This window comes from Lepidochelys kempii, chromosome 8, assembly GCF_965140265.1.
Source record: "Lepidochelys kempii isolate rLepKem1 chromosome 8, rLepKem1.hap2, whole genome shotgun sequence".
NCBI classification, from domain to species: domain Eukaryota; kingdom Metazoa; phylum Chordata; order Testudines; family Cheloniidae; genus Lepidochelys; species Lepidochelys kempii.
In genome coordinates this window covers 5,046,081-5,116,945 of record NC_133263.1, presented here as the reverse complement: position 1 = coordinate 5,116,945, position 70,865 = coordinate 5,046,081, and the positions used below count along the sequence as shown (strand labels likewise).

At 49.2% G+C, this 70,865-nt stretch overlaps 1 protein-coding gene and 1 long non-coding RNA gene across 6 annotated transcripts in view; both read right to left on the bottom strand.

The window, feature by feature from the left end:
* LOC140915534 (uncharacterized) overlaps positions 1-6,425 on the bottom strand; it is a 47,062-nt gene extending 40,637 nt beyond the window's left edge. The window contains exon 1 of one of the 2 annotated variants that reach the window (XR_012160191.1): positions 6,326-6,425. This is a non-coding gene — a long non-coding RNA (uncharacterized lncRNA). Of the gene's footprint in view, positions 683-6,325 lie in introns of those variants that run through there. The other variant, XR_012160192.1, reaches the window with a different exon arrangement.
* A 9,632-nt stretch (positions 6,426-16,057) lies between these two features.
* Positions 16,058-68,824, bottom strand: LOC140915533 (LON peptidase N-terminal domain and RING finger protein 1-like). 4 transcript variants are annotated; one of them, XM_073355287.1, is made up of 12 exons: positions 67,800-68,823; positions 61,113-61,231; positions 57,863-57,985; positions 56,750-56,893; positions 55,751-55,901; positions 54,419-54,521; positions 50,367-50,481; positions 49,466-49,587; positions 48,798-48,956; positions 47,861-48,023; positions 46,932-47,078; positions 40,905-44,351 (listed from the first exon to the last, which is right to left on the bottom strand). In XM_073355287.1, the coding sequence occupies exons 1-12, from the start codon at positions 68,104-68,106 to the stop codon at positions 44,154-44,156; spliced, it is 1,851 nt and encodes a 616-aa protein (XP_073211388.1). In that variant the 5' UTR covers positions 68,107-68,823; the 3' UTR covers positions 40,905-44,153. The 4 variants fall into 4 exon arrangements, with proteins under 4 accessions (XP_073211390.1, XP_073211388.1, XP_073211389.1 ...); XM_073355289.1 differs by lacking the exons at positions 40,905-44,351; positions 46,932-47,078 and adding an exon at positions 16,058-16,217; XM_073355288.1 differs by lacking the exon at positions 46,932-47,078 and having other exon boundaries at positions 67,800-68,824.
* Positions 68,825-70,865: the final 2,041 nt, after the last annotated feature.

Below are 70,865 nucleotides of genomic sequence, written 5' to 3'. Positions count from 1 at the left end.
GCTTGTAATGCTTTCCTCTTTCTTCCTATTTTTGTGGGACAGATCAGTTAGTGATTCAAGAGGAGAAAAATACCATTAAACCAAAGGAAGCGAGCCGTCCGCCTCTTTCAGTTAGAACAAGCAGCTGTTGGAAATGTGCATATGTGGAGCAATAATGCCAAATGAAACAGTGACTTCTCAATTATGATCATTTAGGCTTCATTTAGCAGACTGAAAAGAAAGCACAGGGTTTAATTGCATGAGAGAGAGAGAGAGAACCTCTAAAGCTGCCAGGCCCAATCAAATGGCCTTGAGAAATAGCACTGTATCTGCTCTGGGGGAGTTCATTCTGTGTCCAAAATACAGACAGGACCTCTCCACTCTGGCCGATCTGACTAGTGTACAGGGTGAGTCTTTGAGAACAGCAAAGCCCAGAATCATATCCCCTCTCCTTGTGATTTTTAGGTCTCCTTAAGGATCAGGGCTAATAACATTCTAGCTCTTTTTTAGATAACTTTCACCATCACCAGCATGGAAAGGACAGTCTGGGATTGGGATTCTTTCCCACGGCCATTGGTAATTCATGGTGTCTCCCTCTGGACCTACCGGGAGAGAGGGGGTGAGGGACATCAGGAAAGAAAAGGAGAGAGGAAGATGCTAGGAAGAAGAGCGAAGGAGAGTGTGAAATATCCCAGGGGTGGGGATGAGGAGAACAGGGAGACCCACAAATGGCTTGTGAGTTGGGAAGAGCACAAAAAGAGGGAGAGAGGAGGGGTGGACAACAGAGATGGGGTGGCAAATAACAAAGAGACAAAGCAAATGAAAGGAGATGGGCTGCTGCTCTTCAACAGAAGACCCAGAGATATGGTCCAAGGGAGGGAGAATAACAGAAGAGACAACAATAGAGAGACACGAGACAAGGGGAGGAAGATGAATAGAATGGGCCGGAACTAGAAGGAGAAAGGAAAGAGGCTAAAGACATGGAAGGAGGAGAGCAAAGGAGCGGAAGACACACAGCACATTCGTTTCAGTGAATTTTGAGTAATTGTGTTCCACTTGATTACTATGAGTTATATTGCGGTTGGGCCTGGAGGCCACCACCAGGTGAGACTCCTTTTGTTCTCGGCTCTATATAAGCAAGTGGTAAATGGCAGCCCCTTCCCCAAAGAGCTCTCCCAGTCTGTTTGGGTCTGTGATAAACTGCCCTGCATCTCTGTAGGTTTAAAGGTCAGCCATGGAGAGATCCTCTCATTCTATTATTACTGCTGGGTGCTCTGGAGTCGGTAGTTAAGTACTTTGGGGGTAGGGAAGGAGATGAGACAGAGGAGGGAAAATCATTCCTCTGGCCCTCCTAAAAGCCCTAAGTCGGAGCTGTTCCTACCCAGATATTCACACACAACTCCCTCCCCTGCACCACAAAGTGAGCACGGGCCTTCTCCGAGTGGTCACAGCCCCATCAACCCCACCCCTTGTGGCTAGAGGCCATTGCATCTTATTTACACAGTTCTTCTGTGCCCTTCCCCGACTAGTCCTTTGCACCCCCATAAAGAAGTGCACCCCACACTGGGAAATGCTGGCATAGAGCTTAAGAAGATATTTAGGACCCAAGTTGCAGAGCTAACTTTTCTAAGGTGCCTTCTGAATTTTCCCGGTGGCATAGGCCAGCATTCATCCATAGATCCATAGCTGCAGGTACAAGATAGCTCGCTGCACAATAGCACCCCTAAATCCAGGGTTTTGTACATGCCAACTGGCCAACTCACAGATGCTGGCAGTTTGCAGTTCAGACGTCTCCTGTGAAAATTTGACCCTAAAAGTTGAAAATCACAAACTAGATTAGCCGTGCCGTACAATGCAGCCGACGTAAAAAAGAAGCAGAACTCCCTCAGTATAAAGCCCCATTCCCATCCCTTCCTTCTAAAAGACACTTTTGTTGGCCATTCAGTTTTTCTGCCTTTTTTTTAATAAAAAACTTTGCCAGCTATGTTTCTCAATGTGAGCATCTAAAAATAAAATGAAAAGCCACCATCACGCCTGGCCTTGTTGCAAACTCCCATGGAAATTATTGTGGTTTCTTGCTGCTGCTACATAATTGTTTAAGAGGTGGAGTGAACTGGTGTGGTTTGGTTCGTTTTTTTCTTTCCCTTGGTCTGATTATTTTAAGCCTTCTGCGAGTCCCATACGATTGAACCTAACGTTATCTCATGCACACAGTTGTCGTCTCATTAAAAGGAAATCAGAGAAACTGACTTTAATAAATGTTAACACCCTCTGTGAAAAATCCAGCAATTAAATCTTCCTGACCCTAGACCTTTGAAAATGACACATGGCAAATCCCTTTCGGTCTTAATAAGTCCAGCCCATCAAAGGATGGTAGCACTGGGGGAGGAGGGGAGAAGGTTGGGGAGGGAGAGAAAAAGGGAAATGAATACTTAAAAAGAGTAAGAGACAAAGAATGGCCATGCCATTTTCCATCATCCACACCAAAAAGCAGAACATAATGAGCATCATTAGAATTGGCATGATAAGATGCACTCACTCCAAGCAACATGGGTGGGGTAAAGGGATGTGGGGGAGGGTGGCATGAGAGTGGTGACTTGACCTACCATTGAGGGCACCACAACCCTCATTAGATAGATTTCCAAGGGTGCTTAAAGAATTCTATTTACCCTATAGCTATAATTTTGTTTTCATATGAGTCTCAAGCACGGAGGTATTGTGGGCATTGGAAACAACTGGACCGCAGGCGAGGGTTTAACTCCACAGACTGTATTGTCAACTCATAGATAGTAATAATCATAGGACTGGGAGGGGCCTCGAGAGGTCATCTGGTCCAGTCCCCTGCACTCAAGGCAGGACTAAGTATTATCTAGACCATCCCGGACAGGTGTTTGTCTAACCTCCTTAAAATCTCTTTAAATCTCCAATGATGGAGATTCCACAACCTCCTTGGGCAATTTATTCCAGTGCTTAATCACCCTGATAGGAAGTTTTTCCTAATGTCCAACCTAAACCTCCCTTGCTGCAATTTAAGCCCATTGCTGCTTGTCCTATCCTCACAGGTTAACGAGAACAATTTTTCTACCTCCTTCTCATAACACCTTTTATGTACTTAAAAACTGTTATCATGTCCCCCCTCGGTCTTCTCTTCTCCAGACTAAACAAACCCAGTTCTTCCAATCTTTCCTCACAGGTCATGTTTTCTAGACCTTTAATCATTTTTGTTGCTCTGCTCTGGACTTTCTCCAATTTGTCCACATCTTTCCTGAAATGTGGCACCCAGAATTGGACACAATACTCCAGTTGAGGCTGTATCAGCACGGAGTACAGAGGAAGAATTACTTCTTGTGTCTTGCTTACAACATTCCTGCCAGTACATCCCAGAATGATGTTTACTTTTTTTGCAACAGTGTTACACTGTTGACTCATATTTAGCTTATGATCCACCATGACCCCCAGATCTCTTTCTGAGTACTCCTTCCTAGGCAGTCATTTCCCATTTTGTATGTGTGCAACTGATTGTTCCTTCCTAAGTGGAGTACTTTGCATTTTTCCTTATTGAATTTCATCCTGTTTACTTCAGACCATTTCTCCAGTTTGTCCAGATCATTGTGAATTTTAATCCTGTCCTCCAAAGCACTTGGAACCTCTCCCAGCTTGGTGTTGTCCGCAAACTTTATAAGTGTGCTCTCTAGGCTATTGTCTAAATCATTGATGAAGATATTGAACAGAACCAGACCCAGAACTGATCCCTGCAGGACCCCACTTGATATGTCTTTCCAGCTTGACTGTGAACCACTGATAACTACTCTCTGGGAACGGTTTTCCAACTAGTTTTGCACCCACCTTATACTAGCTCCATCTAGGTTGTATTTCCCTAGTTTGTTTATGAGAAGGTCATGACAGACAGTATCAAAAGCCTTACTAACATCAAGATATACCACATCTACCGCTTCCCCCCATCCACAAGGCTTGTTACCCTGCCATGTGGTACTTTGACACAGTTGCTCCCAGTGGGAGCTGGAACCTGGGAGGTGGAAATAACCAACTGGTGCTACCTGAAGTCAGAACTCCTCAGAAATGGAGAAATTGGGCCTGATTTAAACTTGGGATGAAAGATGTGGGGAAGCCAGCAATTCCTATTGTGTTTGGACCAGTACTCTCCTTCTTAAACATGAATTCCTGGGTGGAAGGAAATTGTGTGTGGTGGGGTCAGTAATATTTTGTGATATGTTTAGAAAGCTGTTGGGGAAGGAAGACAGGATGAAAGTGAATTAAGTAAGGGAGGGGGGAAGCCAGAGGAGGAGGCTGCTGAAAAGCAGAAGAGGATTAAGCAGAGGCAATATGATCCATTTGTAATCAAATAGGGAGTATCTCAAGAGATCTGGGTTCAAAGCATGGTTCTGCTACCAACTCAGTCTGTGACCTTGGACAAGCCGCTTGATCTCTCTGAGCATCACTTTGTCCATCTCTTGTCAAGTGGAAATAATAATCTTTTCTCAGAGGTAAGGGACTTGATTCATGTTGAGCGTGTGTAGCGTACTGTGAGATCCGAGGACAAAAGGCACAAAGTATCATTCATGGTTCTGATTTATTCCGGCATTTCTGGCTGTCCACTGCCTGACTGCTGATACTTTTATTACTTAGACCCAACATTTCCCTTTTCATTCTATTCCCATTATCCAGCTCTTTCAGCTCTTTAATCTCGAGTGGCTGAATTGGGGCGCAACTGGGAAATAGCTGTTTTTGTGCACAGCCAGGTGAGACACTGGCAGTGAGAAATCGCTGATGCACAGGAACTCATTAGCACAAATGTCTAGAAAGCCTGATAAGAGTCCTCCAATAAGCCTGCCCAAGAGATAACAGCACTGGAAGAGGAAGAGAAATGGCCAGCCAGGGACTACAGGTTTGATTGGATTGTAACGAACCTTTAGTTCAGACACACATTTGCCTGTAATAAAGTTTGTTGGGCCAAAAAAACTTTGCTAAGAGTACACGTGATGGATGAGTGCCCAAGAGACACAAGGGCCCAGAAAGTGGAGCTGCTAATATGCAGGTGGGGTAGGTGGGGAACGTAGGAACTCTCTCTGGCTGGACCGGGGAACCCAGAAATGACCAAGCCCAGTTTATAAAGGTTAGAAATGCCTTGGGCAGGAATTGCCATCTCGTCTCTACAGGGGAGACTCTCTGGTCAGAGTCAAGGAGCCTTGCTCGGTCGCAGCATGGTGATGCTCGCTCTGCCTGTGCTGTATCTGCACTGTGGAGCAATGCCGGAGAGGACTTTAGTCGCAAGGGCTCGCAGTGCCTTTCACACCTCCTTGGCACAGTGGGTGCTGTCGGGGGATCTCCATTCAGGCTTCCCTCCTGTTGACCCTATGGCACTCATTCCTGTGGGCTGACTTTTTTTGTTGCCCATGAAATCCTGGTTCTGTGGCCCCTCCCTCTTCTGAGGGGTGGGGCTTCCACTCCATGGGTGGCTTCTGCCACTCCATGGGTGACTTCCTAGGACTTAAATAGGCTAGTGCCTTTCACACCTCTGGGTGCTGTCCAGGGTTCTCTGCTTAGTGTCCCCTCCCAGGCCCCTAGCCTCACTCCCCTTCCTGTTTTGTCCCCTGTACTCAGTTGATCCTTGTGGTCTATCCCTTTGATTTTAGGGGAAGATCTTTATTGCATTTGTGGCTGGTGCTTTGAAGGCTCCACCTGCCAATGTGGGAATCAAACAAGCCAGTACCTTTCACTAGCACTGACCGACGCAAAATCCATTGCACGTGTGTGTGCACCTTGGGCTTTTTCCCCCCAGGGCTCCCGGCTCCCACCTCAGGCTTTACTAAAACCACACAGAACATGGCTCTCCCTCAGCCGTGAGCTTGCCCAGATTCCGTGCTGCCGGGGCTCAGTGAGGAATCTCACGGCCTACAGGGGCTACGTTATCCCAGGGCTACCTGGGGCAGGATTAGGACGGTGTCTAACTTCAGCTTTGGAATTTCCTCAGCCGCTCCTGTTAGCTGAGGTCGCCCTGCCTACAGCGACTATTAATGCAAAGAGGCCCTCTGCAGTTGGCGCACGAATCTGAGCCAGCCAGCGGAGTCACTCCACGGCCCAGCTCTGGTGCAAGCGTGGTGGGTCTGTCCTCTGATATGAAAGAACGACAGCGTCCAGGGCATTATGTATCCTCCTCCCCACCACCCGCCAATGCTAGATTCTTCTTATCAGAGCTAAAATAGCCACAGGCTTTTTCTCACAGTGACAGGGTCTGCTTGGGCCCTGAGAACTCTGCTTCCTCTGTGGCAAAAGAGCATTTAATTTCCAAGGTAATTTGGCTTTGGGCAAAAAGCGATCTCCTCACCTCAGCCTGCTGCAGTGTGATCTGCCACATCCCGCGCTGCCTTGCCACTGAGAAATGGCTCTGCTAATCAGCTGCCCTGGGTAAGATGTGAGTGACTTAGAGCCCCGGGGCGCAGGGGCCAAGGAAAGTTGGTTTGGTTGACGTGTTTGTTTTAGTTACTTATTCAGCCTCTCTCTCCGGTGCAGAGCCCCGTCTGCTGCTGAGCGATAAGCAGCAAGGAGGCCGTGGTCTCGTCGCCACCTCTCCAACCCCAGTCAGTTCTCTCAGCCTCCGTTTCCTGCCAGACCCTGTTGCCACTAACACGCCGGCTGCACGGAGGAGCCCCTGCGTAAGTCTCTGCCAAGCTGCCGTCCTGCCCCGTGTCTGGAAGGCCGCGCTGAGCGCCATGGAAATGCTGTCAGCACAACGCAGACAGAAGGGCAGGATGGCAGGGAGGAGAGAAGGACGGGGCAACTCGTGACTTACTCAAACAGAATCCACCAGAATGGCTGTGCTGGGACAGAGCTGCAGCACCGGGATTATACACCCGCCAGCAGCTGCCCTACCTGTGGCATGCCATGCAAATTGTTTGACCTCGACGCTAATTGCTTTGCTAGCAATTTGCATATGTGCTACTAATATGAATATGCCCACATGCTTCAGCTCAAGACACCCTGCCCCAAGCCGTGGCAGGGATTAGGACCTTCAGCCTGGGCTCTGGAGGGGGCGTGTGCCACTTGGCAGGATGGACCCAACCTCGCCTCCATTCCCCCTCCCAGTGCCCCCTGGCTCCTGTACACAGAGCGACTTCCCTTGTTGTAGGTGCTACCGAAGCTCAGAGCTCTTGGCCAGCAGAGCATTGCAACCCATGTGGTGCTGCCCAGCAGCGGGAGGTTAAGGAGATGTCTCCTGGTTCCCTGGAATGTCCTGCTTGGGTGTGGGCAGGGAGTGGGGGCTAAAAATCCAGTTGGAGGAGAAATGGAGCCTCTCCCCACCCATTCTGCCAATACACCTCAGTACCGCTTTGCAAAACCACAGCTGTCTGTCTACCCAGATATTTGCATCACGCCCATCACCATGGTCTTGGGCCATGAAAAGAACTAAGGAAGCAAAATCCAATCAGCAGAACTGGGATCCTCCACTACTGCCTTTAATGATGGCATTGGAAGAGAGAAAGTAATGAAAACAGCAAATAAAAGTGGCGTTGCTGGGCCATCGTGAGATAGCCATTGTGAAAGGCAAACGCGAAGAGATGGGGCTGCTCTTCTGCTCTGAAGCTGGTGAGATCTGGGCTCATTCTAAGCTGTTCCAGCCCTGGCTACCCACCCCCCGCCCACACACACACAGCTCTGTTGATGCACCTCAATCCTGACCCCTCAGCCCCCCTGCTATTCCAGCCCTGGGTCCCCACACACAGCGCTGCTGATGCACCTGAATCCTGACCTGAAGCATTCCTCGCTCTGCCTCTGGTTTGGCATGGAGGCACCTGTGTAACTGAGCTGTCTATGGCAGTCTGATGCAGGGCGCAGACAGGGGAGCAGAATATACACATGCAATTGTCCCAAGTCCCTAGCCAGAGCAGTGACAGCTGCTTTGTGTTCTCTACCCACCGACTGCAAGCACCTGGGTTCCAGGCTGCTCTGCGGAAGGGAATGAGCAGTGTCTGACAATCCCACAGCACTACACAGCCTTCCTGCTCCCCCTCCTGGCACGCTAGAGCTAAACAGCCACATGGAGGTAAGATCCCAGGCCTGGGGAGAGGGAAGAAAAAATCATTCCAATTGCTCTGTCGTGTCTCCAATCTTGAGCCCCAGCAAACCCATCTGATGGTCTATTAAGTTATCCATCACACCAGTCAAAGGAACAGCAGCACAGAGAAACTACTCAGCAGGATTATATGGATCATTTACTTCTCCTGCTTTGGAAGATCTTTTTAGAAGCTTGTAAATATCATTTTTCTTTCTACTGATGTGTTCTTTATTATCTGTATCACAGCAGCACCCAGAAGCCCCCGCTGAGTTGAGGGCCCCAGTTTGGTGGGGGCTGTACAGACAACCTGTCAGCCAGTGGATATGCCAAAGAGCCTACAGTCCCAGTAGGCAAGACAGATACAGATGGGAGGGGAAACAGAGGCACAGAGAAAGGAACTGACTAAGGCCAGGTCTACACTACAGATTTCTATCAGTCTAACTACGTCACTCAGGGGTGTGAAAAATCCACACACCCACCCCGAGCGATGCTGTTATACCAACCTAACCCCCCAGTGTAGACAGCGCTATGTCAACAGGAGAGCTTCTCCCACTGCATAGCTACCGCCCTCGGGGAGGTGGATTAACTGCGCCGATGGGAGAAGCTCTCCCGTCGGCGTGTCTTCAGTACAGTGATACAGCTGCACCACTCTAACGCTGTACGTGGAGACGAGCCCTTAGCCAAAGTCACACAGCTAGGCCATGGCAGAGGCAGGAGTAAAACTGGTCTCCCGAGTCTTAGCCCAGCGTCCTACCAACCCCGCCCCTTTCGAACCACACCTTTCCTTAGAATTAAAAATGAACTGCAGGCAAAGTCAGTCTCTGCTTCATTTACTTTCTGTCCTCCCCCATCATGAGTCATACCACTACTAATCATCATCATTAATTAATCATTTGTATTGTGGTGGAGCCTAGGAGTCCTGGGCATGGCTCAGGACCCCAGGGTGCTAGGGGATGTTCACGCACAAACCCCACCCCTGGAATCTGGTTTCATTAGCTGCCGTGCACTTCCTCCGCTGGCTGCTTTGGCAGCAACAGAGAGTTCATCTTTTTAAGAGGTGACTATTTGTTTCTTTAAGTTCATGGGGACCCCGCTGTGTATTTGCAAAATGCAGAATTAAAAAAGCCAGCAAGAGTATTTTGCCACTTTAGAAAAGCAAAGTGTTACATTCTGTACTTGTTCTAGGTAAAAACCCATCACCCCGAGAAGTGTGAATTGCATTGCTAATTGGGCAATTATTTTGTTCGGTAACAAAGAAAAACTTGGAGTGCTTTCAGCAAATTCTGGGGCGGAGCAAATGATGACTTTTTAAAAATTACATACCACAGAAAGCAGTTCTTTGTGAGATTTGTTATTAGGCTTCAGGCATATTTTACTGCCAGTCCTTTAAAAAAAGACGAAAGCAATTTGTCTCATTAGCAAACACGTTACATGGTGGCCTTGCCAGCCAGGCCTGCTGATGCAGGCACCTGCATGCACCGAGAGGATCACTGACATCCACACCTGGAGTCATTTTGCAGCGAAGTCCCCATGAGCAATTTGTATTCACAAACGTCAGCTGTATGGGCAATCTGGGTGTCCCATGGTCTGGGCTTCCTATTTTCGGAAGGCGCCATTTTTCCTTCGTGTACATTTTATTTCCTAGGATATCGCAGGTTGAGAGGTGGCACAGTCTAGTGGCTATGGTACAGGATCGAGTCTTGGGTTCTGTTCCCTGTCCTGCCACTGCCCTGCTGTGTGACCCCATCTCTGTGCCTGTTTTCCTTCCCACCTTTCTCTCTCTAAACAATCACGGTGGGACCCAAAGTCTGTCTGAGCCTCTGTTTGGCAAATGTGGTTGTTATAGGAGTTGATTCTCTCTGTCTCCTACCGTCCTTCCCTCCTACCAAAAAAAAGTATCTCCTGGGTCAGAATGAAGTTTTCTCTCCATCTTGGCCCCAGGCTGAGCGTGTACCTGGCGCCATGAAAGAGAAGCAGAAAATAGATGAGAGAGAACGATGTCCCTTCTTAGCAAGTGATCACAGATGTTTGGGAAACAAACCTCTCCCAGACCAGAGGAACACTAAATCTCTTTGCTGCAGATCCATCCCCAGTACCAGCAGAAGCAACGAGCAGCAAATTACGGGGCATCTGCCTGTAGAGTTTTCTGAGATATTAGGATCCCGATCTGGAAAACATGGTGACATTTTAGCCATGAGACTTATTGGGCTGTTCAGTGGTAGCTGGCTGGTCAGGTAAGCCAGGTCTGTTGGTACTCTGTAGGCCAAATGAAAGTTGGCGTGGCTGTTTCCTAAGCTAATAAAAGCAAACTCAGTTTCTATTTATCTTTCCTGCAAATGCCCGTGTAGCTTGCACACATGCTCTGCCATTCAAAGCTGATTGCTTCAGAAAGAATGGGCAGAATTGTGGGTGTAAAGCCTTTACATTAGACTTCCAGTGTTTCCTGCTTTCACGGCAGCAGTGTCCGCATGCTCCCAGGGCAAACAGGCTCAGCACGAAAACTAGAAAGAATCAGCTGTCATGTCACTGAACATCCCACACATGTATTGTGGATGCCCTTAAAATCATGCAAATCTGTCCTTAGAATGAGGAAATGCTGAGAGGATCACATCAGCCAAACAGTTAAATAGTTTTTAATGGTGCCCAGTGTACACACAGAAACAGACCCGAGGGGTGGGTTGTGACTAACATCGTGCAAAACGTTCAAACCATATTGCTTGATTTTAGTATGGATTTCAACACAGCCTCACAAGACATTCTCAGAAGAAAATCAGGGCAATGCAGTCTAGATAAAAGTTACTATAAGGTGGGTGTGCAACTGGTTGAAAGACCATACTCAAAGAGTAGGTATCAATGGTTCACTGGGAGGGTGTAACTAGTGGGGTCAGTTCTTGGTCTGGTACTATTCAACATTTTCATTAATGACTTGGATAATGGAGTGAAAATAAAATTTGAAGGTGACACCAGGCTGGGAGGGGTTGCGAGCACTTTGGAAGACAGGGTTAAAATTCAAAACAACCTTGACAAATTGGAGAATTGGTCTGAATTCAACAAGATGACATTCAATAAAGACAAGTGCAAAGTACTTCTCATAGGAAGGAAAATCAAATGCATAACCACAAAATAAACCATAAACCACATAACTGGCTAGGTGGTGGTACTGCTGAAAAAGCTCTGGAGATTACAGTGGATCACAAATTGAATATGAGTCGATGATGTGAGGCAGTTGTGAAAAAGGTTAATATTCTGGGATGTTATAGTGTTATATGAAGACAGGGGAGGTAACTGTCCCGCTCCACTCAGCATTGTGTCCAGTTCTGGGCACCACGCTTTGGGAAAGATGTGGACAAATTGGAGAGTCCAGAGAAGAGCAACAAAACTGATAAAAAGTTTAGAAAACCTGACCTGTGAGGAAAGGTTAAAAGAATTGGGCGTGGTTAGTCTTGAGAAAAGATTATTAGGCGGGGGGGGGCTGATAAACGTCTTCAAATATGTGAAGGGCTGTTATGAAGAGGATGCTGATCAACTGTTCTCTGTGTCCACTGAAGGTAGGACAAGAAGTAATGGGCAAAGTCTGCAGCAAGGGAGATTCAGGTGAGATATTAGGAAAAACTTTCTAACAGTAAGGCTAGTTAAACACTGGAACAGGCTTCCAAAAGAGGTTGTAGAATCTCCATCCTTGTAGGTTTTTAAGATCAGGTTGGACAAACCCCTGTCAGAGATGCTCTAGGTTTAGTTGGTCCTGCCTCAGAGCAAGGGGCTGGGTTTGATGATTTCTCGGGGTCCCTCCGAGCCCTACATTTCTATGATTCTCTGCAATTATTGATCTCAAACTGCAACTAAATATGTGCATTCGGGACAACTTTCATTGCATCTGACTTTGCAAATGATCTCTCTAGCTTATGCTGTTGTGCAGAAAGTGCCTGATCCTGCTCCCAGGCGAAATCAAGAGCAAAATCCACACTGGCTGAAAGCAGACCCTATTTCCTTTGCTAAAAGTTCTCTCATCTTTAAAGTGTCTAAGGGTCCAATCCAAAGCCCACAGACTCCAATGCAAAGACTCCTACTGACTTCAATGGGCTTTGGACTAGGCCCAAACTTGTGTCCTCCTAGATGCCTCATGGGAAAATGTTGCACGTTTTCCAATGCCATTAGCTCAGACCCTTGTCAGATGGAGGCCATGCCTGGGTTACTTCCCCCTTAGACTTCAAGCCTTCAGTCCTTCTGGGAGCTGATCCTGCCACCCTGAAGCCAGTAGCTCTTCCTCATATGAGTAGTCTCAGTGACTGCAGTGGGGCTGCTCAAGTCAGCAATGGTTGCAGGAACGGGCCATAAGTTATAGGCATAAGAAAGCTGATATTTTTTTTCTGAGAAGGTTAGTAAGGAGACCCAGTTGCTGTCTCTCCTGCTGCCAGATCTTACAGCACCTTCTGAGTGGTTTCACAGATAGGTTAAAAGCTTCAATTGTGTCAGCTTTATCCCCATCTGATCAGTTTCACAGCAACTCTTTGGTTTGTGCAAAACCACCCATTATTCAACAGACCAGGTGTCCCCATGCTGAAAGCCACCGCAAGGATTTGCCCATTGGCAGGCTTGTTGAAACAAGCCGAGGGCTAAACAAGGGCAGAGGACTCTGCATTGGGGAAATCCTTTGTGCAAAGAACTCCCATGGAGACCAGTTCCATGTGGAAAGCATCTACAGGATGAGACCCAGGGACTGAACTACCTCTTCAGCCAGGGCTGAGGTGCAGAAGCTTGCTGCCCCCATGTGTGGGTGGGGGAAGCTGGCATTGCTCCTGGATTTGGAGAACTAGTTCTGAGGAGTCACAGAGGGCACCACGCCCCAGGACAGCCAGGCTGGTACTTCTCAAGAGCATTATTGTTTGCAGCTGGTGGGGGCTTTGGCATAGGGCTAAGTTCTAATAGCCAGTGTGAACACTCACTGGTGAAGTGAGCTGCAGTCTGAGTGTCTGCAGCCAGCTGTACAGTTCCTCGGCCCTAACACTTCTTTGTAATGGGACAGAGTTCCTAGCAGACCATTTGTCTCCTGACCTGTACTGTACTTCCATAGGGGCTCTTGTGCCAGAAACTACAGATTCAGCTGGTGCCCTCTTGCTTTTAAGCCTGCTAACCTCTCCTAACAGTTTCCTGGCATCTACCTTCCCTTCAGCCCTCCTTAAGGGGATAACAAGTGCCTCTGGTTTTGGTGTTCAAAATTCACTGTGGCCTTTCCTCTCATTATTTCATCTGCCTTCTTAACCAAACGTGAACCCACCCCAAATCTGAATGAATCATTCTGCTCTAAGAAAAGGAGGACTTGTGGCACCTTAGAGACTAACCAATTTATTTGAGCACGAGTTCTCCTTTTCTTTTTGCAAATACAGACTAACACGGCTGTTACTCTGAAACCTGTCGGTTCTGCTCTAGTTTCCAAGGTTTACGGACTCCGGTGTCTCAGAGCAATCAGACCTTCCAATTAGCCTTAGTCTCTAAGGGTCTGCTCCAATGCAGACTGAGGTGAGGGGAGTCTCTCCATTGGCTTCAGTGGGGTTTGGATCAGGCTCCTAAACAGTGTCATTCAGACGCTAAACCTAGAAACACTAAAGGCACATTTCCAGAGGCGGAGTCAGTGGGTGTGTCCACACAACCTGAGGCCTGTTTGCAGAAATAGTATTGTGTAATTACACATCAGTCTGCATTCCAGTGCAGGTTTCTGTGCACACAAAATGACCAAGTGGCAGCAGGCACTGCAGTTAAATCCGAACTTTCGGTATCAGCCCCTTTTTTCACCTGCTTCTGACTTTCTCAGCCCTCTCCTTCTGGACAGAAGTGCATTTACCAGATGCGTGAAACGGGAAGAAAGCAAGCTTTGAATGAGGGCCGGATTCTCCCAGCAAGACACAAGGGATCAGCCTGCTTAAACACATGATACTTTCCCAAACGCCGTGCACCAATTTGCATAGCTATTTTTCAAGTTTGGAAATTGACTGTCTGGTTGTCCCCTTTGGAGAATCTAGTGTTGTGAACATGGCTTACTGATGAAAGCAGCAATGAAGGAGAGATAAACAGCGCTCTACCTGGAGAGCTAGGTGAATGCCAATATACCTGTTGACACATCCTTTGAGAGGAAGGATGGTCTTGTGAGTAAAGCACTGGACTGGAACTCTGGAGATTAAGATCCCATTCTTAGGTCTGCTACGGACCCACTCTGTGACCCTGAGAAATCATTTAAACCCTGTGGATCTTAGACGCCTATCTATAAAATGCAACAACAATGTTTCCTTTTTCCCACCCTTTGTCTTGTCTGTGTAAATGGTGCCGGATTTGGGGCAGGGACAGTCTCTCGCAATGTGTTTGTACAGCACCTACCTCAATGGAGCTGAAGTTTCACTGTCTAGGCACTAGTGAAAACTGTTCCCATGGATATAAAATGAATTGGCTTCTTGTCTGCTCCTGTTTGCCTTCTGCAGGCCTCCATGAGACAGCTGTGTTTGGGTAAATCCTTGCATAAAGCACATTTTAACAGCTCACAGGTGATTTTTCATGGCAGGTGAATTTTAAACTGACCAGTAAATAAGCCAATCGAAGATATGCCTGAACCGTTTGGAGTTAGATCTAGGCGTGCACAAGCAATTACTTTCTGACAGGGATTATGCTGATGACAGAAATTTCCACCATGAAATGCCTCATCCTCTAAGCTAAATAAAGACATGTAGGATGAATTTTGGTTTTTGATTAATTATTTGTATTAAAGTAGCATCTAGGGGCCCCAGTCATGGATTGCAGCAGGATCATATTGTGCTAGGTATTGTACAACCACATAACAAAGAGATGATCCCTGCTCAAACGGAGTACAGTCTACCTTGTGGTATGACTTCCCCCCGCCCTTTTGTCTCATGAGTGTCAGGAGTAGGGCTATATTGTATGGGTGGTTAGACTGACAACCTACACCCATGAACACAGATTGAGACCATGCGATACATCAAGGAGAACCACAAAGGTTCTATATATCACCTGAGGATCTGGCCCTCAGAGTCAAAGATCTCAAATTATAGCAAAAACTGCAGCACTGACATGGACAGGTTAAGGGCCAAATTCAGTCCAGTGTAAGTGATCGCATCTGTAATTCTGCCTGAAGGGTGAAATCCTGGCCTCACTGAAGTCAAGAGGAGTTTTGTCCAAGACTCCAATGGGCCCCGAATTTCATCCTAAATGAATTCATTTAGATTAGAGCGTTCTGCATTCTTTCTGCTCCATTCCCTCTCTATATGTATGGGGCTCTCTGGTTTGGGGACGGGGTGCCTGCCTTCGAATTAAGCCACGCAGCTGCCGTGGCTGTTGCGTCAGCCCACTAATCTGTAGATATAAACTCTCTCTCCGTTAACTGGAAAGAGTTAAATGACCCCAAGAGCCCCATGCCTTTGCATGTAGGTGTGTATGAGAGAGAGGGCAGGGCAGGAGAATTAAAGGAAAAAACCAGTTCCAAGTGTTTCTATAATCTCTGAGAGTTGATTTGTATCCTGCTTACATTTAACTTTGCATGAGGAGTCGGGGAGTGTTTTGCAGAGAAGGGAAGGACCTTCTGATGGAATTAACACGTGCTGATTTTTCATCCTTGCTAACAATAAATTACTTGAAGAGAAAATCAGTGGGGACCAGCTACTGTCAGTTAACCAGTTTCAGAGTAACAGCCGTGTTAATCTGTATTTGCAAAAAGGAAAAGGAGTACTTGTGGCACCTTAGAGACTAACCAATTTATTTGAGCATAAGCTTTCGTGAGCAACAGCTCACTTCAAGTGAGCTGTTGCTCACGAAAGCTTATGCTCAAATAAATTGGTTAGTCTCTAAGGTGCCACAAGTACTCCTTTTCCTTTTTGCCAGTTAACCACGTACTTGAGGAAAATAATTGGAATGCACAGTTCAGTCATTTGTAGCAATACCCAGAATGTCCGTGCTTCCTGAGTTCTTATGCAGCAGGATCTGCCTCTCAACGACTTGGCATCCTTCAAAGGTTTTCTTCTGTTCTCTCTCTCTCTCTCTGGTGCTAATTGCTGTGTCTTTCCAGGAATGCTTGTTAAAATTTCAGGATGAAGGAGTCCCAGGAAGGCTGGCTGGACCCACGATTGTGTCTGTGACTTTTCAACTGTCATCATTTCCAGTGGCACTTTAAATAAAGGAGTTAGATTTAAGAAGAGTTGTTAGAATGGAGACAAAGCCCAGCTGATTATTGGAATCACTTAGTTGAAAGCTACCAGTTAATATACTTGGCTCTTATGCGGCACATCTCATCCATAGCTTTACAAAAGGAAGTTAAGTATCATTATCCTCACCTTACAGATGGGAAGTCTAGGCACAGAGACAAGGGATATGCCCAAGATCACGCAACAGGTCAGTTGCAGAATCAGGAATGGAACCCAGATCTCCTATGTATTTATTAATTATTGTTCTTATTATTTATTGTTTCTGTTGCTGGAATGCCTAGAAGCCCCAGTCAGGGACCAGAACCCCATGTGCTAGGCACTGTACAAACACAGAACAGAAAGACAGTCTCTGCCCCACAGACCTTACTGTCTAAGCATGAGACAAAAGACAACAGATGAACACCAACAGACAGACGGAGGAGCACAAGTACTGATCAGAATGACAGGCATTGGTCTCAGTATATGAGCTACCTAACTGGTGTCACTTGGCAAAGGAGAGTTTGCAGGAGCACAATGAGTTAGCTTTGCGTGATGGTTACAGGAAGTTCCTTGTAAGCAAGAGGGACAGAATGGGCGAAAGCAGGAAGATATTTGTTTGAAAATTCAACAAGTGGGCAATGAAGCCTACCTGAGATTCCACCTCCACTGGACACCACGACCATTCAGAATTTCACGGTGATAGAGGAGGCAAAGCTCAGATCATTCTGCCTCAAAAGCACAGGCTCCTATTACTCAAGCTACAAGAGAATCTCCATTAGGTGTTTGCAGTCTAGGGCCTAAGACACATAGCTGATAAATTCTTATAATCTGATACCAAGTCTATTGTTGCACCAGGTGGTGCCTGCTGTGGCGTGACTTTTGCTTGGAAAAATGTATACCGAAATAGAATGATAGAAATGCAGGGCAGGAAGGGACCTCAGGAAGTCACCTAGTCCATCCCCTCACCAAGGCAGGATTAAGTATACCTAGGTCATCCTTGATAGGTGACAGGTAACCTGTTCTTAAAAACCACCAATGAAGGGGAGAGGCAAAACAGAAAAAGCATGGGAGGAGAAGCAGAGAGACAAAGAAGCGATTGGCAGAGGCAGGGATAAAATTCAGATTTGCTGACTCTCAGTCCAGGGGCCCCTCCTGTGAAATGAGTTTCACTTTGTCTTCATGGACTACTTAGTAACTGCAGACACCAGTAAGTATTCTGTGGGGTCCTGACTTAAATTCGTCACCTGTGTCTGCGAAAATAAAAAGCAGCGATCACAAGAGAGAGCCTGAGATTTTGTGCGCGTGCACACCCACAAAGCTAACTTTTCCTTGGTTCTTTCCTACCCCTTTAGATAGTCAAGGACTCTGCTGTCTGCGGACGCTGACAGCCACTTTGTGCTGAGGCCAGTGCAGAAGTACAGAGAAGACACACATAGCATGCTCTCTCAGGGAGACTTTACTTTTGTTCTTCCTTTTTGGTTCTTTTAATCCTGGCTGGAAGGACATGATTGCCCCTTTGGGTATAGAGTAACAGGCTGCTACCTCTTTGTGTATTTGTGATGCATCCATCACCATGGCATCTAGGTACCATCTCGGTTCTTCATAATCCCAGAAATTGCTAAAGAAAAGAAAACCCTGCTTCAGATAAATTACGTAACTGATAGTGATGTAAATTAGGGAGCCCACTCCGACAGCGAAACAGAACGAAGAAACCTAGGATTTTCCTGCTAAAGGCTGCTGCCTCTGGAATGCACTCAGTTCAGAGATTAAATGACCACCAAAGCATTGGGGTCAGTGATGGGATGGAGGGAGAAGGACAGACTGAATGGAGGGACAGTCATTCTCATTCTCCTGCAGCTAGTGCCTTAAAGGAATGATCGCTGGGTTTAAATGCACCTGTAAGTATGTTCCTCATCTGTAATGAGCAGAGGCCCCTTCACAAAAGTTTGCTTTCACAAACCAATAGGGTATGGAGGAAGGGCAGGCGGCATATGTCCCTCCCATTCCAAAATGTCCACTCACCTCTTCCACACATTCCAGGCACCAAGTGCTGGACAGATGTGCTTGATTTCCTATGCTCCTTATGCCCCTGTGGTCACTATTGTGTTCCTATTAATCACCCACTTCACAAACCAGGCATCTGTCTTCTCTCCATCAGTGATTGTGCAAGCAGCCACATGAGGGATGGCTAAACAGTGGAGGGAGGAAAACGCCTCATGTCCCATCTATTTTCCTTGTCTGGCTGGATTGGCGCTATGCCTGTCATGTGGAAGTGTGCTTTAATAAACAGCTGGATTCCCAATGCCTGCTGCTAGCTCCAGAATCATGTTGCTTCTTGAGCCAAAAGAATCAGATTAGAAGTAGAATCATCCCTGGATCCCAGCCTCCCTGAACTGCAGAAAGGGGATGGGGCAGGAGACCAGAATCCAAACCCAGATCTGGAGTTGAATTTGTAATGGACCAAATCAGATCCTCAGAGTCAAACACTTTGAGGAGTTTGAAGCTGAGCTGTATTGAACTGGTGCCCGATTCTGAAATACCAGTAAGAGAAAAAGTCTACCCCAAGTGCCCGGGATGATCCTTAACAACATCAGTGCAGCCCCAAAGAGCCTTAAGAAAGCCCTACGTGGATCAAGGCGACAAAATCATGATAGTTCCAGCTGAGAATCTGGCTCCCCCTGAGTGAATCAGTTGAGTTTCACTGCAGGATCAATTGAAGATCCAGGCCAGCCCTGGAAAAGCCAAAGCAGTGATGCTAGCCTGCCTTTCCTCTGCAGTAGGCTCTATTCCACCCCTGTGCACAAAGCACAAAGACCTTGGAGGAAATGAAATGACAAGAAAGAGCTCGGCACTCCGTTGAATGAGGCACAGAGCAATGACAAAGCAGAGAGCGAAGAGATGCCCACAGAGGACTCTGACCTTTATGGGAAATGCTAAATCATTGTGGGTTTATTTGTTATTTAATATTCTTCATTGATTCATTTCTATCTCCCTGAAGGGCAGGAGGATTTGACTAAGAGCCAGCACGGTGCATGCCATTAAGGCTAAGGGTATGTCTGCAAATGAGCTGGGAGGTGCGATTCAGTTTCCTAGTGTGGTTTACTGGTCCCTAAAGCAACAGACGCACAGCACTGGCTACAGCAAGGAACATTACAAAATACCTCCCCCCAGTCTCTGCTGGTGCTCCTCGGTCCCCACCTGCACCACTTCCAGCCCTGGACCCTTCTCCCAGCTCTGCCAATGCACCTCAGTCTTGGCTTCCTGCTTTCCAGCCCTGGCTGGCAGTCTCTTGAGCAAAGGTGGCCAAACATACTCCAGTGTAGAGGTGAGTGAGCACTGCCAAAAAGTATGTGTGGATATTCCTTTAACTTCCATGGAACTCCATTGTGCTGCCATGTCTGGGCCTTTCTTTGTTTGCTCCCGCACAAACATTCGTGAGCATCAGGTTTTGTTCTCAGGATGCTGGGGGAATAGCTGTTCTTCATGGGAACATCCTTTTCTATGCACAAACGGTATGTGTTTGCAATGTTTTGTTCATCCAGTCATGGAGCAGAAATAATACCAGATGACTCGGGGACCAATCACACGCAAGGAATAACAAACGGTGAACAGCCAGAGACTGGTTTTGTCCTCGTGGTCACCTGTAAAGCCCCAGTGCTTTCACTGCAGTTGCACAGGCCTCAGGGATTGGAACTTAGTACATAATTCCGTTGTTGATGCAAAAGGAAGACCAGACTCCAGACCAGCCATTCTCATGTGCGCTGGCTCAGAAGGGCTAACAGGAGCAAAAAACAGGAACCACGTAGGTTTGTCAGCAGTTCTGAGTGTGAATATTTTCCAAAGGAGTCTAAGAGAAGTGGTGTTGACGCATTTCATATAACAGGGTGCATAAGTTATCCCCTATAACCATTTGCAGCCATGACTATTGCCATGTGACCGGGAATAAAGGCCAGGTTTTTCCCCCTGCGTTCCTGTACACCCGCCTGGTCTGTTGCATGTGCAAAGAACCCTTCAACCCAACCATGCACGGAGTCTTCCTCGTCCGCTCTTCAGACTCTGAGTAATATCTGTCCCTGCAAGGATACGCACTTCTGTGTGCCACACTGTACTACCAGGAGCAGAACTGGTGAGCAAAGAGGCATCCATTTTAGAGCCTGTTTCAGGGTGCAGCTCCTCAGAGACACTTTTAGCAGCAACAGAAATAATAATCAATAATAATCAATAGAAGGCTCATATCCCCAAAAGAGCAGCCATTATCCTGCATGGTTAATAATTGCTTGTTCTCCCGATGCTCTTTCCACAAAACTCTCACTCTCTTCTTTCTGCTGAGTCATAACAGCCGATCCCCCCTACTCCCAGTGTAGTTCTCAGTCTCATCACTGGTTTTAAGGCCTTCATTTCCTGGTCCCTGACGAACGCCTTTGGGAATCTCGCTTATGAATTTAATTTTTTCAAAAACTATTTTAATTACTCCCTAATGTTCCGAACGCGGGACCAGCACTCAGCGTCTCTTTGGCACTTCGCTTTGTCGCTCAAAGGTGCTGTAGGCAGCATTTGCTAAGTGACTGCTAGGGAATACCATCGCTACCCCTGGTGCGAGAAGACAGCACAACAGGAGATGAGGCTTCTCTGAGAAAAAGCCCTCAGAAGTAATCAAAGGCTTCATCCCATCCCATTTCAGGACTCTGTATAAGTGGGCAGTATCTTGCAATAATGCAGCTGAAAATGAGTGACTATTATTATTCTTTATTACAGTAGCATCTAAAGGCCTCGTGTGAGATCAGGGCCCATTTGTGCTAGGCTTTGGGCATCCATGTAGCAAGAGACCGTTCCAGCCCCAAAGAGATCACCACCTAAATAGACACATGGTGCACTGGGATTTGCTCAAAATTGTGGCAGAATTAAGACTGGAACTCAGACCCCTAGATTGCCAGCCCAAAGCCATAGCCACAAGGTCACACTGCCTAGCCCTAAGGCAGCATACTGTCTTGTGCCATGCAAGCCTCCTCTCTCTCCCTGTGATGCTCAGGGCCCACCTGCAGCATTTCCTCCTACTATTCCTGTGTAAAGACCAGCTGACTGTGTGGAAGCTTTGGCAGTATCTGTAAATAGACGCAAGGGAAAGACCAGCAGATTCTCTTTCTCCTTTGAGCTTCGGCTATTTATTTGAACCTCTCTCCCTAGTATATTAACCCCTTTGGCCATTTCCTCTCTCCACGCTAACATGGAACTCCCCTAAAGGCAGAGCTGGCTTGGGAATCCATAAAGCCTGCAGCCGTCCTCCCCATCCATGTCTATCAAGTTGCCGGTTGCAGGATAGTGATGCCAGGGCTAATCTCAGCTTTGATGGTCAAACCCGACAGTGTCTAGTCTTTCTTCTCTGGCAGACCACGTTGGTGTCAAGCAATTGCTGGGTCTGAATATCCGTTACTGATTTTTCAACAGGTCATAGGTTAGTCAGTCACCATCTTCACCTCGCCCACCCGGTTTGGTTCTGGGCCCCATGTTGTACTAACACAGAATAAAGAGATGGTCCCTGCCCCACATTGCTTACAATCTGGGTATGTAAGTGGCATGGTTCTCTTGATGGGTCTGTAAGCTAAAGCCTGAGTGTGACTTCTATTTGGGCTGGTAACCCAGCCACTTTGGAGTGGGAATGGCAGTTAAATCACTCAAGTGTGGCTAGCCCCCCAGTGCCTTCCCACAATTCCCCCCCGCCCCCGTGCCCAGAAGCGCAGACAAGTCCTCCCACAATTCACTGGGCAAGCATGAAAGAGCGGCTCATCTTACTGCAGTGTGAAGAACCAGGGGATATGCCCTAGAAGTCCTAGCAACACACATGGGAGAGCACTGCACCAGTCAGGACACAGTAACTTGGGTAAGGCTTGGCGGTGGAGGTGCTCACACCCGGGCTATGCTCACCCAAGGGCCCAGACATGGAGCCAATCACCCGAGTTAAGTCTGTTCTGAAGACCTACCCATAAACAAGGCAAACTCCTGTTCACTTGGCACCCGGGAGAGGTGAGAAAACTCAGCCCAGCTGAGCAGGGGAAGTCAGCACTTTTGGACATGCCGAGCTCCTGTCTGTAAGCAAATTTTAGGCTTTCTGTGAATCTGTTATTAGCAGGGAGAATGGAAAGCAATTCCCCCCTGTCCCTCGCCTCCAAAACAAATCACTCCTGGACATTCCCGGGTGCATTGCTTTCTGGTTTTCAGTGATTCCTTCCCCCATCATAAGCTTTTCTAAATAACCAGCGTTCTCAAGCGGCTGTTACACTTATCTCTTGTGCCTCTCGCCCCCTACCTCTTCTATACCTGCTATAATACTGTGTTCATTAACAGGAACCTTCAGTCTGCAAGGTTATGAAGCAGCTTCCCACTCTTATATAAGCTCTTATCAAGCATAAGGAGTAAAAAGCAGGAGGAGCTGGGAAACTGGAGAGTGTTTATTCTTTTTGTTTTAAGTGAAGTCGTTTTCCATTTTCAGGAGTTCATTTGATTAAGGAGGAATAATGATAACAGGAGATAATGTATAGATATTGAACTAGTAAGATGCTCCTTCAAAGCGATCTCAGAATATTTTTTTAAAAACTCATGGAAATATCCCTGCTAACTCCCTTATCTTTTTGGGTGCACCTGGGACTGTGAAAGATTTAAACTTGCAAATCCAAAGCTCGAACAGGGTAAATATTCTGGCTTCAATCAAACTGCCCTATAAAAAAAAATGACTCACTATATTTGGCCTTTGGATTTGTTGCACGTCTGTGGGAGGGAGGGCTTCATGGGAGCTTATGGATTTGTTTGGGAGCTGAAAAGCTTGCGCTTGCTTAGTAATCTTCATAGCAATGCGTTTAGGGGAGAGAAGCCCGTCTGCTGCTTTAAGTAGGGTTTGCTGCTGTTTCCTTCAATGCCCTCTTTAGTGGAGGCAGCACCGGCTCTGACTGTGGATCTGTATTTAAAGGGTCCCTGCTGGCACTGGAATGGTATGAAAGGGCTCCCGCCCGAGTCATTCGTGATACTCCGTGCCTGTGAAAATTGTCTTCAGGCACCGCTTTTTCCAGTGCAGTTCTTGCCTGCTTCCTCCTCTGTCTCCTCTCCCCATTGTCCTCCACTGACTGCCTTCTGCCCCCTCCTATGTTTGAGATAGCGGGCTTGGGGCATGCTCATTGCAGCCCTTTGCACTGAGGGTCCATGCTTCCAGGTGCCCAGCTCCCAACATTTAAGGCTGGGGTTTCCTTAAGAGCTCAGCTCCAATTTAGGCAGCTCACCGAGGGCCAGGTTTTCAAATGCTCAGCACTCAGCCCTTAGCTCAATGCCCAAGGAGCACTGGCCAGGCTAGCTCTTCTGAAAATCTGGCTACTTGCTTCAGTGCTTAGTTGGGTGGCCCTTGATGTGGGGCAACGGTGAATCAAGCCCTGTTTCTCCCACGTTGGTTATTTGAACACTACCATCCCTCACCCATGCTCCACAAGGATGCTTGCAATGGAAATTTTGGCTGCAGTCCCTTTGGCTCGAACCTCAGGCTACTTTTGGAAGAGTTAAAAAAAAACTATCTAGGGAGGGGTTGCCTTTTACTTTTATGCATAGATTTCTCCTCCTCCCCCCCTCCACCCTCCAACCCATCCCCCAAAAAAGCTATAACCAGCTTCTGCATTTAAAAAGCGGAAAGCCGGGTGATTCCAGAATTGGCCAGGAAATCACCCTTGTCATTTGCCCAATGCAGTCCCGGGAATCTGTTCCAAAGAAGCCCTGTAACGAGAAGAGTTCACCCAAGAGCTGAGGCCACGGGCCTGAGATGAGGTGCTTGGAGTGACTAACGTCAGCTGTGGAGCAGAGCCAGAGCCGGTGTAGACTGTCAAGGCTCCAGTAAAGCGCTATGATGGTTTACACCAGCTGAGGATCTGGCCCTGTGCCTCCCCGAGGTGAGGGGGAGGATCTGGGGTTGGCTCTCCTCTTGCTTGCACCAGTGTGATTCCATTGCCTTCAATGGAGTTGCTCCAAAATTACACCGGTGGGAGGTGGCAGAGAATTAGACCTGATAAGGTCGGAGTCATCTGGGGCAGGCTGCTTATCCCTCCCCTATTCTGCTGCTGGGGGCAAAGATACAGGCTTGGACAGCCCTAACTTGTAACTCCTACTGCCTTAGTCCCTAAGCAGCTTGTGGCAATGGGGAATAGCAGGGGTGCAAGACTGCCTGGGCTAGGCCTTCTAACCCCACTGTGCCCTTCCCTCCTCTGGCCCACCCCTGCTTTGCCCCAGTCCAGCCCTACAGCGCCCTCTGCAGCAGGGCAAGTGTGAAGGTGGCACACAGCTGAATGGGGGGTGTATTGTGTGTTGAGGGGGGATATACCAGAGAGCTGAAACACAAAGGGGACATTGCATGGGGGAGGGGGTGTCTGCAGCCCACCAGGGATGTCCCTCCCCCTCCCCCCCCCCCAGTTGACCAAGGTTTTCTGCTCATTCCACTCCAGGATTAAATCCAGCTCAGTGCCTGCAGGAGAAAGTCAGGAGTGTCAGACAATAGCCTCCCCAGCTGGAGATGGGGCTGGTGATCGAAGTCCCCCAAAGGCTCCTGGCCACACTCACTTTTTGCAAAGCATTCGGGCAGCTTTTGCCACACTGCCAATTTCTGCACACATTAGCAAAGTGAAACTCCATGCAGACAATAAATCATTCGGCTTCTGAAAGCTGCTCTCCCCAAGGAGCCTCTAGGGTGTCCTAAATGTCCTATCTGCAGACGGGCAGACTTCAGGGCCCTGAGACAACATTCCCGTCCTCATAGACCACAGTGGCAGAGGCCCAAACCATGTTGGCTGACCGTGAGATGACCCCTGAGCAAACATATCAGCCACTTGCTGTTAAAAATACACCACCCGAGGGCTCGGCCCGAACAATAAATGTAATGGGATGCACTTAACGCAGATAGACGCAAAGGGACTGTGCCAACTGTCCTTACTGAGGTTAGTGAGACTTTTGCCATTGGCTTCAGTGGGGACAGGACTGGGCCCACGGTACTGGAAGCAACCTTGTCTCCACTAAGAAAATGGCCTGTTGCTAATGAGAGCTGTAGACGAACCAGTGCTGAGCAGAGTTTAACTGCAGGCAAGGACAAGGGCAAACCACAATCAGCTCCATGTCAGAAACTGGGGTCAGACCTGTCCGCTGCACCTATTGTCAGCAATGGGTCATTTTCCTAGGCTGAGGGGTCAGGAAGCATCACGATAGCCACTGGATCCAAGTACCTTGACTTCTGCCATCGCAGTGGGACACGGGTCCTTTTGTAACCCTGATCCATGTGATATGACTGGAGCCAGGAGATGAAAACCAAGGCTGGGATTTTCAAAGTAGCTTGGGAGCTGGGTGTCCAACTCCCTTGGGCCATGTTTGAAAATGCCATGCAAGCTCTCCTGCATGTCAAATGGGATTCATGGGGTCTTTGTCTACACAGAGGACCATGCGCAGAGGACCATAAAGCATTCCCGGTACAGCCACAGTGTCAGTCATTCCCAGTGGAATGGCTCTCATGGTTTGATCATCAGTCTCACGACATTTGGTTTGTTTCTTACAGCTCCAGCTCCTGGAGTCCTGTGAATACATAGGGATTCCAGCTTTCATTTTTAAAAAAAGTAAGTTTCTAGCCCACATTGTTTCATAGATTCACAGATTCCAGGCCAGAAGGGACCATTTTGATCATCTAGTCTGACCTCCTGTACAGTACAGTACAGGCCAGAGGACAGCCCAGAATAATTCCCAGAGCAGATCTTTTAAAAAAAACAACCAACCTTGATTTCAAAATTGTCAGTGATGGAGACTCCACCACAACCCTGGGGAAATTGCTCCAGTGCTTAATCACTCTGACTGTTACGAATATATGCCTTATTATTGCTGAGAAAAGCTGGAACAAAAGTCATCCAAGTTCATCCTAATGGCCCAGAAACCTGAAGGCAAATAAAAAGAACCCTCCATGTATTGTTTTGTTTAGGGGGTTGGGGGGCTGACTCATGAGTTTTGAATGCGTGGGATTGGCAGTACAGTATCAATGGCGTGTTGGGGAGAATGGGTGTTCATATCTCGAAGGCATGGAGACCACAAGAGGGATAAAGCAGGTCCAGAACTGAATAGGAGAAACAGGTGTTCCTCTGCAGCTCAGAGAATGGAGAGAGAGACAGCGTCCACCTGCTGCCTTTCAGTAATGACACAATTTAGTTTCCGTTACTTTCTCCTTCTTCTTTTTAACATTGAGGTTTATGGCAGGCAACCTGCCCAGATGAACTTGAGTGTAACAGACATCTCCCTGTAGGTAGAAGCTGAACAGATCTATTCCTCCACCTTGTTAGCAATAATGAAGAAAGAGGAAGGTGGAAGAAATTCAGGGCAGCTACAGCATCAGGAAGATGATTACCAATATTATGAGAACGAGAGACCCCAGGAGCACACGAGAAACAATTGCAATTTCACAAAGTCCTTTATTAACAAATCCATTAAGGAGATAAACAGTCCCGCGAACACTGAAATACAACAGCAGATACAGAGAAAATACACAAGGTTTAACCCGCCGAGTGGCATCACTCCCATCTCCTGTGTGTCAGCTATTGTCTCCCTTATCATCTTCATTGTCGTCATCCTCACGAGTGCTTGACATTTTGGAGTCTCGCATGGCCTACAGGCCAGGTTATGCCTTTTGATAAGGTGTTACGCTGATGCCCCCTGGGGTTCATACATAATCATGAGGGTTTTAACCCCTATCTGTACTTCCACACCCCACTAACTTTGGGGTGCCCCATTTTTCACAGGCAGGGTGGGGAGGAGGCATGAAAATGCAGCTTCTTTTCCCATTGTCAGTGTTGCTGAAGGGGAAGCAATGGGTAATGAAGGATGCTGGGTGCATGTCACAGAGGGGAACGGACTCAGCGACGCAATGCAGAAGTACTTCACCAGATACCTTTCACCAGCTCCTCAGCTGCCTTTCCTTAGTTTTCCCTGCCCAGCGTTGAAAGGCATCACTTCGCCTATTGCCCCACAATGGTGCGTTGTTCCCGCAGAAAGGAACTGAAAATGATGATTGTTCAGAGAGCTCTTTTGCCGTCTAATTGTCACTGATTCCGGCATGTTCGCGTTCCCAGCCCTCCCGCAAAGGGAGGCGGTAAATCTAGGAAACATAATTAACTACCCCAAACATGCCGGCATAATTGAAAGAAATTAATCAAATTTATTTAGGCTTTTGTGCGCTGGCTTCTGTGGATCTCAATTTGTACAAGTCTCGCTCTCAAATTGATGGGGGAGAACAATTAAGGTAAACAGAGAGCAGCTTAGAGAGCTGTCCTTGCGAAAAGTCACATTTGATTTTAATAACATTATATTTATATAAGTCCCCCACTTTTAACGAGTTTCCCATCTTCTCGCCATTTAATCTTCTTGTAAATGTTTTGCTTCAGCTGAACGGTCTAATGAAATCATAAATCATCAGAAAGGGAGCTCTGTGGGAGAAGGAATGAACAGTTGATGGGTGCCTAATGGTATGTGAGCTGCGGGTTAGGGACTCAGAAAGAGGCTGCGTTAGACAATGGTTAGAGCAGAGTCCTGGCAATCGGCCCTCCTGGATTCTACTCCAGTTGATTTCCTGGGGCAAGTCACTAACCTCTTTGGGCTCCTCTTTACTACAAAATTAGCCGTAATTAACACTTAATTGCACTCACAAGTAGCCTCCCCCTTGTGGCACAGCCATGTGACAATTTGCAGGCAAGGGGCCTAGTTGCTCACTGAAGGAATAAACGGCCAGGAGCTGAGATAGGATTAGATATGTGGCTAAACGGTTAATGGTCTCCCTGTGCATGCAAGCAGCTCCACGTAAACTGCTGGGTTCCTCTTGCCTCGAAGAGGCTATGAAGAAAGGAAAGCTGGTATTTTATTGCAAGTAGTGTTCTAGCCTGCAGCTGTCCTAGCTGTGCCACTGCTGATGGGAAGCGAGCTGGTTCCTCTGCGGGTCACGCAGCTGCTTGGCCATCTTGCGCTTCGAAACCCTTGTCTGCAATTCATACGGAAACCCAGCTGGGTGCTTGGAGAATCTTCAGTGCAGACCAGCAAACCTCATTGCTCAGTATTGGTAAAGTCCCTGGCAGCAGAAACCTGAGTCCAAGTTTTCATTGTATTGGCACGCTCTTTGACCCAAGCAGTTAGGTAGTATTTGGTGCCTTGCACGTTGTTTCTGTTAGGGGAAGAAATTGATGATGGAAACAGGTATTTCTTTGATGAAATCCTTTCTCTACAAAGAATGTTCACAAAGTTCTGTTTCCCTGAACATCGTATGAATCAAACAGGAAACCGTTTCCTTGGTCAATCCTCCAAGCCTCTTTTTCCAGCCAGCACTATGCCCAAAAAGCTTTCTCTCTCTTAGCTTTCTCTCAGGGTGTCACTACAAGTGCTTGTCTGGCTGCCTTTGGCTTTCTGCTTGCCTTCTCTGGCTGCCTCTCCTGTGTGTTTGGCTGCCTCTCCTCATACATACAGTTCCTCCAAAACAATACACAACCCTCTGCATTTGCATTCAGTCCCCAGTGAAACCCCTCTGCCCACATAGCTCAGTTTCTGACTGGCCTTGCATGCGTTTTGGGTGGTGACTCTCATTGTTTCAGCTATCCCACTCCTAAAGGAGTTTAACTATGTCTTACTTTTATTGAGAATGAAGGGTGGTGATTACAACTACCCCCTTCAACAAGGTTTCACCCAACCCCCAGAATAACAATACTGTCAGCTATTGCACTGTGCTATTGTTTAGTGGTGTAAAGACTTCAGTGAGCAGAGAATCCTCCAGCAAGTGACCCGTGCCCTATGCTACAGAGGAAGGTGAAAAACCTTCAGGGCCTCTTCCAATCTGCCCTGGAGGAAAATTCCTTCCCGACCCCAACTATGGCAATCAGCTAAACCCTGAGCATATGGGCAAGATTCACCAGCCAGATACCCAGGAAAGACTTCTCTGTAGTAACTCAGATCCCACCCCATCTAAGTTTTGCTTTGTCCAAGGGAGCCATGACCATTCAAGTTACGGGACCAGACCCTCAGCTGGTGTAAATGCATGGAGATTGACACCAATTGTGGAGTTGGGCCATGAGTTCTCAGTTACCAGCCCGGATAGAAATGAGAGCTATAGAACTATCCAATCCTGGGCCCTAAGGTCATGTCATTCTGCTGTCTGTCTTGCCTCTATGCACCACTTATCTCAGTCAAAACCTGATGTAAGCAGACATAGCGGTCATGGTTCCCACGTACTGCTGCATCTGGGTGCAGAAGCACTCGAGCATCATGAGAACAATGAGACCGATCTGTAAAGCCGTCCCGCTGCACACCCCTTCTCGTCCGTTTTGTTCTCGGCACCCTCTGACGAGCCACGTGTCTCTGCAAAGGGACGACTAGTAGTACAGCAGCTTCGGCTCGTTGGCATTTCTTTGATCCTGAGGCTGGCTTGTTATTGTGTAGGTGCCTTGGGCTGCAGCTTCTGTCATTGGAAGGCCCCATGATGCAAGAGAGGAGTGTGAACTAGTTGAGAGGACCAGAAACTCCGCTCTGATACATCCTACTCCCTTAGATCAGTCACTGGCAGCCAGGGGTCCTGGCACTGAAGGTGCTGGGGGTGTGGCAACACCCCTTGGCTTGAAGTGGTTTCCATCATCTACAAGGTTCACAGTTTTGTTCAATGGCTCTTAGCACCTCCCACTATGAAACCTGTTCCAATACCAAAGCTGGCAGCTCCCTGATAGGCTTCAAATCAGTTATTATTGCTATTTATTATTTGTATTGCCATAGCACCCAAAGGACCCAGTCATCTGGGTCCCTCTGTGTGAGGTGCTGTCCATACACCCGCACCAAGTAGCTTAGTCAGACCTTCATTCTTCATGCATGTCACTCAGGGCGTTCATTCCTTTCTGTGCTCTCGGGGCTCTGATATCGTGCCTATCTGAGGGTTCCCAGCCTGGCATCTTGTAGAACCGCTTCCCTGCCCCAGGACATGAGAAAACAGGAGGAAATGGGATGATCCCTGCACCCCTGCTGAGAAAAATCACCTGATCAGGAGCCTCTTCCTGCCCTCTCCAACTCCCCGTGTTTTTGCTGTCACCTCAGAAGCCCCTAGCTGTTCCCTTTCCATCTGAAATGCCCAACTGAGGTAATTCATTGGTGTGTAAGCACAGGGAGGAGAAGGAGGCTGCTCTGTAATTATAGATAAGCAGCCGAGCGTGCCATGCTATTAACGGCTGCCTGGCTCTAATATGGGGAGGGAATGAGAGGCTGGGTTTTTTTAATGCCTCTTACAGGCACTTCTCAGGCCTGTGTTTTCGGGTTTTTTTACATCAGCCTTTCTCCAGTCTGTGGTGACCTCAGCGACCAGGGGAGCACTTTGTGCAAGAAGTTGTGGGAAGCTGAAGCAGAAGAGCAAAGTGGCAGCCCGCAAGCTCAGTCTTTCACGTTCCCTCTGCCCAGGGCTTTCGCCCAGCGAGCTGCTGCCCCTTTCTCACATGAAGGAAAGCGCCCCAACTGGAGAGCTGGCACAGAGACGTGGGCCTCTGATGACAGAGGCAGTGGCTCGAGTCTGAAAGGAGGGCTACGTACGGACACCTCCTCATGCAAACTGGAGCACTGAGGCCATGCAAACAATGGCATCACGTCACTCTGGCCAGAAAGCACTCCCAGCGAACGTGGGAACTGGGCCGAGACTTGGTCTGCTGCAGTGAGCCCGCTGCATGGAATTGCCCTCATGCCTGGAGTCTCACGTGTATGCTTTAAATACAAAACAGCAAGTGCCATAGAACACTATGTGGAATGAGCCAAATTCTGCTCTCTCGGCCACCCAGGGGTAGCCCCAACTGGCCTCAGTGGTGTAACCTTCTGAGATTGTTTGTTTGCTTTCCACCATCTTCATGGCTCTGCTGCAAATAGGCTCCTCCTTTCTTCAGCCCTCTTCGGCCAATACAAGACTTTCATTTTGGTCCTGTGACGTAGGCAGCTGGTGGGGTGTGCCCAGTGCAGTGCTTTGGTACCTCCACGCTGGGCAAGCCAGAAAGCCGACTGAAAGAAAGAAGCTAGAGACGAAGAATGATCTTATGGTGAAGACACTGAGAACCAGGAGATGTCGGTTCACATCTTGGCGCGGGCACAGGCTGATTGTGAGACCTAGGGGAAGTCATGTGAAGCCAGATTTTGAAAGGTTTTTTTGAAAGATTTTTGGGCTGTATAAGTAGGATCATTGCTAGCAGATCAAGGGATGTGATTGTTCCCCTCTATTCGGCATTGGTGAGGCCTCATCTGGAGTACTGTGTCCAGTTTGGGCCCCACACGACAAGAAGGATGTGGAAAAATTGAAAAGAGTCCAGCGGAGGGCCACAAAAATGATTAGGGGGCTGGGGCACATGACTTATGAGGAGAGGCTGAGGGAACTAGGATTATTTAGTCTGTGGAAGAGAAGAATGAGGGGGGGGATTTGATAGCTGCTTTCAACTACCTGAACGCAGGATTTCAAAGAGGATGGATCTAGACTGTTCTCAGTGGTAGCAGATGACAGAATATGGAGTAATGATCTCAAGTTGCAGTGGTGGAGGTTTAGATTGGATATAAGGAAAAACTTTTTCACTAGGAGGGTCGTGAAGCACCGGAATGGGTTACCTAGGGAGATGGTGGAATCTCCTTCCTTAGAGGTTTTTAAGGTTGGGCTTGACAAAGCCCTGGCTGGGATGATTAAGTTGGGGATTGGTCCTGCTTTGAGCAGCGGGTTGGACTAGATGACCTCCTGAGGTGCCTTCCAACCCTGATATTCTATGATTCTAAGGTATTTAGGCAGCTAAATAAACAGACAGGAACCTGGTGGGGTTTTCAAAAGCGCCTAACTCCCACAGACATCAACAGGGTGTGATGCACAAGGGGTGACTTGTGGCTTAAAAGAACTTAGTCCGGCTCCTGCTGGCTTGGCCAAGGTGAACATCTGGGAACCACCTGACATGGCAGCTGCCTATGGACGAACTGGTGCCTGTTTTAATATGTAGGAAGCCCCCCCCCCCCGGAGGAGGAGGTCTGCACTGCAAAGGACACTAGAAGTGCAGGCTCAGAAGCATACGTCATTTTCAGAAAAGGGAGGTTTCGTCAGTGGCTGGTGGGGATCTAGGCTGACATGCCACAGGCAGATTCCTGCACCCGCTCTCTCTAACACACATCTTCATTGACATTAGCATCAGAATAAAGCCAGAGCTGTTACCGCTGCCCTGGGATGACTGGTGTGTCCGTCAGCAGAGTTACTCCCCATTTACACTGAGTGTAAGTGAGGTGAATCAGGATCAGGGAGTGAGCCCTGTTGCACCCAGGCAGTGCCAGCATTTTAATACCCCGGGACAAAAGGGAGCCGTTTTTTCTCTCTGGCACTGGCAGACAGTAGCCCTGGGAAGGAGGGGCGGGGAGTGTTGCCCTCAAGGACAAGGCCACTGTGTTACAATATTGTGTGGCCGTATTGCCAGGACATCACAGAGCAAATGTTAGCTGTTGACCTGTGACCTCAGGGTGCTGTGGGTGTCCAGGAATCCCACCTCACTCCATCAGCCCTGGACCATCCTGGCATCACTCCCAGGAGACGGCATTGCTGGACATGCCCTAAGGAGCGGGAAGATCCCTTCAGCTTGGAATCCCTCATAATACTAAGCAAGGACCCGAGGCTGTAACCACTCATACGGCCAGACCCAGTGAAGGCCAGGAGCACTCAGGCAAATGGTCCCATTGAGTGAAGCCTGCGCACATCCATAAGGGCCTGCAAGGTCAGGCTCTGACCAGCGAAGGGCCCCCAGCACATTTCAGCCACACTCGCTAGATAGATGTGTGTGAGCTCTGGGACATAGCCAGACTGTGCTGACTTCAGAGCTCCCGCTGCATACGTCTCCATGGCCCAGATTTCAAACTGCCACGCCGCAGAGCTTCATGCAACCCGCGAGGCAGCCGCTGCCATACTCAGGGTGCCTCCGCTGAGCTCTGTGTTTGCTTCTTGGGGGTTCCTTCCTGAAATGTTAAGGCAGTGGCAGAGATAAAGCAAGCCTTAATAAAACCCAATCGAAGCTGGAGGAGGGATGCCTTACTGCGGGACTCCCAGGACCCCAGCCCCAGAGGACAGAGAGCCCCTTCACTTCACTGCCTGGGCTGCGTCGTGATGCGGGATGCTCCGGCTGGACTGCAGCACCAAGGCCCCCCGGACGCAGACCTGTGAGTGGTCCTGGGCAGGAAAAGGCCGTGACTCACTGAGTGCTTCAGTACAGTCCGCTTGGAGGAAATAATGGGAACCATTTCTCCAGAGGGTGCTGGCCGCTTCCATTTAAACTGTTCCAGCAGGGGCTTACGTGGCTTGGGTCTGAGTCTATTCCAGGGGTGGGCCTGCTTGAAAGTGAAGACACATCCAGTTGATGTTATTTCTTCAAGCATCCGCCTCTTGCTTACATAAGGTATTTCAGAGCACTGGAGGCCAAGCTAAATCTCACCACAGAGGGACAAGAGTGGTACGCTCAGTCTTGAGTTATACTCATTTTTTTCCCTCTGGTACATAGGAAACTAGGTGGTAGTTTGTTTTTGTTTTTCCCCTCTGGTTGCCTCTGTTAACCTTAAAATGCAATCTGGTTCACTTGAGGCAAAAGCTTGTCTTTAAAGAGCTGCGGACCTTAACTTGAACCATTATCTGTTTATTTTTCTCTCTCTCAAGAACTGGCCAGTCCAATTAGTTGGGAGCCAAGCCAAATGCTAACGAAACACAAGGCCCAGCCAGACACCCGCTGTATTAATTACTCGCCTGCTTCGCTTAGTTTTCGCCCAGCCTCTAGACTGGGGAAGCTGCTATTGAGGTTTCTTCGTGAAAGCAGCTGATGGAATAGAGATAAAAGTCCCAGTTTAGGTGAGATGGAGAAATCCAGTTTGGTGTTTTTCTAATCTCTTTATTATTCCAGAGTGAGCAAGAGACCTCTACCGGCCTGGCCGCTCATAGCAATAGTGTTGTACCGACAAATTGCCACACGGTGGGAGTGTTCCAGAGTTTTGTCTGCAAGGGTGTTGCAATTCACATGCGGTCTGGCAGTAAGGCGATGCAGTGGGGGACTTTTATCAGATGTAAAACGCAGGCTGAAGAAGGAACATCTCCAACCAAGATTAGAGGAGGAAAGGAATTGGGTGCAGTGCTGGAGGCAGGCAAAAGGACTCAGGATATGGGTTCTAATCAGCGCTGCCCCTGGCCTGCTGGGCAATGTAGGGCACTTCTGTGCCTCAGTTTCCCCATCTCTGAAATGGGGAGACTGACACTGACCTCCTTTGTGAAGCTCTTTGAGATCTACTGAAGAAAAGTGCTACCTAGGAGCTAGGGATTATTAGGACTATTTGTTTTGAGGATTAAAGGGGAGCCTAAAATCACTACAAGGAAAAGACTTAGAAGGAAACATAGGGAAAGGAAAAAGGCTGGAGAAATTGGGAGTAAGGCAGGAGAAGAGGCCCAGAGTGCCAATCCTCACCACACTAATTAATCTTATTTGGATTATAAACTCTTTGGGTGAGGGACCATCTCTGTGTTCTCTGTTTATACAGTGCCTGGCACAATGGGGTCCTAAGCAGGGACCAGGGCTCCCGAACACATTAAAAATTATAACATGGCTGAGCTGAGTCACTGCCACTCAACCAACGTGGAAAGTGAAGGGTGTCCAGATCTGCACTGTCAGCTCGTTGGGGCAGGGAGCTTGTCTTTCCTGAAAAGAGCCTGGGACACACATAGCGGCCGGCACAGAGCTGTGGGGCAAAATGGCTGGTGCTGCCCATGGCCCCTGTAGGCCTTCCGCTAATGTGTGGGGAGCACATTGAACTGGGATGGATCACATGGCTGTGCCCTCTTTCTCTTTCAAACCCACCTCCCCAATGACCACACCTCCAAGTCCTTGGTGCTGCAGTGGGTGCCCCACGCCCATCCATGGCTCCTGGTACAGGGGGGCGAGCAGGGCTGGATTCCCAATAGGCAGACTAAGTACATGCTTAGGGCACCAGCAAAGCAGGGGGCACCAAAAAAAATGAGATTTTTTTTAAAAAATTTTGATTTATTTAAAAAAGCATCGAAGTAGTCATCATGGGAAAAATCGGAACTTTGTTAGACTTCCTTACACTTCACTACACACTCGGAGGCTGACGCTTCTTCTACTGGTGAAACAAACACCATTCCAGAACATGTGGATGTGTCAGAGACTGTAACTGATCATCCTATTCCTGGTGGTAAACCAGACATTGTTCTAGAAGGTGTGGATGTGTCAGAGACTGAACCTACTCATGCTGTAAATAATAGGAGAAAAGATCCTGGTGTGTGGGTTGATTTCAGTACCGATGATGTAACTTACTGGATAGATCATGGACCAAATGACTGTCAGCACGACACTGGGCCACTTGAGAAACCACGTCAGACTTTTACCAATGGAAAACAAACAAGATATTGTCCACAAAAAATATTTTTCGGCATGAAAGCGAATGGTGAGAAATACACTTGAGAATGGTTACTGTATTCACCATCAACAAAGTCTGTGTACTGTTTTGTTTGCAAACTTTTTGCGTATAAACCTTCAACATCCCGGGTTTGCTGCAGATGGATTTAATGACTGGCGGAATACTGTTTTAATTGACCAACATGAAAATAGCACTACTCCCAGAGACTCAATGTTGACATATTTAAATCGAAGACAGGGCTTTGGATTGGCACAAAAATTAGAAGAACAAATTAAAGGGGAGCGTGAATACGGACAAAATGGCTTGCAGCGTGTTATAGCTGATGTTCAAACATTAGCTGAACATGGTCTGCCTTTCCGGGGATCAAAGGACACATTTGGATCATTGCAGAATGGAAATTTCTTGGAATTGTTGGAGCTTGTGGCTCAGTTTGACCCATTTTTAGCAGGCCAGATCTCAAAATATGGGAATGCTGGCAAAGGTAACCCATCATACTTATCCAAGACAATATGTGATGAACTCATTGGTCTAATGAGTGACAAAGTTCGTTCAGCTATTGTGGATGAAATAAGTACTGCTGGGTACTTCAGTTTGTCTGTCGACTCTACACCTGATCTTTCACCTATTGATCAATTGAGTAGTGTACTAAGATGTGTCTCCCCTACAGATGGAAAACCAGTTGAACGATTTATAACATTCCTCAATTTGAAAAGCCACACTGGTGATGAAATGGCAAATCAAGTATTGCCTTATCTGTGCCAAGTTTGCAAAATAGATTTCTTAAAGTGCAGAGGTCAGTCTAATGCCAAAGCTGCCAACACGTCAGGGCGTTATCAAGGAATGCAGAAGAAGCTTTTAGAACAGAACAAATGCACCATACTCATACCATGTGCTGCTCTCTCTCAATCTTGCTGGCCGCGGTGCTGTTGATCATTGTCCAGTGGCAGTAAGTTTTTTCTCAACAGTCCGGTTACTTTATACATTTTCTCTGCCTCAACACACCGATGGGCAGTCCTTAAAACATACTTGGGCAATGATTGTGTGTTGAAATCTCTTTCTAATACTCGCTGGGAGGCACGCGCAGTGGCAACAAGTGCAATTCTGGAGTCCTACTCAAAGATTGTGGATGCATTAGAAAGTACAGCTGAAGACCAAGAGGCAGAAAACATTGCAAACAAGATGCAAGAACTAGAGTTTGTATTCACGTTGACCACGTGGAATGAAATTTTACAACACTTTGACCACACAAGTCAAGCTCTCCCAGAGAAAGAATTGGATTTGAAAACGTGTGCAGACCTCTGTCAATCATTAGCAGACCAATTATACACTTTGAGGAATGATGTCGAAAGATTTGAAGACATATCAAGATATCTTGCCTGATACTAACTAAAAAGAAGCCCAGTCCTGCAAGCGAATCAGGAAAAAACAAGCAAATGATAGCAGTGTATCAGAAACAGCATTGAATCCTAGAGACAAATTTCTCGTATCTACTTACTACGCTATAATTGATACACGTGAATTTCAGATGAAGAGGAGAGATGAAGTGTACAATGAAGTATCAAGTAGATTTTCTTTTCTAAATGATATGGACTTATCTGATGAACTATATTCACAAGGTTCCCAAAAGCTCGTTGACTCAGACCCTGTTGACTTGAACATGAATCTCTGTGGAGAAGTACGGCAGTTCCACTGTTATATGCACGCAACGTTTAATGAAACAGGAAAAATGAAATTCAGTCACATTCATCTTCATGACACAATACTGAAAGAGGGACTACAAAGTGTATTTCCAAATGTAGAGATCACACGACGTGTTTTTCTACCATTGATGATTACTAACTGCTCTGCAGAACGCTCTTTTTCTCAGCTGAAAAGAATAAAAAACCCTCAGAGAACAACAGTGTGTCAGGACAGACTTGATTCACTTTCCCTATTGTGTATGGAAGCGGACATGCTTCGTTGAGTCAGCTTCGATGAGCTTATCCAGAATTTTGCAATCAGAAAATCTAGAAAGAAGCTATTTTCATTTCAGCATACATGTAAGTTTTGTGTCATTTCAAAAAATAAAATTTTATTTTATGGTATAGTATTGTTTTTATTTGAGTTACATATGGGGGGGCACCATAATCTTTTCAGTGCTTAGGGCCTCTAAAGGTCTTAATCTGGCCCTGGGGGCCAACATAGCCACTGCTATCTTTAGTGAAGCATAGACAGCATGGGGAGGTTGGCATGTGAGTTACCCCTTTCCTCACTGCAGTCTCTGCCTAGGTATGTGTACCCGCCCCAACACCACCACATCTGAGCCCCATGCACCAGATGGGCTGATCGGTGCAGGGACAGACTTACCTTCAAGTCAGATTAGAGCGCGGTAACCTGGCTCCGTGTTGTTACTGCCCCCCCATTGCCTTCCCAACCATACCGGCTTCGTTGGCTGACAAAAACAATTGCTCAGTACTACACCCCTGGCAGGAACGGGGAGATTCATTTCCGGATCACATAAGAAATTGAGCCAGCAAGGACGATTAATGACATGTAAAGAGCTGACGTGTGTGTGTCTGTTGTGTAAACATATCAACATGCATATCTATACACCCAAATATATTGAACTGCATATATAGTGATGAGTACATGCATAGACATATGGGGGACTCCTTCATGCTTACTGTGACTGTACCATTGATTTGGGGGCTGGGGGGCACTGATGTTTTAGGGGGACAGGGTGCAGAAAATAGGGTGACCAGATGTCCTGATTTTATAGGGACAGTCTCAATATTTGGGGCTATTACCCCCCAGCCCTGTCCCGATTTTTCACCCTTGCTGTCTGGTCACCCTAAGAAGGAAAGGAACAGGCATACACTCCAGTGACCTAGTGTATCACTTCTTTTCTCTCCCACCCTTCCCTTTGGCCTGTCTTCAGCTCCCTCGTGCCACCTAGTGGAAACAAGGCAGCACTGTAGGGAAACAGGAACTCTGAAACTTGTATCAGGTTTGCTGACACTCACGGTTTCAGTGCTGTTTTTGAGGGGAAACCTGGCAGAACATGGTGGAATGTACAGCCACTCATGCCAACAAGGACTGGCTGCAGCTGGGGAAGTGGTGCATGAAACTACAAGCACCCCCTATCTACCTTCCCAATGCAGGAGTGAGACTTGAACTCAGGCCCTGCTCCAAAAGATGGAGTCCCCACCCACTTGTGCTAAAGGAAAATCCCCATCATCGCGCACCAGGGCACAGATCCTCTTTGTAGGTTGCAGCCCCTAGAGGGCGGCAGAGTCGCAGGCCGTGAGCAAGTCAGACATTCCACCCCATAGGGGGCAGAGGGACAGACACGCTGCTGTACAGAGAAGCGAACTTGCAAAATCTTTAATATTATTGTGAATCATCCGTCGCTGAGTCTCCATCCTCCCTCAATAGACTGAGGGAGAAGGGGTGGCTGGGCACACTTGTGCTACCTCAGCCTCAGGACTGACTGTGGTTAGATTTTCGCAGCGGGTGGAGTATCCAAGGCACAGCGTCCTTGTGCGGGAAGAGAACTTCCCCATCGGTTGCCTTTGCCTCATCCTGTGGCTGCCCCTTTCCACGGCAATTCCTTGCGAACAACCTTTAACTGGCCTCCCCTCCTTCCTCTACAGCACAGGGAATGCTGCCAAGTGTAGCTAACCTGGCATTCTGCTCCCAAAGCATCCACCTTCTTGTTCCTCTTCGCCCAGAGCATTCAGTGATTGGCCAGCTCCTGGGAACTGCCCCACTCCTCTCCCACGGCGGGACCATCACCACATGGCTGCGGGCATTTAAAGGTTCAAACCATTTCATTATTTAACTAAAGCCAAAGACCCTAACTCCACAATATACTGAAGTTCAAAGTCAATGTGGAGGCTATTCCTGCTAGGCCTTGCTGAGTCGAGGCCTGAGTGAGCATGTGGTTAGCCGCCTTTGCCCCTCCTGCTCTGTCCCAAAGGGATTCCCCAGCCCTCAAGCCCTTTGATGAAGATTGCAGAGAGCCTCCTGCAGCGATGAGCCTGACACAGGCCAGGTTTGGGGCTGGAGTATGTGCCCCAGGGGACATTTCCTTAGAAACTTGCTGCAGCACGGAGGATTCTCCTACCCTTTGTGGAGTTTCTTTTTAAGCCTTTAACTGAAAAGCCCACCCCAGTTTCTCGCTCTCCCCAGTTGCTGAGCAGGAGGTGAACCCTGGGCTGGTGCTGCTCTCTGCAACAGGCAAGACAAGAATAGGTTTTCTTTCCCTTTTTTGTTGTTGGATTTTGTGGGTGGAGGATTCTAAGAACATCACCCTTGCGGAACAGGTGGGCACCAGGCCACCACATGCCATAACAGCCAGAGTGGCATTCCCTGGAGATGGCATTTCTCCTGGAGCTTTACTAAGGGGAAGGTTGGGGGGTGGCTCTTTATCAAGCCACTTCTTAGCACCTTATCAGTGATCGCACTGGGCTAGGTGGTGACCCTTGGTCCCATAGAGGGCGCTGTGGCACCTAAGCCCCCCGAAGGAGCTCACTCCCGCCAGAGGAGAGTGCACAGAGGGTGGGTGCAGGCAGGACTGCCAAGTTCTGTGAACTGGTGGATCTGGATGATGCCGTCTCCCTCCCACTCCTCTCTGCCCGCCATGTGCCCCAACATGCATGGACTACCATTGTCTCTGGCCCTTATGCAGGGCACCTAAGGTGCAGGGAAGCTCCTTGCACACACTCCCTCCTGCATGCGTGGCACAAAAGCTGGGGCAGCTATTTGCAACTGCAGCTCTGGCTTGGGAAGCAATGGGGATGCTGTGGGAACAGGGCTGCCCAACATGGGTGCATTTCATAACACCTTGGTTGGAATCAGTGGAACGCCCCCCATTTCCCAGCAGCCACCTCCCTCAGAGGAGCCGCAGCTGAACGGAGCCCAAGATACAATCAGCTCCCAGAGTGTTTATAGCTCTCCCTGTATACAAGTCTTCACACCTCCTCCACTGCACCAACCTCACTCCCTAGCCTCCTCCCAGGTCTTCCTCGCTCAGCCTTCCACCCCGATCCTCTCTCCTGCCAGTGCTGTGTCTAACCCAGACTGTGAATGTCTTAGGGCAGGGGCATTACCACTCCACGTGTCTGCCAAGGCCCAGTTGCCACATGAGGGCTTCTGCTCAAGCTTTGGTTGAGCGGGACTCACGGGAAGGAATCAAACCAACCCAGTCAGTGTTCAAACAGGCACAACACAAAACACTCTCCTTTATTTCTTTGACAATACGGAGAGTTTTGTTCAAAGAGGAAAAATCTGCTCATAAAAATCCAAATGGACTCCAAGCAAACTGGAGCGATTCCAATGAGTCTCTACCAGACGCGGACATGGAAGGAGAAGTGGCTCCGGTGGTCACCCTCCATGGGGCTTGCCAACTGCTAAGCTAGATCACTACTGCTAAATGGGAAAGTCTTAGCAGCAACTTCCAGACACTGCCCCCATCACATCTTATCTGTGCTGCCAGAATAAGCATGACAGCAAACCAGGTGGGTCCCGGGGGATGAACAAGGTGTAGGGTGAACAATGCTGGCCAGTCGAATCTGCGGCCAGTCGAATCTGCAGGCCTTCTGATCAGCTTGGCGAACTGGTTGCGCCCACCACAAATAAAATAAAGGCACTTCCCAAAGTTCAGTGGAGAGAAAACTGTGTGTTTGTCATTGGCTTTCAAACCCCTTTCATATTTCCATTCCTAGCAGCAGCCAATCCCTTCTGTAATACACTGCAGCCCCTCTGTATGGACACCCCTGCTGTCGTTCTACCCAAAACTCCGGGGATTCCCACACAGGCCAGGCAGCCAGAGCCCCTCACCCCCAGTTGTCCCACCACTACGGTCACCTTTGGGGATCACCATGGGCCCAGTGCTGTAGTAACAGGTGCAAAGCAGGAGAGGGAAAGGCCAAGTTCAGGGGTGAAGACAAAAATCCAGCTTTGACCCATCCTTACCAGCCACCCCATTCTGTCTTTAGCTTCTCAGGAACTGCAGGCCTCAGTTTATCTGGATTGTCATCCCCCAAGCAAGGCACTTTGTCGGGAAGTAGGGAATCAAACCTCCAACGTTGGAGGGTGGGGGAGGAAGGGTGGTGGGGGTGAGCAGAGGTGCTTGAACTAGCTGAGGGGATCGGGGTGGAGCAGGCAGGGGGGCTGGAGATTCTCAATCCTTTCCTACATGGTACAAATAATACCGAACACAGTGAGAGATGATCACCTGAACCATTCTAGATCCAAGCTCATACGCCAGATACTCTGCTGGTGTAAATGGGAGTAGCTGAGGATGTGGTGCAAAAAGAGACAAAAAGAAAAGAGAGGAAGAGCTCCTCTACCTTGCTCCAGCATGGCCTAGACTGGCCTCTCCTGATAGCACATGGAGTCCCCCGATAGTAGTTGGGAGAGATGGGACAGGCAGGGCTACAATCCTGGCAAATCTGTAACCCAGCGAATAACTGATTATTTTTTAAATAAAGAACTAAATAAAATTAAACCCAGCCCCATAGAAATAATCTTCTTGTTGGGAGAGAAAACTACCAAGTCTAGATAATCTGCAGAAAAGCAGCCACAAAGTCCTAGCTCACCCTCATTTCCTCCACCTTTCATCTCATTCCATTGTATTCAGTGACAAGGCGAAACTAGTTAGAGGCACTCAGACTCTTGCTCTCCTGCTACGGAGAAGTTTAGATCCAGCTCAACCTTAGCATCACAGGCCCATCATTAGCCAGAAGAATCCCAGATCCACTCATCCGAACCATTCTGAATTTATGGACATTTAGATTTGAAGCCCCAGCCCCAAACCTGTCTCTATCAGTTTCATCTGAAGGTTGCATCCAAAACTGGAAGGACCTCATCTTCTGATCTCGGTTCAAACTGCAGCCAAAATCTAAGGACAAAAGCTTTCAGCCCAAAATGGCAGAAATATCACGAGAAATGCTGATCTCACAAGATTTCCATCGCCCAAGATGACGGAAATCTCATAAAATCATTTGTGGGCCAAATTGCCTGAGATTTTGGTGCCTTCAAACCCAAAGCTTAATGAGCTGGCCCAGAAGCAGAATCCCATTTTAAACTCAATCCAGATCCAACCGCGGCCTCTTTGGCACATCTCTAATCTGAGCAAACTCTCCCTGCCTTCCTCATTCCATGGCATTCCTCTTGCAGCAGATATAAACTACATGGGAAGGTCTCTGAGTTACTATAAAGAATTCTTTCCCACGTGTCTACTGGTGGGTCTCACCCACATGTTCAGGGTCTAACTGATAGCCATAGTTGCAGTCGGAAAAGAATTTTCCCCCAGGTCAGATTGGCAGAGACCCCGGGAGGTTTTTTGCCTTCCTCTGCAGCATGGGGCAGGGATCACTTGCAGGTTTAACCTACTGTAAATGGTGGATTCTCTGAAACTTGAAGCCTTTAAACCATGATTTGAGGATGTCAATAACTCAGCCAGAGGTTATGTGTGACAGGAGTGGGTGGTTGAGGGTCTATGGCCTGCAATGTGCAGGAGGTCAGACTAGATGATCACAATGGTCCCATCTGGTCTTAAAGTCTCTGAGTCCATGAGAAGCAGGTGGCTGACCATTAGGAGAGCAACGCAGCAACATCTCTTAGCATTGCCAGACTGAATGTGGGGCAGAAGCTTCCTGCAAATTAAGACACCCAAACAAAAGCAGAGAAGGAAGCAAACCTGAAAGACGGAAACATACTGAACTGGATATATTAAAATAGCAACTTCTCTTTCGGGATTTTTGGACATAAGCAGCTGTTAGAAGCTGACCTGAGAAGATCAGATTATTTCATTTAATTTAATTAATTTAACTTAACTCTTTTTTTTATGGACTATCAGATCAAACTCATGATTAAAGACAGCAACTCTAACTCACGGGAAGCTACTGAAACCTCCCCCCTCCCGTTACAACTCTTCCACTCATTTAAAACCCCTTTTCCTCACCTAGCGTGCAGAGACTGGGACAAACTAGCAAACACTAGTGACCCTGATCGTGGAAGAGCCCAAAACGATGCGACACCTGGCATTTATTTCTGGTTGCCCTCGAGAGAGATTTCTCGATACCAAAATAGCTTGGCATGTGGCTTTGGCTCATAGAGGCAAGCCAGTGTCCTTAGCCTGGCCCCACCTTCAGACTTGCTGCCTTCCTTAGACCTACTGAGATGCTCCTAAATCCCCTAAGCAGCTTATCAAGACTGCATGGACGGCGGTGGTATCACTAATGGATCAAGGACTCTAGCTGCCTCTGCATGCCATTGCCAGCTCTGTTTGCCAGAGAGGCTTGTGCGCGGCTGGTTGCTAAGGTCGGTGTGCGGATGAAAAGACAATAAAAACATGGAGGCCAAATACAGAAATAAAACCGGTGACATCTCCATCCCCGGCCCTCCCAAAGAAAGTGCTGAGCAAATTGGCCAAGGCACCGGCAACGCCCCAGATTTTAGATTCTGCCTCTCGGGCGGATGTCTGCGAGTTGGTGGCCGTAATCACGGTGCTGCAGGATGCCGGTCAGGATGTGCTTCAGCTGAGTGAGGCGGGCCCGCAGCGAGGTAGTGGCAAAGAGCCGGAGCTGGTCAGATGGGTCCAGGGGCAAGATGGAAATAAGCCACCAACACCAAGCTGGTCCATCTTTGGTGGCCTAGAAGAGAGAGAAGAAAGCTGCAGTTCAGAAAGAGGATGGGAGCTTGACACAAGCCCAGGCAGTAGGGCCTGGGACCTGTGGGATATCCTGTAGGAGGCATTATGCCCCTGGTGGACAGGATCGCCCCGTCAGACCATTGTTAGTCAGATGTCCACTTGGACATCTTAGTTACCCGTCAAGGGCCAGGCCCATTGCAGAACAGAACCAGGCTCCAGAATTGAAAGACTCAGACATATATACCACACGGTGCTCCAGAGTGCAGCTATGGCCAGAAAAGGGGCTGCAAACATGGCAATTCCTTACTCAAAACACCGCTTTCTGGGTCTTCAGATGGCTCCTTGCTTTGCTGACCAGGGGGCCAGATCCTCTCCTCTGTTATATCCACACAGCCCCACTGGGGCTACCCCACAGCAGTGTGCACTGTGTCCAGTGGCTTTTGCAGAAAGGAGAGTGTTGCCTACAGCAGTGGTTCTCAAAGCCGGCCCGCTGCTTGTTCAGGGAAAGCCCCTGGCGGGCCGGGTCGGTTTGTTTACCTGCCGCGTTCGCAGGTTCAGCCGATCACGGCTCCCACTGGCCGCGGTTCGCCGCTCCAGGCCAATGGGGGCTGCGGGAAGGGCAGCCAGCACATCCCTTGGCCCCCGCCGCTTCCCACAGCCCCCATTGGCCTGGAGCAGCGAACGGCGGCCAGTGGGAGCCGCAATCGGCCGAACCTGTGGACGCGGCAGGTAAACAAACCGGCCCGGCCCGCCAGGGGCTTTCTCTGAACAAGCAGCGGGCCGGCTTAGAGAACCACTGGCCTACGGCAGTTCTCAGTGGGGAAAGCCTTACCCAGGGTATCTTTAGGACCCTTTGTTTGCCCTTTGTTTGGGCACATGCAGCTCCTGGATCTGAATGCAGCACTGCAGCACCTATTCATGCCATTTAGGTGCGCAGTTGGGCACCTAAGTAATCTGAAAAAAATGCTCTTTAAAATGTAACCAGGTTTAAGAGAAAATACCCCACTCGGGGGAATGAGGACAGGGCCTGCCTCTAGTTTCAGGCTGTCTAAAGCAGCGTAAAGTCCAGTCACATTCAGAAGAGAATCTTTGCAACCAGTAGAAATGTACTCGCTTAAGAAAAGGAAAGCTTCTGTCTGCAGAGTCTGAATCCATCAGAAGAATGTGACAAGCGAGTCGGATCCAGCCCTTTGGGCACCTCGTCCCTAGCCAGAAATGCCATTTCCTTGAAGGAGCCGCAAATATTTACCTTTTTTATTTTGATTCCAGGAACAGTTTAAAAATATCTGTGGGCCGCCTGTTAGATAGCAGAGGGTCACAAACCGGCACTAAAAATTATGCTGAGCAAGGGAAACCCTCTCAAAATAGCAATAGGAGCAACTACTACGCGAGGCAGACCACGTTGCCTTATTTGTCCCCTCTAGGGTCCCCGCCAAACAGCAAGAGCTTTGTGGGGACTGGTTCGTCCCACAGCATATACTCTAAAACCAGGCAAATGGGTCTCACGGTTGACATATTCACCAGGACAGTGCCCGTGAAAACTCATGGTCGTGCACCTGGGATTGAGATATATCTGCTGAAAGGACCTCCCCCTGCCCTCCCTGCTCCAACTCAGACCCCTTGCAGGGTTTAGCCATGAGATCATAGTAGGTTCCCCTAGCAATTCATCTTGGCATGCAGAATACCTCAGTTTCCCCTGTGACCCTATCACTGTCCTCAAACCTGTTCTTGTTTTAAAAAGGAGAGAGTAATACATTGCTCTTTGGGGCAGGGACAAGCTGCAGCACCTAGCACAATGGGGCTTTGATCCCCAATTGGCACTTTTACAAACAAACATACATTTGGGCAGAAAATAGCCAGCCCAGTTGCTCAGTAGCGTGGAGTGCAAACTCCACCCCCTTTCCCCCCAGGTCTGCTAATGTACGATGGTGTGGCCTGCAGAAAGCCCTGATGGTCCAGTCCTGGGCTCCCCACACACTGCTCCACCAAGGCACCTCACTCTCGACCTGCAGTGCCTTTTGCTGCTCCTGCCCTGGACATCCGGGCCTTTTATTTTGTAATGATGGACTTCTGCTTGGTGCCTGTTCGATTTTGAAAAATCAGAGAGGGTACAGAGTTGATCTGCAAGAGTGATTCAAGTTTGGGAGAACCCCTCATGATGAGAGAGTAAAGGAGCTCACCCAGGAGCAATTTCATGACAGTCTCTAAGTGCCTACACAGGAATCTCTCTGCTATGAGAGGTCTTTAATCTAGCAGACAGAGGCATCGTGGGATCCAGTGGCTGCAAGCTGAAGTCAGCTACATTCAAGCTGGAAATCAGATGCAAATTTTTAACAGTGAGGGTAATGAACGACTGCACCAGCTCCTCAAGGGACACGGCGGATCCTCCTCCGCTTGGAGATCAAGCCTGGATGTCTTTCTAAATGCATGCTCTACTTCCACCACGGGGCTCCAGGTGATGCAGGAGCTCAGGTTAGAGCTCACAAGGACCCTTTCTGGCCATTGCATCTGTGGAATCTGTAAGTTTATTTCTAAGAAGGCAGCCATCCCAGAGGCGCCTCACCAGCAACTCCCTCATTACCTGGATGTCCTCTTCCTTCTCAGGCAGGGGGCCGCGGTGCATCAGAATCTGCCTCAAGGCAGCATCCCCGTGTTCACAAAACTTCTGCGCCTGCTGGTAGGTGCACTCGTGCAGACGGTGCAGCTCGGCCAGCTCTTCCCCTTCCACCTGGCCGGTGGGGAGATGAAAGCAGAATGAAAGGAAGAGTGATGGGGAGCACCCGGTGAGGGGGTGAGAGATCAGGGGAAGGGAGTTGGAAGGAGACAGTGCAGGAGTGGTGAAGACAGGAGAGGAGAAGAAAGCAATACAGGGATTTTAGATAAACTGGTTCAGTAACATAGTACATGCAGGAGCAGTGCGAGCACGGGTGAGGTTCCTCTCTGCAGCAGGCAGTGCCAACCCAGCATGACACTGCTGTCATCCCAGCCACCCGCCCCCACAGCACTGTGTCCATTTAGTGGCTCCTCGAAAGGCTGCGACCAGCAGAAGTTGGCCTGGGTCAGCTCACTCGCGGAGGGGGCCGATCCCATGTGCACAGCACCGGTTCCTCGTTCAACACCACCAGTGCACTGGCGAGCTATTCGGCCAGCGGGGGGAAGGGATGCCCTCCATGACGAACCTGGCCTGCAGCACAGAGGTGGGGGCAGCCAGTTAGGCGTTGGGTGCAAGGAGGTCAACATGGGTGAAACGGCTGAAGTCCGTTCTTGGAAACCCCCGCACGCTCTAAGCCTGGGAAGTAGAGATTATAAAGCACCAAGGGATGAGCTGGCAGCAGATGGCTGGAGCGAACGGAAATTCTGAGCCCCAGAAACGCGCCTGGAGAGAACGTTCCCATGCGCCAGAATTCACCGTTCTGGGGTAGCCCCATTTCAACCGGTGGTCTGCCCCGCTGAATGACTGCTACTGCCCCTGCTGTGCATTTATACAGCAGCCCTACGGGCTGCTCTCACCTTCTCGTCCTCCAGGTACTCAATATCAGCAGTGTTGTAACCGTCCCTGTGTCCCCGCCTCAGCACCCGGAACCGACACCTTCCTATCGTGTCCACCAGGGATCGCCCGTCGGCCAAGAACTCCATGTGCTGAATCTCCAACATGCAGCCGTAGTCCGCAAAACTGGAGCAGATGAGAGGGGAGTATGAGGAGGAGAGGGAAGGAGCTTAGGCGTGAGAGCAATGCGAGAGCGTCTTTCCACAAAAAAAGGAAGAAAAAGCCCCAGTAACTGGCTGGATGAAGGCCCTACACACAGAGAAGTTCCCTGTCAATCTGTAAAACCCTCCACTAAGCCACATACATCTGCAAGGGAGTGATTCCTCCAGTGTCCAGGACACTGAATTATGTCCAAGCTACGCAACCGGTAACTATGGATATATTTTACTCAGGGCTCTTGCATATCATTGCCGGAGCCCTGAGCATCTTTGACCCTTGTGACCCAGGTGGGCAGCCCACCATCTTCCCACCAGGGGAGAGGGGTTTTGCCTTTTGGAGCCTGTCAGTGCTGTTCTGAAAGGAACTAGAGGGGTGCCTCTTGGAGGATCTGTGCAGCTTCCTTTCCCCACCCTCCAAACTCCCTTCATGTGGATCATTCTCCTAACGGGGGTTTCCAACAGAAATGCTGGAAGAGCTGTAGACCACAGCACTGCTGTACCTGGCCCTAACCACTGGACCATCTTTCTTCCAGCATTGACAGTGGCCCCCCGTGGACATCACAGGGCCCCTAGACTGACAGCTACTATTTTGGAAGATAAAGACACAGGAATTGACATGTCTACAGCAAAAAATGGGGCAGTCGATAGGTCTGAGAGGATGAAGCATAGGTAGTGGGAGGAGGGGGTCACAGATGGAGAGATGAGAATGCAGCTGCAGTTGGTGCCTTGGTCCATGGCTCACCTCTTCCCACTCTCATACATACACATGCCAAACATCTTTGTGCCGGTCTCCTGGCACCTCCGCATCATGAGACGGTAGCGAGGTTCGAAGACGTGCAGCGGGCACGAGATGCCCGGGAAAGACATGGTGCACACAAAGATGGGGATGTTCTTGGTCAGGCTGCAGGGAAGGGGATGACAGGAAAGAAATTCTTGGTCACTGCTTTGAAACTTCACCCCTTTTCCGTGTGGACGTGGCAAGAGCAGCACATGGAAAAGCATAGGACACCAAGTCTCATCAGTCTCAAGGAGTCAATTTATACTTAGCAGGACCTGACCAGTCTCACAAACCTGCTCTTTAATACTGCATTCCACCAAGAGGCAAGGGATGCATGAAGAAACAATGCTCTGGCCTTGCAGAATAATAAATCATCGCCTCAGATCATCCAGGGGGCTATAACTCTGCCAATGAAGCCATCCAGCTGATCTGATATGGAGGCCCAGTGGAGAGAACCCCACCAACCCACCAGGTAGCAGCTTCTCAGTGAGATCCTCTCTGTTCTCTGAAGGGCCCTTTGAGACTGAAGGTCTCCCCTGTCCACATTATGGTACAGGCACGTACACTCGCTCTCCCGCCCCTCTCCCCACAAACACACCCACACACATATATTGAAGATGTTCTTTGTTTACTTTGAGAGCTCTGCCATCTCAGCCTCATGCACCCGTTTCCTGTCTGCCAGCTGCGAGGGAAAGGTGGCCGCCATGATCTCCACCAGCAGGACGGTGGGGTTGTACTTCCCAGCCTTCAAATACTGGAAGAGAGGGAAAGAGAAAGAAGTATAACCTTGGTCAAAAACATTCACGGTAGTGCAGGGGCCCAACTGAAGCTGGGAACTATCCCCACCCCTCATGGAGCCAAAGGCCATTTCAGATCAAAGAATGGGAAGGAGAGAGCCCACAATCTTCTTCTCCCAGTGATGTAGGCCCCTCCCATTCCAGCTATAGGAGGGTTTCCCACAGGTGTAATAGGATTAGGTGTTATAGGAAAGGAATTGCCAGACTGGATCAGACCTATGGTCCATTTAGTCTAGTATCCTGTCTCTGACAGTGGCCAATATCAGATGCTTCAGAGGAAGCTTCAAGAACACCCTGAGATAATCTGCTTTGTGATGGTCTCCTCTTAATCCCTGTTAGTTAGAGATTCCCTTAATCCCTGAGGCATGAGGGTTTAATCCCCTTCCATTTTTGTTAGCCTTCACTATTATAACCCTAGATGTATATAAATGTGCAGTTCCTCTGTGAATCTAGCTAAATTCTTGGCCTCAACTAGTCTTGTGGCAATGAGTTCCACAGTCTAATTGCATGTTGTGTGAAAAAGCATTATACGATCACACATACATGAGCAGACCCAGTACCCCATCTGGTAGAGAACAGTGCTTGCCAATGTACAGCACAGTCCTAGTCTTATACCCTCCTAGTTTGGCCAATATTGCTTCCAGGCCTGCTGCTTTTACAGCTGGAGCGTGTTAACAGCAGTGCTCCGATCTCCCTTCTGCTCCAACCCACAGAGTCACCAGAGGCTTCCTCTTACCTCTCTCAGGCTCTGTTTGCACAGTGGGCAGTTGGGCCTGTGGTCCAGACAGCGCTCCAGGCACTCCTTGCAGAAGGTGTGGCCGCAGGGCGTGGTCACTGGCTCAAAAAACATCCTGCAGAACCACAGGCACAAGGTTGAGCAAACCGAAGGCAGGAGGGTGGAAGAGGGGTGCGTGGAGTTACAAGCCATGATTTGGCCTTAGAAGAGCCGAAAGCCCAGGACGGAGAGAAGCAGAGAGCAGGCCCCCCAGGTAGCTGGGTCCCAGTCTAGTTAAGGTTTCGTAAGCCAGCAAAGCATGTGTGCTCTCTGGGCAGCCAGTGCGAAGGACGTGTGGGAGGCTCGCGGACGCACACTTTGAGCTGCTGCAGTCTGAACCAAAGCAAGGGCACTGCTTTGCGGGCAGCCCGTGGCAGATGGAGTTACCACACTCTGGGTGCCACGTGACCAGGGTGTTAGGGGGCAGGGTGCATCTTGCCCGCCACTGACACATGTCTCTCTGTGGCCAGAGCTCACGAAGGACCCACCGCGCTCTTAAAGCTCCAGCTGTGCCCTATGGCACCTAGGACTCACCGGCTATGCAACCTGTCAGGATGCTTTACTGGGGACCTGGCGGAGGCCGGAGCCAACAGGAGAGGAGACTGTGTTGCCATGCTTACACCCCAGAAAGGGGACGAGCACTTTACTGGGGATCTGCTTGTTAGTTTGTTCTATGAATTACTCTCACTGCTGGGAGGCAGGGGGGAGCTCTTAGAGCTAGAGCAGAAGGATGGCCACTGGTTAGAGCACTAGCGGACACCTGGGTTCAAGCACTGCCCTGCCATAGACCTCTTGGGTGAGTCTCATAAACCCAGAAGGGACCATTAGATCTAGTCTGACCGCCCCTGTATCACAGGCTATTAACCTGCACCCAAATCCCGCTATGTCGAGCCCAGTGACTTCACTTAAACTCAAGCATTTCAAACCTCAGGAGACTAAACTGCTGTGTACCACAGGTATCAAGTACAAGTGAGACAGAGATCCCACTGATGCCCTGCAATGGCAGGGAACTGAGTAGGTGAGACAGAGCTTTGTGATCCCAGGAGGGGAGCCAGGCCTCATTTGCGGAAGAAAGTGAAAAACTCCCAAGGTCCCAGCCAGCCAGTGGGGGCAGATTCCATCCTGACCCTGACTATAGCGACCAGTTAGACCTTGAGCATATGAGCTAGACCCACCAGCCAGGCCTCTAAGACAGACGATTCTCTGTACCAGCTCAGAGCACTGGTCCACCCCAACCAGTATCATGTCTCTAGCTGTGGCTCATCTCTGATGCTTCAGAGGAAGTTGGGGGGGAAAAAATTCAAAGTGTATGTTGGGGGTGGGGATTCCTTCCTGACCCCAGCAAGTGACTGGCTGAAGCCCTGAAGCATGAGGTTAGACAACAGTCATTATCATACTGTAGAGCTAAACGTGTTATGAGCATGCTGAAGGCAATGCAGACAATCCCATTCCCTCCATGGTCCATGAAGGAAGGGGCTGAACAGGGGGAAGCACAGACTCACAGTCAGTCTATCTGCTTCAGGTGCCCATCTGTAAAACAGGACTAACAGCCCTTCCCTCCCTCACAGGGGTGCTGGGAGGATACACAGCTTAAGAGGGTCAGGCAGCCAGAGGCTATGGCAAATAGAACCATAGAATTACCATAGACAGAGAATTCACCCTCTGACACCTGCCCAGCACCTCCATCTTACAATGCAAGTCAGCTCTCCTGCACCTGGTGCTCACTCCCCTAACAGCCAAGCCTCCTGGCAGGCAACTGACTGTAAAGGAAATGTGCAGCTGAGTATGACTAGTGTTTGGAAGACACGTGACCCCATGACACTCAGTGACTTTGCCCCAGAGCCTCACACATCACTGAACATCTCCGCTCACATGGCCATCTCCCCTTCGCCAGGAGCAGCCAGCCTAGCAAGTTATTCCCAGAACTTGCCAGCACTTGCCAGTCAATTTGCCAGGAGGCCCCAGCTCTGTGCAGCATCTTGGCTCGCACAGACCATTTCCTCTCATCGAACTGACGTCTACACTAATGGATTAATCGCATTATTATTTTTAATCGAGGGAACTCAGGCTTAAAAAATAACCAGCCCTTGAGCTGCAGACCAGGACTGGGTCATCCAGAGGGATTAGCGCTTCAAGCCACTGCTCCTGGGTTCAGAGGCTGATCTGAAGTCCCAGGGTGGTCACGGGGGCCATGGCTCAGGGACAAGTTGCCTGAGCGCAGTGCGGCCATAGGTCTCTGCTAAACAGAGGCCTGAGGAGGGAGCAGCAGGTTTAAGGTCAGGACTGAGGAGCCCTGGCAGAGCTGTTTGTTCAGGTCCTGTCTGCTGCTGGCCAACATACCCAAGCACAAGGCCTAGTTCTCCTCCCGTCCCTGCTGGTGGGCATTAAGGGTAGCTCCACTGAGCCAGAACACAGTCAGACCCAACTCGGAGAAAAGGCCGCATGTACCACTTCTCCTTGTTGCAGGGGCAAGCCATGTCCCAGATCTCCTTTCTCGCGGCTGGGAGAGGCCAGCCGTTTGTGAGGGAACATGCCCACCTTGGCCTGCTGCTTAGTTAGCTGAATGCTCCAGTGTGAAGCCTGTCTGTGATGCTGGCTTACTGCTTAATCAGAAGTATAAATCACCGAAAGCTTATGCTCAGATAAATTGGTTAGTCTCTAAGGTGCCACAAGTCCTCCTTTTCTTTTTGCGAATACAGACTAACACGGCTGTTACTCTGAAACTTCCCCTGATCGGCAGCCTGGGCTCCGATCGATGGAGTTAAACCACTAAAACCTCGGAGATCAGCCCCACAGCATCCCTGCTGGAGTCCTGGTGATCCCACACACGCTGTCTCGTCCCTGCACCTGCCTAGAGGCAGGGCAGGGGTTTCCTCTGGAGGCAACCGGGGCGGTCAGCATTAGGCAATGAAAGACGCTACATCCCACCAGCACTGACGAAGGCCAAGCATGCTGCCTCCAGAGCGTTCCCAGCGATCTCCTCGCCCAGAGAGCACTAATGACTGGCCTATGTGACTTTCCGTAGCAGGTGGCAGGGTCCCACCAAATGGCCCCAAAAGCCTTCCCCCGGAGGAGGGGAGGGTCCACCCAGACATGAAGAGTAACAGATTATTTGGGACAAACCCAGGGAAGGGAGAGAGGTCATGGGCCAGCAAGAGAGTAGGGACCAAAGAGGGACATAGAGCAGAGAGCCCTGGACCAGTGCCCGCTGCTTGGAGAAGATGTTAACAGGCCAGGATGTGCTGCCCAATGGAAGCGCCAATCATTGGGCTAACATTTCTCTCCTGGCTTCTCTCTCTCCATTACAGTTTGGGCTTCTGGACACTTGTACATGCCTCATTCCCCTCCTCAAAAAACAGTCCTGGGATTAAACGACTGGCGATTTTCAGGTACATTGGGCCAAATTCACCCCTAGTTTAACTCCACCCTCCTCAGTTCATTTACAGTGTGGGTGGTACATTTCCCACGGTGCCCATTCGCTGGCTGAACCCCCCCCCGCCCCCCCCCCCGTGTAGCTACTAGGAGCAGGGAAAGGGTTAGGAGCGGCCTCAGGCCCAGGCTGCAATGTACAAACGTCTTTGTCTTCTTGTTGCGCGCACATGAGCCTTCAGGAGCGGGGAGGAGGACAGCTGTGTAAGGGTTCCAGGTACTCAAAGAGTTAAGTGGATAATGAAGTTAATTTTAACACACCCTTTGGCAAGTTTCACTTGGTTTCGCTATCAACTCACTCAATCACATGGCCCTCAGCCTACGGGTGCCTAGTGTTTTCATTACAGTGAATCACACAGAGTGCACTAGGAATGCTGACTTACGAGTTGGTGGTAACGGACTCTGTTATCGACATCAAAGGGACCGACCACACATTGTTATCCGTGTCCTGCGCGCTTTATCGTGCGTCCCTCGTTTAGCTTTGCCTGCGCTTGGGCATGAAAAATTTAGCAGCAAGATGTGAGCAAAAGGTCTGGGCCAGCAAACTGTGCCCCCAGCTCGGCAAAAGCCGTTTGGTGACTCACCGTATGCAGAGGGAGCACTCCAGGTCAGACACGCTCAGTAGGTCCCTTAGCTCTGGCTCGTGGCGATGGCTAGATTTTGCTCCTGCTGTTTCCTCCCCGATACCTAGAAGCAGAGGAATGAGTGATGCCCTCTGAGAAACGCTTGGGGGTTTTCATAGATTTAAGGACAGAAGGAACCTCTGTGATCACCTCATCTGCCCTCCTGCAGCATACAGCCACAGGGTTTCAGCCGGGTGGATTTCAAATGTAACATTTTAGCAGGCAGTGTGGCCTGGATCTCAAGTCTAGTGAAGCAAGCGTAAGACCAGGAGCAATCATTTCTGCCCTGCCGCTGAGTGAGTCATTCTGCATGGCCTGAGTGAGTCATTTCATCCCTCTAGGTCTGTTTGCCCATTTGGAGAATGAAACTAATTCTCTGCCTCCCACGGGTGGTGTGAGGTGTAAATCGTTACTACCCAGACAATGCTTTGAAGAGGAAAAGCCAAAGTGCTAGGTAGCGTTATCTAATTGCATGTGTGTGTCGCGGCAGTCATCATGCCCAAAGCTAAGGCCAAGTTCATACTTTGGAAAAACATTTTCCCCCCGTGTGTACAGGACAGGAAGTGTTTCTCACTCCGGAATGGAGGGCCTGATCCAAAGCCCCTGGAAGATATTGGGAATATTTCCACAGACTTCTGTAGGCTTCTGGTTTGAGAGCAAAGTAACTGCACTTGTCTTTTAAGCCTGTCTATGTGGAGGACACACTGTAACTGGAGCAGGCATTAACAGCTGCCTTTCTAAGTGAGAGTATGCATGGGGAAATCACCCTGCTAAATATGCTGGAAGCACATCTGCTGGAAGAAGGGAATTCACAGTACAAATGGGATGGGATGGAATTCACAACCACATGATGCTGTACTTCCAAATACAACTCCAACCTGAATCCAAATACCCCAAGCCAGTCCCCCCAGCCTACGAGACCAGGTGAGGGGGATAGACACTGTCCAGTTCAGGTCATGGCCTTCTGCTCTGTACTTCCTATGATGAGGAGTCTGAGAAGGTGTGACTCTAGGGTGGAGTTTGACCACATACAGTCAGAAGTCTCTGGAGTAGACTTCTCTACCCGGCTTGGTGAGGGGACACACTCTAGAGGAGACCGACAAAGCCTCATTAAGAAATGTTGGGTTTCCACAACCACTGAGACTCTTCTACTCTCCATGAATATTAAGCCCTATCCACCGTAGGTCCCAATGCCAAGAGAGAGGCTGCAAACTTCCCCTGCAATGGAGGACAGGGTGACACACACACTTGCGGCATTTCGATGGGCTTCCAGGTGTCTGCAAGGCCTCCTACCTAATGATCTCCCCTCTTGCTTCTCTGTCGAAGTCCCTGAGTCTTTCCTTCTCCTCAACCACCAGGCAGGCTGCTGGGGAATTTGAGGCTCCAACTGGCTAAGTTCAGACAAAGCTTCCCCCTTCCCATCCTCCGTCTCTCTCTCTGGATCCTGGATCACAAAAAATAAAAAGTCAAGCCTGATACCCCTGCCTCTCCTGCATTCCCCATAGACACGTCTGCACTACTGAGTCACAAGGGGGAAGGATTTTCCACTCATGCTGGGCATGGGAGCTCCCAGGGAAGGATTTTACACCCACACTACAGAGGAGAAACACACACACATTACAGAGGAGAACAAAGATGCCGTCCCCTTGTTATCCAACCGGGGCACCTATCATGCATGCAGAGGATGGCCAGTGTTGTGCTTAAAACATGGGCCAACTCTCTCCAAGCTCCGCCCACTCCCTGGGTATGGCTGAACCCACACTCCCCCGTCTCCACGTCCCTCCTCACCTGGCGGGGTCTCCCAGAGAGGGTAAAGTAACAATAGGAGAGGAGCTTTCATTAAGAGAGCTGGCCTGAATTTTTCCTCACGTAAAGCTTTTCAACAAAAAATCCCCCCTCCCTTTTTTTCCTCGAAAAATGAAACACGGGGGGGGGGGGGAATTTGCTGTCACATCTTTTGTTGCCTGAGATCAGTTTGGAAATATTTTGCTTACCAAAAACACAGCAGGGGGGAAAAATCTGGAAAATGGGCGTGTTCTCATACCTGCCCAATCCCTTCACGAGATGCGGGGGTATCGCTTTCCCGGTGTTCAACCCACCCTGTTCACCCCTTTGCGGTGCTGAATCTCTGCTAGCTGCAACTCCCTCCGTCTTTCCTTCACCCCCTTCCCAATCCCAGAGAAAGACACGTCAGTGCTCTTGGTTACACACACCCATCCCTCTGAGTGACTATCTTCACCTGATCTTTGCACCTGCACGCATAACCATAGCAGGCCCAACAGGCCTCCTCACCTGCCCACACTCTCCTGCCGCAGAGGGCCTTAGCAGAGGGCCTGCTCCTTCCTTCCCTGAGCTGGAGCTTTTAAAGTCCAGGCTGGCAGCACTCAGTAGTTCCACAACAGTGCCGGGCAGCGGGGAGTCATCCTGCGTGAGGAGCTGCAGGCAGAGGAGTCACGTCACACGTTTGGTGCAGGGAAAGCACACCATAAGGTGGAATGTGGATTCTAGATTGGGGTGGAAAAGTCTAAGCCCTCAACGCCCTCTGTCGTCCCTCCTCCCCTCACAACCCTCTATATTCTAGAAGCTAGGCAGGACCAAACTCCAGCCATGCCTGATGGCTATAGGACAGGGTAGAGATGAAGATCCAAGCCCAATTTCTTATCTTCAAAGCCTCTGGACAGAATCCTGGTTTCCTGCTGCAATGACACACCAGTTCTACCCATTGCCACACTAATGCCTGGGCAGCGCAGTGAGCCGGGAAGAAAGGGCGGTAGAAGACAGCGAATACGACGGTGGTGATTAACAGCCGTGGGGACTTTGCCAACAAAACTGGTACAACACGGGCAGGTGCAGGGCAAACCGCTCCACCCACAACCGTGTTCCTCGCCTTGGACTCGGATGGAGGAAACGTCTCTGTGCCCATGGAAGCATGCCAGGGGTAGCAAGCGGTGCCAAAGGTCATGGTGATTTCTGTAAGGGGAGGGACACCGGCCAAACAGGATCTGCACTGAGATCCCCGCACTCCGGGCTGGCTTGACTGCTCTTTTTTAACCAGCCTGGGTGCAGTGCCTTCGCTAAGCATTGCCAGGCCAGAGACTTGGAGCTGCGGCTCGAGAGGCAGTTTTCTGGACAGGAAAACTGCAAGGCTTTTGCCTGGGGAAGGTGGGGGGTGAGGGGAAGGAAGCCTGTTCATAGTTGCCCTCAGGAAGAGACTATTCCTCACTCCCACGCTGGCAGGGTTAGCGACTCGGTGGAGCAGGATGCCCAGTCTCCGGGAGGGAAGGAGCACCTCATCGCTCTATTCGAGGGCACTGAAATCCATGCCCAGATTTCTACCTCCTGGGGAAGTCGACAGGTTTAAAGTGGGGCCTGGCTCTTGGCTGAAAGGCCCCGGGGCACACTCACCTTTTCCATCTCGCGCTGAGCGGCAGGGAAGCTGGGATTCAGTGCAAGGCAATGGTGGAACTGCAGCAAGGCGTCGGACTTCTGCCCCATCTCCAGCAGCACCTTTCCTTTCCTGAAATAACCCTGCAGAGGAGCAAAGCAAATAGGACCGAGCCATACAGATTCCCCGTCCGGATTAGTCACCAGCTGGTTGTTTTCTTTTAAAGGGAACCTCATGCCTCTGAGAGGCGCGAGCTTGGCAGCCCTAGGAACCCAAGTCCTCATTATATCTGCTCAACAGGCAGCATTAATATAAGTTTGCCTACCAACGCAGACCTTGCGGAACCCCCTAAAAGAAACCCCAAATGGCCACTTCGGCTTCCCTCTGAGAAGCCCCATGAACTGAGCTATGAATCCCATGAATGTCATAAAAAGCCGTGTGTGGAGAAATGTGAACTCCGTACTGCTGCTGTCTCCAAGAATCACAGAAATTACAGATGGAAGAGACAAGAAGGCACCTAGTCCCGCTGAGCAGTACAGAATGTTTTGGAGACTGTGTTTTTAACACACTGCCAACATGGGTACTGCATGATATGGCTGGTTTTCTATAGGATAGCGACCTACTACTGCTGCTGGCTCATAACTTTACTCTTTAAGCTCACACACGAGTGTTTGTTCTGTGGTGCTAAAACAGGGGTCAGCAACCTTTGAGAAGTGGCAGGCCAAGTCTTCATTAATTTAAGGTTTCACATGCCAGGAGTAAATCTTACATTTACAGGGGCCCCCGACGGAGCCCCAGACTGGCAGCGGGGTTCAACATTCAATATTTGCAACTTGTCACTTAATTTGGTTAATGTGCTTCCAAGCAAGACACACCCGATGACTGTGTAGAGAGCAAGCGCGTGAGTTCAGCATTAGCAATGGACCATGAGCCCGGCTTGGTAACCAGCTGCACCAGGGCTGCTGGAAGGTGGTGGCATTCAAAGGTTGGATCCTCTGCACAATGAGCACATTTTCCCATCCACTCTCTAGATCTCTGTTGCTGCTCTCTGCAAGCTGTCCCTTTCCCAGACATCCCCCAGGGACACAGGGAAGGGCCACCATGAAAGTTTTCCAAACTATAGGCCAAGGAAGGCTAGAAGAAACCCCTTAGTGGCTATTGCATTTCCCCTGCACTGCCGGGACCTGGCTCCAAATTAACCTGAGCTGAGGGTAAGATATTTGCATCTGGGTGGAAATTTGGCAGTTTTGGAGTCCAAAGAAAATTTGTGACACTGAAAAGAAAAATCCTCTCATCTTTCTGTATAATTTGTATTAGTACAGCCATTAAAGACATAGCACCACATGGTGCACTCCAGCCAAGCAATGCTCAGTGCAGAAAATGAGGGGACAAAGACACCTTTGTGCTCAGTCCCCAGTGTAAATTAGAGCAACCTCAAGGCTGCTGTAATTTACATCCGATTGCCCACAGCCCCCAAACCTCCAGTTCACTCCAGCCATGCTCTCTCTTTTCCTTGATGTGCCCCTGGTACACAGTGGGCTGCAAGGGAAGACAGCACAGAGCCAGCCATGCCCGCTCTTCCCATGGGGACCCACTTATGCTGAGAGTACTCCCTCATGGGGAGATCTGGCTGCCCTTGTGTAGCTGGAGAAGTATAAAGGGGCCACAACGCCACAGAGAATCCAGCCCACACTGTGCAAACACACACAGAGAAACCAGATCTCTCCAAAACCTGGGCAAGTGAGCTCAGAAAAATCAAACGGCATGAACATTTGTCACTGTCATATTATGTAAAAGGCCATGCTACTCCCTTGCTCACAGACGCTGAACGAGGGCCAAAGAAAAAGAGGTCAGCTCCACCCATGGTGAACAAGAGCCTGTGTCATAAAGAAACCATGGGCCCATAGTCTGGCATAATCAGCCAGCTCAGTTTAAGCAGGCAGGCTGGAGACCGAGCTGCCTTTCCCCTTCAAGGTCTGGCCTGAAATCTCTAGCAGGGCGCTGGAGGTGGGAGGGAGCCATGCATATAACTCCTTTTATACTGGGCTTGTCTAGCAAATATCCTGTTGTACCTGGCCTGTGGGGGGAAAGCCAAGAAGAAAGCACCTACTTCCAGCATTTAGTGAGCTACAGGAGATCTCACCATAGAGAAAACAACTCTATTTTGCCTGGCAACATACAAGGGAACAACAACTGTGCCAGCGGTAACAAAAAATGGCCTGGTCCCCTTATGCCTTTGCAACACTAACTATATAAGGGATGAACTTCCTGCCAAAAGCACCTTGGAAAACGCCATCTGATTTCCCAAGAGAAGGGATGAGGGAAGTGTTCCCACCTGTGAGCGTCTGTCCTCAAAGGCTCGATAGTTTACAGCATCACATGACAACACAGAGGCGTCGCATCGTGGTGGAGCATTGCAATGCACAAAACAAATGGTGTGCGCTTGATAGTCTAGCAAGTTAATGCTTGATCCAATACCCATTAGAGTCAATGGAAAGAGTCTCAATTTTTATAACAGGCATGGGATCAGGCCCTAAGACTCATGGGATGCTGATCTGCCCATGAATTTCAGGAAGAGCGGCCAAAAGGCAAAGCACCCTGGAGCTGGAGGGGGGAAGAGGCTTAATGGAGAAGACCCTCTAAAACTGCAACAGCTGGAGAAGGGGAGGGATAGCTCAGTGGTTTGAGCATTGACCTGCTAAACCCAGGGCTGTGAGTTCAATCCTTGAGGGGGCGATTTGGGGCAAAAATTGGGGATTGGTTCCGCTTTGAACAGCGGTTGGACTAGAAGACCTCTTGAGGTCCATTCCAACCCTGATATTCTGTGAGTTCTGAGTCCCAGTGCTGAATCCTCATGCACCAGCAGATAAGTTGCTAGGTGCATCCTGTTTGATAACAGATTCAAATTTTGCTCTTAAATATTTGTAGGACCCCCTCCCCATCTCCTTTGGACAGCTCTAACTCTCTCCGGGGCAGGGCAGGGGTTCATAGAAGTGTGGCAAAACAAGATCAGGGAGATGCGTGGGGCCAAATGAAGCCCTCTGGAGAAGCGGGGAGGGAGAGCTCGCCAGCATTTTTAACCCCCTATTTAGAGTTCTAACCGTCCCAGGAATGAAATCCCCCTGTCCCTGTGAGCAGATGGCTACAGCCCCAAGCTCAAGCTCAACATTTTGCACCACATTTTGTTTCAAGGAGCCGTTGTAGCCCACAGCAAGTGCCCCATCCACCTTCTTGTAGCAGAACAAACCCACTAGCCATGCACTGACGCACCTCAAACTCTTCTGGCTCACTCCGGCACACCACCTCCAAATCCTCCAGCGCCTCTGAATACTGCTGCAGGGCCACATACACCTCCGACCGGCACAGCCTCAGCGAAACATCATCAGGAGCTGCAGGCAGAAGCCCTCAGTGCCGTTAATACAAGGTCTGCACTCAGGATCTCCTATACACGGCAAGCCACATTCTGACCTAGTGCAAACAGGTGCAAGTCCTATGGAAATCTCCTGGACAAATGCAACTGGGAGGAAGGGGGGTGTACAACATCAGAAAACAGGTGTCAGGGGTAAGTAGTGTAACTTGCACTGACTTGGCATTGGATGAACAAGGCAAAATAAGCACAGCTTGCACATCGGAGCGCGGAGGAGAGGGTGTAGAAGGAAAGCCAGCCAACAGGATAAAACAGTTGTGACAACTGTTTTGCACACTCATTGTATGCCAAATCGGTGAGACTTGCGCTATGTTATCACATACACTTGCATTTGCATTCTGATCAATTTACGCCATGATTCTGTCACCACTAAATTCACACTGTTGGCCCTAATTATTTTTTGTTAATGACTTAATTTCAGGCCAGGATGCAGAAGAGTCCATAAGGCAATGAATATGCAGGTTAGCACTCTCAGAGTAGAATATTCACATCAGGCACATGACTAAGAGATCTTATCCAGCTAACTAGATGATCCAGTCTGACGTGAGTCACAGATGTCAATATTTTATAACAGGAACTGGTAATGCAAAAGCAGGCTACGATTAAACTAGAGTTGGTCAACAAAGCTAAAGACTATATAATTCCAGACCTTAATTCATGAAAACTCTGAAATTTTCAAAGCTGTTTTAATTCTGCTGGGTTTCCAAATGGGCCCAGTTTTTCATTTTTGATCCACAAATATTTACAAGGACTTCTTTTATCTGCATTACTATATTCCCATGGTTTGGAAATTTCTCAAAAATGATTTTTTTTTCAATTTTGAAATAGACACTTTTCATTTAGGGTGTACTTCTGATTTTTTGCAGAAGCCTGGCGCGTGGTGAATTGGTCCGATCCAGAGTGGTACAAGCGTCAAAAACAAAAGAAAACAAACTGAAAACTGATCAGTAAAAAATGAAAATGATACATAAAACATGAAGAAAACTGTTTTTCAACTGAAAGTTTTTGACCAGTTCTACTTACTTAGGGTATCCCAAGTAAACTACCCACCCTTAGAATAATGAATCATGTATATTATCGTAATGCCTAAGGACCAGCAAAGATTGGGGCCCCACTGTGCTTGGTGCTGTAAAAACACAGAGTAAGAGACAATCTCTCTCCAGAATAGATGAGCCAGACACAGGCTATGGGAAAAGGACAGAATAACAAGCAGAGCAATCAGTTACAAATCAGACTGCTTAGAGACAGGAAATCAGAGCTTCCATTTCATCTAGTCCCTTTCCTTGCTAATGCTGAACTGCTCCCTGGTTTTTAATCTCAGGTGCTTGGTGTAATAAGGCTGAATCACAGCCAGCATCCCTTCAGAGACTATTCAACAATCTATGAAACCTAGGGATTCCCCTTTCCCACCCCAAATATCCAGCCTTCAATTTCCCTTCATTCCAATTTATCCTGATGTACCCAATCTCTTAGCAAGACCTCAACTGAGTGGAATCTGACCATGCATATTAGAGCTGCCTTTCAAGAACAGGACCTATTGGTTCAAAGTTGGGGGGTGAGGTAGGGAAAGGGGCTGTTCTCCAGACATCCAGGAGCAGTCTTTTGGGACACAGCTGTGCTTCTGTGGCTGGAGAAAGAATATAAATAGTCCCTGTGGTGGGCTGTTGCCATAGAAGGCCCAGGGGCGTCTGCTGTGAGTCACTGAGCGATGCTGCTGTGAGACATTCCAAAACAACATGTTGGCTGAGGACCCATAGGCTGCAGGGACACGAGACAGCCACTAGGTCCGTCTGACCAAGTGTTTGCTATTTCCATGTCAAGGAAGATGGATGGAGGAGGAATATGGAACAAAGAGAGGGAATCTGTATCCCTTATTGGCCAGATTCCCAGCTGGTGTAAATCAGCATAAATTCAATGCATCTACACCAATTTACACCTGCTGAGGTTCTGGCTCTATGTTTTCAAGTATAAATTTAGACTGAGATTCCCCAAAGCAGCCTACGGGAGCGAGGAATTCAGTTCTCAATGACAGATTAATTGCAGTTGGGCACCTTCAAAGTTCCCCGCTTTAGTACCAACGAAAGGTGCCATAGTGCCCATTCTACAGACCTCTGCTAGCTCCTGGACAGACGCTTACACTGGGCCTCATCCACTGACCTGGTGGGATCACCTCTAAGGTTTGCCTTTCTTCCAGCACTTCCACTGTGGATTCCAGGGGGACTGCTGATGTCACATGGCCACTTGTTCACTAACACCCCCAATTCTAATTTCATAGAGGTTACCGGATAAGCATAAGATGATATTACTTTCAGACCCTACTGACCTAGGCTGGATTTCAGCCGATGACTTGTAGCTAAAAGGCTCCCTGGGTCAACTGGTCATACCATATATTAATTTGCAGAGGGGGCCACCTATCCCCCAGTGTGCTGGTAATTTTCCTGGCCAAGCAGTCTGTCTATGAATATTTTCTCCCTTTCAGGTTTCAGAGTAGCAGCCGTGTTAGTCTGTATTCACAAAAAGAAAAGGAGGACTTGTGGCACCTTAGAGACTAACCAATTTATTTGAGCATAAGCTTTCGTGAGCTACAGCTGAATGCATCCGATGAAGTGAGCTGTAGCTCACAAAAGCTTATGCTCAAATAAATTGGTTAGTCTCTAGGGTGCCACAAGTCCTCCTTTTCTTTTTCTCTCTTTCAGTCACTCCTCGTGAGAATGTTACATGACTGCTGATGGGTACAAGCTTAATCAATGAGAAAGCCTGGCTGTGAACCCCCTGCCCATCTCTGTAATCCACAGCTGGCAATGCACAGCAGATTAGAGAGAGAAAATACTAATTATACTGCTGGCTCTCCAGCATTCCCAGGAAGGCTCATCTCCCCGAGCACTCCAGATGCTAACTTCGGAATGTGAGGAAAGGCCAGCTCGATAACATCGCCTCCGTGTTTGTGCTGGGGAAGCCGTCACCCTGCAGGGGGTTTACTCGGGTGGGTTTCGTTTGGGCTGCCCTGGTGCGTTAAAGTGAGAGCTTGACAGCAGAGACCCAGAACCAAGCTATAACAAGGGCAGGCGCGTCCTTCTGAGTGAACAGAAACGCAGTGGCCAGGCATCCACCTCTGGAAATTCATTTGTGGACAAAGAATAGTCTTGAGAAAAGAAGACAGAGGAGGGAACTGATGACAGTCTTCATATGTGTGAAGGGCTGTTCTAAGGAGGATGGTGATCAAATGTTCTCCATGTCCACTGAAGGCAGGATAAGAAGTGATGTTAATCTGTAGCTTCAGGTTAGGTATTAGGAAAACTCTCTAACTATAAAGGTAGTTAAGTTCTGGAATAGGCATCCAAGAGAGGTTGTAAAATCCCCATCATGGCAAGCTTTTAAGAATAGGTTAGAGAGGGACGGTCTGGGTTTATTTGGCCCTGCCTTAGTACAGGAAGCTGGACTTGACGACTTCTCGAGGTCCCTTCCAGTCCTACATTTTGGTGATTCTATGATTTTATGACTAAGGGGGGCAAAAATCTGCTGCTTGATGTGAGTGTTAAACTCCCACTCTAAGCTCTAAGAAAACTCAGCCAAGGACTGCTCTGTAGCCAAAGAGGAAAAGGGCCTTGGGCTAAAATTGAGCAACAAACTGGAAACGCTTTCCAAGCAGTTATAGTAATTTAACTACAGATAAGAGATTCTAGCAAAACCGCTCTGAAGAAGACACGCTGCTGAAATGTTAGCAGCGCTCTCTTCTCCATAATAAAACAATCGTAAGCGCTCTGAACATATGCTCTGGTGGATTGCTCTGTAGAAGCCTGAGGGTGTTTGGGGTGTGCAGCGGATTTGGGCTTGGTTTGCTAGGTACGTTTCCCAAGCACACAACACTGCCAGTGTACCTGAATCCTCTGCCGTTCCAGGCCTAGGCTCTGATACAGTTCTGCCAATGAGCCGCAGTCCTGGCGGGCAGACAGCTGTGACTGTGATGGCCAATGAGACTATTTATTCATGCAAACATACCTGTCTTTACTGTAACCTTGCCCACATCCCCATGTGTCTCTTTATCCACCTGTTTCAGAGTAACAGCCGTGTTAGTCTGTATTCGCAAAAAGAAAAGGAGTACTTGTGGCACCTTAGAGACTAACCAATTTATTTGAGCATAAGCTTTCGTGAGCTACAGCTCACTTCATTGGATGCACCTGTTGTGTCTTGTCATAATCCTGGAGAATGAGCTCTCTAGAGTAGCAGTTGCCTTTCCTTACTTATCTGCTCGGTGCCTAGCACAACAGGGCTCTGATCTCTGACTGGGTCTCCTCTCCCGGGTGATAGTACTATATATATAATAGAAGGAGATGCAGCCCCTCCTCCCAATGCTAGTCTTTGAGCCAGGACTGCCAACCAAACTGAGCTGTGCAGTGTGTCTTGTTAAGACGAGAAATGGAAACCACGGTGAAATCACAACTCATTTTTCATTTGGGGCCTGAGCGGAGCTCAGAATCCGGAGGGGAAGAGCTAGGGTGTGACTATTTTGCACTACTTCACCTGTCCCCTTCATGTGTGTGTAAAGACAGAATGCCATGGCCATTAGTATTCACAGGTTTAATGATGCCTACAGATCGTGTTTATTTGCCACGTGCATCGAGACACATGTGAACTTGAGCTTGCAGGGGAAAGTTCAAGATCTGGCTAGATGTTCTTTTTGTGAATGTTCTGTTTTACGTCTGTGGTTGTTGCCTAATGGTATTTCATAATCTTGATTGCCACTATAAGTTAAGGAGAGGTCCACGATTCCCACTGATATACTAGCTCATTGGCAAAAGTGACATAAGGCAACTGATGGATTAACAAAGCACTGCCTTTGGTTAACTGCAAAGTGCTTTTTCATTTCCCTTGAAAATAATACAATTTTTTAAAATGTTGTTTATAGACAGGCAGTATCCATGACCAAGATGGGAAGTTCTTCTGGGCAGGGATTGAATATTTTCTCTATGTTTGTACAACGCCGAGCACCAGGAGACTGGTGCAACAGCAATTCAAATGATAAGAATAAAGACAAGTTGGGGATATGGTAAGCATAGAACCAAGAACCTTTGGAGCACACATATAGTGTAACAAGGATTTGGAACTTTGAACATTTTTCTTACATTTCTTTTGCAGGAATCCCATGATGTAAAATAAAACAGTAATGAAAATGTTAATTAACACACCGGCATGCATTTGCTTCAAGACTGTTGATCAAGCAATGGTGATGCTGAAAAGTGATGCATGCCTTTTGTTAATATGTTGGATAAAAGGATCTGCTCAGGACACAGTGAGGATTTATTAGCCATCAGCAAATTAGTTACATAGAAACACTGCATTCCCAGGTGCTGGTACTATGGTGATTAATGAATCAATATTTGTGCCATGCACTGGAAATGCAAAACTCTAGCTAAACGCTAAGTGGTACTCAGTATTGTTCCTGTCCTAGGAGCAATCCACATTCCCTCCTATGATCAGAAAATACAGGGCCTGATCCTGCCGGCAAACTTCCCCTGGAGGTCAATCCTAAAAGAAGACTGCAGGATCCAGCCCTGGCCCTTGGAGACCTGGGAGAGTAGAGAATTAGCCAACCCTTGGCTAAGAGTCTTTGCCATGGCTGTACTCTCCCAAGAGGCAGCGGTGACTCAGACAGGTGTAACTGTGGGTGGATACAGGGCGATGGTCTCACAACCCTGCTGATGATTTTCCATCTTCATAGCCTTTTTCCAAATGGCTCCAGCCCCTGTGACCAGCAAAGTTGGGCAAAGAACTTCCTCTGGGACTGACACACCGCTGGATGTGAGCACTCTGCAGCTACTGGTCTTCCAACTTCTAAACCAGCTGTTCCCCTCCCATCCTCTCATAAACTCACAGCCCCCCCCCCCCCGTAAATAATGGCTCCGATTCCGCTGCCATTTACACACATAAAACCCTTTGGACTAGTGGCTGACAGCAGAATTTGCCCCAGCAACTGTACCCTTCGCCCTGCTGAAGAAGATGCCCCTGAAGGAAGAGCAATGACTGCTCACACGCCTGGAGGGAAGCTATATACGTGCAGGTGAATAACGTAAACAGGGCGCAGGGCTTGCAAAAGAAAATATCGGCAACTGCATGACAAGCAGAGGGCTGTCGCTATCTGAACTTTGGAGCTTTGGTACAGATGATAATAAAAGTGCCCTTTTGAAAGTCCTGCGGGGTGGGGTGGGGAGGAATTAAGCCCTTCATCTGCGCAAGCCTGGTGAAAATGAGGTTGGCTTCAGCTGCATCGGTGGGTGACACCGGGCGAAGGCACAGCGTCGTGCGCGGAGCTCTGATGGTGGGGTTCCCATCTCAGCTAATAAAGCGGCTCTTTATTGACGGGAAACTGATAACGAGAGAGACGGTGCCGCCTCAGAAGCAGGCGCGCCTGGCGAGAAGTTACATAACCAGGAACGGGTGGGGGTTCGCTTTGTTTGGGTGCCTGGATCCAGACGTTGACCAGCCTCCCTCCCCACCACCCCCAGACCCTTGACCCCCCCCGCCACGCTTACCCAGTTCGAGCCCCTTCTGGGTTGCCCTCAGGGCGGCCCTGTAGTCGCGGCTCCTGAGCAGATCTTGCAGGTGGCTTTGCAGCCGGGCCAGCTTGGTGTCCCGGTCCAGGCACTTCTCCAGCAGGCTGCCCAGCAGGACGTTGCCCTGAACAGCCCTCAAGCCCAGGAGTTTCAACCTCCCCCGGCACAGAAGGCAGCGGGAGGGCAGCGCGTCGCCCAGGCACCGCTTGCAGAAAGAGTGGCCGCAGGAGACGGTCACCGGGTCCCACAGGACAAACCGACAAGCGGGGCAGAGGAAAACTTCCATCGCGGGGAGCTACCGCGACCTTCCCGGGGCAGCGGCGCGCCGCATGGGCGGGCGCCGGGGGATGCGCCCCTGGAGCGGGGGACACTGCGCCCCGGCAAGCAGGGGAGACGGGGAGCGGGGCTGCGCCCCTAAACAAGGCGAGGGGCGCAGCTCTGTCCTGGCTTCTCCTTCCCCTGGCTGCCCGGGACCCGCGCAGGTTGCTCGGGGTGGCCCCTGTCTCCTGCCCCCAGCGCTTTCCTCCGACGCCTGCCTCCTTCTCCGGCTCGCCGGCCGCCCAGCCCCTGCCCGGGCTCAGCGCCGCGCCGGGGGGGCTGCTGCTGCGGGACCCATCCGGATGCACCCAAGGACCCTCCCACGCCCCTTACCCCATCCCCGCCCGCCGCGCCTGGCTGGCTGGCGTGCACCCCCTGGGGGCAGCGGGGCTCGCTCGGGCTCCCCGCGGGTGACACCCCCTCCGCGCTTTTCCTTCCCCCTTCCTGCGTGCCGGGGTCCCCGTCTCCGACCCGCTCTGACCAAGCAGCAGGTTTCCCCGGATCTCCCCTTTCGCATCCCTTCTGCTGCCCTGCCTGGGGGAGGAGGCTGCTCCTCCCACCCTCCTCTTCCCCGGGAGGAAGGCAGAGGGGGGCCAGGTGGGTGCAGCCACTTCCCCGGGGCTGGAGCAGCCCGGCTCCATCCCCGAAGAGCGATTTGTCGGGGGGGGGGGGGAAGGGGGTGTTGCCGCCCCCCTTGCGGCTTGCAAACGCTTTTGTTGCTTGCACAAAACTACATTACGTAAAATCTAGAGCAGCCCCCATGTGATGCGGCTCCGGCGTCTGCCCATTGGCGAGCGGCTCAGGCCCGCCCCTGTTGTGAAACGAACCTTGCAGGCGGCATTTCATAACCTGCTCCGAAGTCGGCAGTTTAAAGAGACAAAACAGACAGAGGGTGGGAGAAAATATGCTTTCTATTATCCCTGTTAGCCCGATGGGAAAGTGACACCCAGGGAGATCAAGAGATTTCCTCCAGGCCACACACGAGTCCACACCACAGCTGCGAATTGAATCCAGATCATACCAGTCCAGTTCTGTAGTCAGAAAACCACCCTTCCCCTCCACTGGAATGCAATTAGAAATGTACAGATCCGTAGTCACATGACATTTTTTTTCATATACATTCATGCGTCTCTGTGTGGGGCGTGAAGGCGATATGGTAGTCTGGCTAGCCCGGAGGACTATTAATCTAGTCTTCTGTCATTCCGCAGTACAATGACGTGGCAAAGGCCGTTTTATATAATGCATTCCTGGGGAAATGAGGGCACCCTATTAACTTTATTGTACTCTCTGCGGCTCGGCAAGTCGTGCATTATATAAAGTATGTTTGCATATCCAACCTGCTTGGAGGAGGAGGTTTGTCTGTTCCTTGCGGGCTCCCTGAGTTAAAAAAAAAAAAAAGACTAAGCAAACGAATAGAAAGCATGAGTAAAGGTGCGGAAGCCTCCACCTGTTCCCAAGGCAGAAAAAGGGGGGGCTCTAGGCATTGGCTGAGTTAGATGCAGCCATTGCGGACCAGACCAGAGCGGCTGGGTAATGGGTTGCAAGGGCATGGAACTTGCTCGCCAGATCTCCTGTCTGGATGTGTGTGATGCAGTGGTTTTATACCTGGGTGGACTGTGCCCTTCGGCATTTCAAGCTACACTTCGCGTGGAGCACAAAGGGGCGAGGAGACGTTGTTATAATTTCAGCCCGAAGAGTGGGGACAGTATTCAGTCCCCCTGGCAACAGACAGCCGCACACGGGTCCTTTACGCTGGTCGGGGGCTAGAATAGCAAAGCCTTTCGGTAAAGGTCAGATATTCGGTATCGGCGACCCATGCTGCTCCAGCTATCGGCTAGTCCTAAGAGCAGGGGTGACTACTGAGAATATAAGAACCTTAAGCTCAAGGTATTTTTTCAGCTGCATTTGTTCCCCCCACTAGGCATGTTTGGGGACCGCATGTGGGGTGGGAAATTCATGCAGAGCAAAGGAACTGTCTTCCCTAATATTGACCTGCCCCGGTCAATAGTCCCCACCTTTGAATGCATAAGGAAATATATCCCTGATCACCAAGAGTGGCAGGTCCTGCTCTCTGGATCCAGGGCTACTTAGCCCCATCTCTCATGACACTGCTGTTGCTGGGGATGTCAGCGGTAGTCCCACACCTAAGGCTGTGCCCAGGGTTTGAATGGAAGATCTGTTACTAAAGAACCTCCCCTTCTGCTCACTCCTTCATTTAGCAAGAGGGACCTTATTTCAGGAGTTGTCAGCACATGCTCGGAGTGGGGGTTGAATTGAGAGTGATCTATGGGGTATGGGAATAATTGCTGAAATAACTAGTGATGGACTGGAGAAAGAGGGAAGGGGAGTTCCTTTGGTTAACTGTTTGTCATTCAACCCTGAGCGCAGCCGCAGGTGTGGGGCTAGTCATGGCTTTGAAGCAGGCCTGCGGGATGATTTGGGCTAATTTTTGCTGTTGGTTACAACCTAATAAATAGGGTCATATGCATAAAAACCACCAAAACCATAGTTTAGCTGGACCCATCATGTTTCGCTTGTACCCTGTGCAGTCAGTAATACTTCCTCTCTCAGGGAGATCTTCTCCATGTGGAAAGGGTCCCTTTAAAAATTTCTGCATCTGGCCCAGTTTCCTTCACAGCTGATTTCTTCCTGCTGGTCGAGGATTGGACAGCAGGGCAATTACCCAGAACTCACACCATTCATTGCTGCTGAGAAGTTTTGTTTCCA

Coding starts and splice junctions, on each gene's coding strand:
- LOC140915533 (XM_073355287.1), bottom strand. CDS start 68,106: ATGGAAGTTTTCCTCTGCCCCGCTTGTCGGTTTGTCCTGTGGGACCCG. Junction 61,232..67,799: donor CCAGAAGGGGCTCGAACTGG/GTAAGCGTGGCG, acceptor TTCTGCCTGCAG/CTCCTGATGATGTTTCGCTG. Junction 54,522..55,750: donor GCAAGAGGGGAGATCATTAG/GTAGGAGGCCTT, acceptor CTCTGCTTCTAG/GTATCGGGGAGGAAACAGCA.